The sequence below is a fragment of the Lytechinus pictus genome, chromosome 15 (genome assembly GCF_037042905.1).
Source record: "Lytechinus pictus isolate F3 Inbred chromosome 15, Lp3.0, whole genome shotgun sequence".
Classification (NCBI taxonomy): domain Eukaryota; kingdom Metazoa; phylum Echinodermata; class Echinoidea; order Temnopleuroida; family Toxopneustidae; genus Lytechinus; species Lytechinus pictus.
This window is the reverse complement of record NC_087259.1, coordinates 18991299-19052246: the sequence shown is the minus strand read 5'-3', so window position 1 is coordinate 19052246 and position 60948 is coordinate 18991299. Positions and strand designations below refer to the sequence as shown.

The window sequence follows — 60948 nt, the reverse complement described above, 5'->3', positions numbered from 1 at the left end:
TTGTCTCACAATGTTTTTTTTTATATTGTTCAATGTTCTGATATTGAACAATGTGAAAAAAAAAAGGTTGCCAAGTTTAGTCTCACATAATCAGATCAGACTTAGAAAAACATCTCACCATTTCTCCTCAAAATTTAGTGTCAGAATGGACTTCTTTTATACAACTCCAGCACTTGAAGTAAAAATAAAGTAGATCGAGACACAACTTAAATCAACCAGAGCAACTTGCTTTTATTCGATATTTAAAAAGAATCAATGAAGCCAATATAAAGGAGACACAAATGTGTCTCCCTTATTCCTTTCTACATTCAAATATACACTTTTACACCATGCAAAATACTTCAGTACTAATGGGGAACATGAGAAATAGATGTAAACCTCAACAATAATGTTACAATACAGTGATCTTTTAAATTCATGAATAAGACTCAGATTTTAAAGAATACTGCAAATATGTTTCAACACAATAAAAAAAGTTTTATATTTCACCTTATCAATCAATCAATTACATGAGGAATTATATGAAAATATAACAGTAAAAAGTCAAAATGCAATAGTACATGTAGTCCTCTATGGTCATTTATAGTCATCTTTTACATAACATCATATATCAGACATGTCCCTTCAATGATATAGTGTATTCACAATTTTCAAATATTAAACATGTAAACGGTATTGAATAAAAGTAACATTTCATGACAAAAGAAAAAAAAGACAAGTTTCATATACACTTTGTTGGAATTTATAATTTTAACTATTTTTTTTTTACGAGAAAAAGCATTTTCTTTCAAAATACGCAATATACAAAAAAGGTTGGCATTGCATTATTAAGGACATAAACAATCTTAAAACTACGATCTTACCATTGTTACGAAGAAATACTTCATTGACGATATTCTGGTACATGTAGATCAACATACTTCCAAGCCTCATCGAGTCAGCACGTCCACCAGAGTATATATATGCATCATTTAAAACCACTTCCCTGCTTTTTTTTCATAATTTATTCATAGCTTAATTGTACATGTATTAGATTTGCAGTTAAAGAGCATATCAGATAGTTATCTACAAAATACAGGTTTCTACATCAATGTTACATGTCTCAAATAATAATACATCAACGCAAATGACACTCATTTCTATACCATACGGCAGCATAAAGTACATGATTTTTCATTTTCAAATGGAAAAAAGAGGAACATTTATATCGCGCAATGAGAAAAAAAATTGCAAATTACAAGTCTTGTATCATTCAAAAACATAAGACACATTTTAGATTAAATAAGTAAATGCATTTTAAACATATGATTGTCAGAAGTACTATATTTGAATGACGAGGTGAATACGAAAAACATAATCATTTCAATAATAGCACAGGATGAAATCATTTAGTCCAAATTTTTGATTAATTTCTGATCACAAAAAAATATATATCAACAAAATGGGAAACAAGGAAAAAAGTCAAATATGTCTGCGATCGGTAATAAGATGAAATATTATTTTAAATAATTTATAGCATATGTATTATTTTGATACACAATGTTCATGACAATAAAAACATTATTGCATTTTTTTTTCTTATCCACTTACACTTTTCAGCACTGCGTGGGTGTGAACCGTCCGATACAAGCAATAGCCCAGTTCACCTCCTACTGCAAGGGAAAAGAACTCAACAATTCAAAATACCGCTTAAATAACAACGCAAAGTGACATCTCTCTTAAATACAAATATGCACATGTATTTAAGAGAGCAAAAAATAAAAATAAAATTTGGCATTGCATTAAAGATACTAGATGCAAGTTATATGTTATCAGTTTTCATTTTAAAAATCAATCATGTACTCATGCCCATACGTTGGAAAATTTATATCACGATGAATAGAAATAATACATGTACTACTCATAGGGGCCTAGGCCTCAATATAATAGTATACACATAAGTCTAGGTACATTTAAATATTTACATGGCTTACATATTCACTGAATTAATCTGTCATAATGGAATAATAAGTGTAAAACACTACAAACAACTCTTACATACCATAACTGTGATATACAACATCAAAATATACGTAACCTATTAGTCCTTCAGGCACAGGGGGGAAATGGGAATAAACACATTGAATAAAAAAGTCATATTGACAAAACAGCAAAAACTCTATTTACATTCTTTTTTCCAACTTCTGACTCTACTGCATTACAATTTTAATTATCTGTGATACAATCCTAAATGTTACATAAAAAAGTCTACCCTCTGAACGCCAATCTCCATTGGCTTGTACTACCATAAACAAAAAAAGCAAGGAATATGTGTATCGGCAAATCTATACCAGCAATGCATATCATGATTCTAACGAAGTGTTGAAGAATTCGTGAGAAGAGATACTTTAAAACTGCCTCACTGACCCTGCGAATATATAAGAACATGAAACAAAAATATTGCAAAATGGGTTTCCAAGGGGTTCCTTCTGCACCTGTAGAGAGAAGAGTCGTTAGGCCTGCAAGGTATACACAATATTAAGTTGAAGAATATGTACATGTATTTAAACTCAAAGGCCCGTATCCTGAAGTCAGGTTTAACTTAGACCATGGTCTAACTCTGCGCTGAAATTATGGGAAGCCAAAAGTGTCAACATTTTTATTCAGTTGTATGTTTATGTTTGCTGTGCTCTTTCCTGATTCATCGATGGTGAAGAAAATCATCTTTTTATACATCCTAGACAATTATGAATGATTTGAGAGCCTAATGAGCTGAAATATGGTATCTCTACTGTAGTGATTTATGTAAGAATTATCTATCCATACTTAAACCACAACTGTAAACCCGACTTCAGAATACGGGCCAAAGGCATTCTAGAAGAGATAAATGTTCATGATTGATATTTATGTCAGTCTATCTCAAGTAATCCATTATTGATTTGTGTGTTTCATAATACATGTGCCAACATCATAGCATATCATGAGACCTAATTTTCCTTGCAAGTTGACCACTTATTTTTTTTAAAGGCCTATAAGCACACACTACAAGCCTCTAGAAATTGAAAAACAAAAGAACAAGCGCAAGAAAAAATAAGCATGAATATGAAATCAGCGGATCTACCAGTGTGATCCCAGGAAAACTATGTTTCAATGACGTTTGTAATCATTTTGAAAAAGAAACACATTAATCAATGAATGGTGTTGAAATACTGTGGTCAACCAATATATCTGGATTATCGCAATGGACTAAAGGCCGGCGCAACTTGCGCACATGTATTATGTAATGCACAAACTGATAATGCCCAATGTTTAAGAAGTGATTGTTGCAGTATGAAAATTTACCATTATGTATCATCAGTCCGCAAGCCCTGAAAAAGTAGCTTCTTCTATCCAAGTGATATTCATGACTCGAGGGTTTTTGCACAGTTAATGAGCTTGGTACGGACCAAAACACCTCTTTTTATTCGGCCATTGCTGCTCTAAATATTGACCAAATTTCATGTTTTTGGTATCTTTGTAAAGAAGAAGAATCATTCTTTTAGGTCATGTGTTTGGATTTTTAAAAGAATGTTGTAATATAGGAAAAACTTTTGATCTAAAACATGAACAAAATATTTGTTTTCATGCAACAAAAGTTGTTGTTTTCACACTTAATTTCTGTTTGGGCACAAATTATTTTTAAATCATGATAAAGCTGAAGATCTTAGCTTTAATATGATATAATTTTTATAAGAAGATGTATTTTAGATGGGTCAGCAGCCAGCTTTTCATAGGCCAAGTACATTTTGCAGCTCAAAAACAAGAATACTGCGCTCTGATTGGTCATATAGACCACACACCCACGCAAATTCCAATGTTCCCCACACTGGGCCTCTGCAAGGTCACACTCACCATGTGGTAATCTCTTCAAATTACCCGCGCCTGTTTGTTTTGAAAACAGTATTCAGCCAATCAGAACTCTGGATTTTATGTTACTCAGAAATTTCAGAAATCTCGTCTTGCATCTTGATGGAAAAAGCTGGCTGCTGACCCATCTAAAAGATGCCACATATCAAGAGTGACATTGTAAGAAAGTATAGAGTTTGAGCTTTCTGATGATATAAATAATGTTGGTGCCTAAAACACAAAATGTTGCACAATTTGCAAGTGAAAACAGAGGAAGAAAATTCTGTTTGATGCATCTTTTTAGGTAAAAAATCCACTTATTTATCAAAATATTTCATTCAAAAGAAATGACCAATATAATAGAGTAACATTTACTCTTGCCCATGGAACAAAAATAATCAATATTACTCAAGGAGAAAGTGGTTAAATTCTTTGAGAAAGAAAGTCTCACAATTCACGAGATTTTGCAGGGACATGAATTCAGCCACGAGAGGACTTGGATAAATCTTGCTCATTAACACAGGGGCTTGCGGACTGTCATCCCCACTAAGTATATACATTCCAAGTTTAACCTTGATTGCATAATAGCCCTGGAACAATAATGTGACAGGATGTAAGATTTTGGAAGTTAAGACTAGAGCTGAGTCATTAATTTTTTTTTTTTTTTTTTTTTTTTTTGGGGGGGGGGGGTTAAAAAGACTTATGTTATCCAACTGTTTGAATTAAACAAAAAAATTATTATCAGGAACCCCCCCCCTTCCCCGTTTAGATTGCCTAAAGCTTTTAAATGGACTTCGATAGGAAACAATGTTCATTTAAATCAAAATTGATTTCATTTGAATCTTTGAATCTGTTTAACAGTTTGATTCAGCCCTAGACAAGGCTCTGTGTGTTAGACGACCAACACCACCCCCCCCCCTCAAAAAAACAAAAAAACATAAAAATTAACAAAAGGGAAGCTGGCTGGAATGATGGCGAGATAAAAGAGGTAACATTACTGCAATGCCAGGCAAGGCAGAGTAAGCCACTATCTCTATAATCAACAGCAACACCACCACCATTGACATGATCAATAAATCACCAATATATATCTTTCCAGATTTTACAGAAATTTTCCCTACTGAGATATCTTGTTACATCCATGTAGATGCTACACAAATGTTTGTGTAAACTAAAAAGGCCGATCCCAACCAACTTCCCCATCGTTTTAAGTGGTAATATAAATTGAAAAGTAATATAATTCTCTGAACTTCGTACAAAATGGTATCTACAACTAACCGAAGCCATATTCATGAATACAAACAAGACAGTATTGCACTAAATATTTATAAACCCATATTAATCCTTATTAAGATTATGCAGATCTGTAAAAAAACAGAAAAAAAAAATTGCAGAGAAATATAATAAAAATTGGTGTCCCAGAGACCAGTCCCATTCGTCCAGATTGTAATGGAGTACTGAATAATGATAATCCATACAATGCATTTAGAAGTACAGTCAGTGGTAAAGTGTACAACTATAAACTTATTTTCTATCAAACTTTAGATGGGAGCTGCGCTTCCTTCGTAACATCCAGCAACATGAATCAAAGGTGTGAAACAAATATCAATATCAAAATAAATGCATACGCAGTCACATATCTCTCAAATACAGTACTCATCAAACATTCAAATGTCAATACAATAGGGGCAAATCCCACCAGAACATTCCTATGCAAATGGAAGGAATAAACTAATGTAAAATGCATATTTGGAAGTATGACGGAACCTAATTTTTACAATTTTTTCAGGAAGCATTTGTCTGGTGTGTAAAGCAGAATCAACTGGCACTTTGCTGAAGTTGAGACTTAATATACACAAACTTCATTAAATATGCATGACTAAGAAAGAAGACATTGAATATCATGTTCAGCTCCGGAGCATGAATTCTGGTTGGGCAAACAGGGGGCTACGGTCAATAAATGAAAGCATAATTGAAGATCATCATGGCATGATTTCATGAGGTTGTCAGCATCTACAAGTTGACATTCTTAAAACAATTTTTGTTTAATCCTTGGTTTCAATTAACTACATGTAATTGTTGGATGTCACAACATGGTAATTGGAATGTCTTGTTGTTGCTGAAAACTTTCCGAAGCAATGATGAGACTATTAGTCCCCGGATTTAGAAAGAACCGATTCAAGTATTCATTTATTTGAAAGTATTAATAAAAAAGAGATGCATCATTTCTTAAAATTAAGAAACAAAATTAGGAACGATACCACTTCGCACATAAAAAAAAAAGGAAATTTATGAAACAATCAATTAAAATAATCCAACCTATGTGAGTTTCCGAAGAATCTAAAACAATTCAGAGCAATTGGTTTCAAGCATACAACATATGCATCATAATAATTTTCACCATTAACATAATCAAGACTCAAGAACTTTAATATTAGCTTTCTAAACATATGTTAAACCAAAGTTAGTCAAGTATAAAAATAGTGCTAAATGGTAACTGTAAATGTACTTCTCTCAATTCACAAAACCTGCAACCCTGCACATACCATTTAATCAAAGAAGTAAATAATTACATTTTCCTTCCAAATACCCAACTAAATATTTTTTAAAGAGTTTTAATGACTAGATAGAGCTCTAAAATTCATCTTATGTCATTTTAAAACTATAATACAATCAATCAATATGAAACATCAAACAATAGAGAGATAAAAGAGCGAGAGAATGAGACAAAAATATCTGAATTCAAGGATAACTTTCAATAAATTCAATGTGATCGGTGGTGTATCAAGTTAAAAAGGGCAATATCAATTACCATTGCAAAATCCAAGGAAAAGGAGAAAACAAAACAATAAAATCAGCATTTTATAAACATTCCAAATACATGTATGTTTATACTACATTAATGGTATTATCATCAATGATACATGTATAACCATGAAAAACCAGGGAATAGCCCATAAAGAAATCAACAAAGCTGGCTCTATTAATGTCATTGCACAAAGGTTATTCAAACTCAAATCGTGTCCTTCCTTGAAAAACATTCTGATTTATGATTACCACCCCTGCCCCAAAAGTAGAACTGGAATTCCTTTTAAAGTGTCAAGAAGCCTTAACAAGTTAAATATTGATAGTTGCGTAATCACGATTGTCATTTGTCAATAATACTGTATAAACATGCAAGTGATGGAAAGTGACCAGATTTTAATTATGTGTTAGAATGAAATCAGAATTCAATATTTTTGGCATCAATATAAAATGCATCAATATATCAAAAACAATAAAATTACATTTTATTTGTTATATTGAAAATAAATAATTAACAGTTAACTGATCAACCACTAGAAACTTCTTTTCCTTATGTTATATAAAAAAAGGATTATCAAAATCTTGATGCATTTTCTTTATAATAAAATAAATGTTACCACAAATTGGAAAATTAATTACAATAGAGGTAATTCAAAATAAAATTAATGTGAAATTATGTAGCAAACCAAAGCAGCCCCTTCCTCTTAAAACAAAATAACTTCTTGAGCAAAATTCAGTTTCCCCAAATTTCTAGCGATTAACCAGTTAACCGCTAATATCAAAGTCTTTACCATTTTTTTTTCATCTCAATTACATTATATCATAATACATAAAATGTTGATAAAATGCAATGTTTTAGACTTGAGAATGACAACAAAATCTTGCATATATCCATGTAAAATATCAAGAATCATAAATTCAAAAGTCAACTTGAATATGGCAATACAAAAGCAATCCATCAAAGTCATAAAATTCACATTTTTTTATTATCTTTTTTATCTTACCTTCAATTGAGGAAAGGAATGGAGCTGCTAATTAGCCTGAAAAAGAAATTTGCCAAATTTCTTGCATACAAATAAGTGAGCAAAGTGCAATGTACATTAATATTGGAGCACCATGGTCATGTAAAAAGACAAACGATAATATTGAATGTCATAAGAGGGCATAAATGTGGGGAATAAATAATTGATGCAAATGCTGATCATTCTGGGGAAATAATGAGCACAAATGATAACTTCATCAATAATCCTCCAAATAATTGCATATAATTCCCACGAAAATCAAATTAGAAAGTCTAGATCTTATCACGAGAGATATTCAATCAAATATAGAAATAAAATGCAATACAATAATTTATAAAAGGTTATGTTTTATTAGAGACTTTGGCAAAAAAGAAGATCCCTAATCTAGCTTTATATAGTTGACCTAAATGAATTAAAAAAGAGCAACCGGTGCACAAAGAAGAAACTAGAAGTAGAAACATTATAGGAATACAGAAATGGTCTCATTCAATGAAGTCCACTTGAAACACAAAAGTTAATTGATTCATATTGTTATTGTTTCAGACAATACTTTTAGCATGATATGAGTAATAGAAAAGAGAAATTGAATACTTCAAAGTGTTCAATTGATGTAATTATATCTTGAGATCAAAAGGCATCCTAATTCCTATCTATACTATTGAAAGGCTATAACTTCTGGATAAGACATAGTATAACAAGTGGTCTCAAAATACTACAAATTTAGTCAGTTTGAAACTGGCCAAGAAGAAGTCCTTTTGTTTTTTTAGTTAAATGCTCAATTTAGTTGAATACAATGCTTTACTTGTGTTTTCTCCCATTATTTTACTGCATGCTACAAAGGCAGGATTTTTTATCAATTTTTTTTTTCCTATTGTAACTTTTTTTATCAAATGTTATGCTATTATTCAAAGAAATTAATTCCCAGGGATGGACTTGCCTTCAGACTTCTTCAGTATAATATGCATCAGTAAGCAAAGAATTGATGGCGGAAATTTGATTCAAGGTCAGAAAGAAAAGAAAAAACACACACACACACACATACAGGCAACCAATCAATAAATTACACACAAAAGAAAACCCTCAAAAATACTGTCCACTCTTCTCTGTTCCTGAAAATAATAACCAATACCTCATACAGACTCGTACACGCAAATTTCACACACACTCTTTGACATACAGTTCAATCGAAGAATTTGATTGGAAGCTACCACTATTATTAAAAACATGATACTTCAGACAAGCTTTAATTTCAATACTTATCTCACCATTAAGACTACTAAAAGCACAGTAACACCCCCCCCCCCCAATAATAATAAATAAAAAAAATATGCAGCATTTTAGGGCAGGAATCCCATTACATATCTTTCCCAGCAACTTCCCTGCACTCTCCATCGTTTTGGTCAATGCAGGAGTGTGACGGATTAGCAATGACAAAGAGACTCGCAGGATTTCTGCCAAAAGACACAGCCCATTTCCCCCCCCCCCCCCAGAATCCCAAGGTGAAAAAAAAAGCTTCACACAAAACAGCTTTCACACTCGATCAATAACTTCCGCTCAAATCATTTTTCTTTCAGTTAGAGAAATTTAGCGCTCCAGACAATTATTTTCAAAACCCTGCTATGCAAGAGTACTGTTCCATACAAATGCACAACAGTTCATTCAGCAACATAAGTTTAATGCAAAGTTACTTCTACTGCTGGGAGGTATGAAGTAAACTATTGATGTCATTTTGATCCACTAGATAAACTTTTCCAATCTCTCTCCTCACTGCCACCCCTCACCCCTTTCTTCCTTCCAGACTGAAAACTATTGAGTTGGGGGATATACTCTGATCAGAAAAAATCAAAGCAAGTTTATTTTGTGGGGGAAGGGGAGAATAAATAGTATATAACCAAGTAGAGATCTAAAAAAAAAAAAAAAAATGCAATTGTTCATCCTGGCATCCCATAACCCGCATCATGAAAACTCTATACGATATCAAACCTGGAAACAACTTAGTTCAGTCTGCAAATATAATAGAAGTGTATAGTAATTGTGAAGGAATAACTTTGAAGCATTTGGATTGATATGTAAATAAGGTATATATATTCAATGCAGGGATGCCAGCCAGTTTTAGTCATTGGGCCTGAAAGAAGGCCAATAAAAGGTAACATTCCTATATGTGCTGTACAATATAAAGCCTGAAATAAGATAAAATGTATACCTTCTTGAAATGCCTGTAGGAATTACAAAATGTGTGAGCCAATAAATGGATATGTTGTATGTTTGTGTATATTTATTTATGTATTACTTACCTGTGGCGTGGGTGTCTGTCCCTGGTTAGGTTGGTTCATGATCATAGCTTGCTGCTGAAAGTACTCCATCCATTGTTGAGAGTAGTCCTGGGGCTGTTGGCCTCCCTGGGTAGCAGCTATACAACAAAGGAGGCAAAGAAAGGAGAAGTCAACAGAATGCATCATCAGAAACAGTTCTCCTGTTCAAGTTGTGGCCCTCAGGTACCGTTTTAAGAGTCCTGAGGCTGTCATCTGCCACATGATACAGGATTGCCTGGCAGCCTTGCCCGATCCTCGTTATTGTTTACCCGTTCGCAACAATGGGAAGATAAGATGGTAAGAGGACATCAAGAGGGGTTCTTGCAAAAGGGCACACCCTAAACGTATTAGGAATATGTACTTGTATTTTATATGTTAAACATATACCAGGAATTCTAAGAATGCAAAGGGTCAAAATGGTTTTGTTTCTATTCATTTGCTTATGGGACCAATCATATCCACTTATGTAAATATACATTTTTCCACCTCTCCCTGTCTTTCTGTATTGGCACGTTATCTAGAAGTCAAAGATAAATGAAGAGGAAAATTTATATCACTCTGCTAATCCCAGCAATGCTCCAAGTAGTAGAGAGGTGGTCCAAAGCTTCTAAAAAAGGTATAAAACAAATAAAATAATTTAATAATTTTCTTTTGAATGCTTGCTGAAGATGAATTTGTTTATGCAACTGGGTGATTATGCTCTTGGGTAAAGGAATCATTATGCTCAACACAAATCTATACCCATTGTTTTATGAATTTGCGGACAGGCTGCTTAATGCAAAACTAGATTATTCCATACCAAAGTTTTACCCATTTTCCCCCACCCGTATATACCAAAGTTTTTTCCCGAATTGTCTAATAACATGTTAGTACACAAGCACTGTTAGGGTAATATAACTAATCTACTTCATAATTTGAGTTACATGTAACTTGCAGTACCTTGATTTTTGTAGTACTCGACCCACTGGCGGTACGTGTCTTGATTGCCGGCAGCGTTATTGGCTACATTTCACAAAACGAAAACAAAATTGGGGAAATGAAAAAAAAAAGAAGAGATGGTAAGTTGAATGATTTAAAAACTTAAATACTGGTTTTATTCAGAGAGCAGCCTGCCTTCATCTAATTCAGATCCAACGGATCAAATGACCGCTATCAAACTTTTCATCTGGGGCTAATTTCATAAAACTTGTATACTAACAAATTTGCAACAGTTAAAAGCTACTGAAATCCTTCAATCTGATTGGTTGCTAGTAAAATTTGTTATAGAAATTGAGCAACTGTTATTATAACAAGTCTTAATAAAATGGAACCTGGTTTGTAAGGATACCTCCCCTTCCCTGCCACACTCACACAACACACAAGAGCTTTGTCGTTAGCATTGTAATACATTCGAGTGATGTGTGAAAGAGCTGCTCAAGATCATTTAAGCAGAATTTGATATTAGCAAGCATAACAGTGCATATACAACAACTATTCTGCATAGATTGCAGGTTACAGCACACAGAAGCATGATTCTCATCATCGTAAATTGTTCCTTAAAGAAGCACCGCCTTGCCTCTTGTCAGTCCTCCTTTCCAGCAACAAATCTGAGATTTAAGTTTATCTTTATAAACCCAACCAACTTGAAATGAATAATCAAATAGATGGTTTTTCATCTCAGCACAGCCACAATTCATGCCTCCATCATTGTGCCAGATCCGTAACATTCATACCCTATTTTCAAATGTACAAGACACTTCAATGGGTACATATATATCACTCAAAGATGTAAGTTTGAACTAGTGTCACAGCACTCACTGAAAGGGGGGGGGGGTATTACAAAATCAGATTCAAAAGTCAATGCTGATCCATGTGTAAACATGGGCTTATGTTTCATAAAGTTCTTTGAAAGTTAGGCACAGAGTTTTCCCCCCATTTTAACATAGTGGGAGGGAATTTTCGGTAACCCTTGTCAACAAAGATTGGCTTTGACCTTGATTTGGCAACCAATAATAGGTCACTTATTATGCGTAAGGTGGCATGTAATTTACGAGCAGCTTTATGACACAACACCATATTCAACGACAGAGAAATGTTGACAGGCCTACTATCAAACTCTACCCACAGATGTATCAGAGTAGTGTTAGCGAATCCTGTCTTTGTTCTAGCATCTATCCGTACACCCTGGAATTACATACAGAACTAAAGCAGGGTTCAGGATAATGCATTTAGACCGGGAAAACATAAGAAAAATTTGTGATTAATCAGCAAACAGCCAAGGTTAATCAAGATGATTGTTCCATTTGAGTTGCTCAAACATCACTTGCAAACCTTTGTAATAAACCTTAGGCATGAGACTTCGTAATCTCAAGGTGCCCTCCCTCAGAGGATATAGGAATACACATAAATTAGGTTGTTAGAGATGCGCCAGCTGCAGATCACCAATGCATGCAAGGCAATGACCTCAAGGTGGAGGCCCGATGACGTCAATGCATAAGATCTATACAGGCCTAGGGTTTCTAAAACAAAATAGCCCCCAAACCTCACTTGAGGCTTTCCCTATTCCAGTCCTTGATAAGTCAACAGTACTTCCGAATTTTACAACACCATCCTGGTTGTTTAACGAATGGTAAAGTCCAATGGAGATCTGCTCATGAGATTTTAAATGTAAAACAAACTAAATAAAAACTAAAAGGATAGTGACACCATCAGGGAAAACACATTATTGAGGATACTTCTCACCGCACTGCACCGCAAGGCACTACACCAACAGACAATGATAAAGGGTTCCAGTGACCCCACTCACCTTGACCTTGCTGAGCATCGGTAGACTGTGGGGCAGAGGTGCTTGGGTTGGTCTGCACAGTGCTGGCCGGCTGGCTGGTAGGAGCCTGCTGCTGCTGCTGGTGATAGTATTGCTGGTAGTAAGCGGCATAAGGGTTGCTGTCTCCGTAACCAGAAGCATCAGGGGCTTGTTGAGGGGCCTGCTGTTGGGGTGGCTGCTGCTGTGGCTGCTCGATATTCACATCAAAATGAGATAGCAATAATTAATTTCTTCCCAAAAACGAGTTCACAACTTCTGTGTCATGAGGACAATCACTCTATTGGATTCTGCACATCCTTCTAGCTCAGAGAAGACATCTTTCTCACTTGCATTTTGTATAATTTTCATGGAGAATAAATATAAACAGTAGGGGAAGGCGGGGTAAGTTGTGACACTTTTTGCATTTTGCATGTTAGAACTGATACGACTAATAATATTGTAGAAACAAGTACCTTGCCTTTAAATTTGATTCTTGGGAAATATTTTTCCCCTATATATAACTTTCTACCTCCACACTGAAAGTCATTGTGACCTTTGAAAAAAACGATGTCAAATGGCCCAACTTGCCCCACAAAAACTATGTACAACATGTATGCAGGAAGAACCAGCATGCCAATTTTTTTTTAAAATCTTTTCACTTGCTAATTTTTTATAAATACTTACATCCTCTAAAAGTAAAAAGAACTGTCATGTGAATTTGCTCCCCACTGCCTGCATATCAATGGCTTTTTTTATTATTATTATTATACATTACAAGAATTACCATGGCTCAACTTGCCCCATGTTGGCTGGCTCAAATTACCCCAGTCCAAACTTAATGCGATATTTTCACATCCACACATTTCTTATGCATCCATCATGTAAAAGACTATGACAAGAATGAGAATCCATACCTGGACTAACAATATTGTTATAATTTCTTTATTATATTTAAAGACGTGTGTGGGTAAAAAGCACTGATCTATTTCACACCCCTTTTTATTTTTTTGCTGAAATTTGTATTTTTCCCTCTAAAAAAGTATGTTTTGTTTCAAAGTTGACAAGAATGTGGTGGGGTTGAAGGTTATGTAATGGGTCATCAATACATGACACCACCACAATGTCCGACTCATTCATTATTGGCCTGGGGGTGGTGGCTCAACTTGCCCCTATGCTCAACTTACCCCGCCTTCCCCTACAGTATGGAATGATATTGCACTGATGGACTTTGAAAGATGGGCGATATTTAAGTTTTGGGTGTCTAACCCTCATTTCTATTCTATTAAAATCTCTAATTGAATGAAGAAAACAGGACAAAAGTCATTTCAGGAAGGTCATACATACTTTATGGAATTATTGCCCGGATGCTACTTCTAAACAAGCAATTTTTTCAACATTCAGCTATACACTATACAGTCGGACTGGTGAAACAGGTAAACAGTAAGCACGGAGGAATTGTCATTGTCAGCAAATCGAAACAATGATTCCAATGAAATTTTCAGAGCTGACCATGTCAGACAGTCCCAACACCTTTTAAAAGAAACAGTGGTCCTAATCGACAGGGACCTGGCATTTGCTCCTGCAACAATTGCTCTTTATTTCTGAGATGGCATAGAGTTTATGGTTGTGAAAGGGCGTCTTTCTTCAGAATAGGATGTAGGATGGGATTTGAGATGGGTTCAAGCTTATCTGATCAGGGACCCGTTGCAGAAAGAGTTGCAATCAAACGCAACTCTAAAAATCACGCGCAACGTGATTTTCGACCAATCAACAGCGCGCATTTGGGACTTGCGATTGATTTTTTGACTTACGTTTAAACGCAACTCTTTCTGCAACGGGCCCCAGAGCAACTGTCGCCACAACAAATATATGAAGTCCTAATCAACAAGCTGCAGTTCTTACCTGTTGTTGCTGCCACTGGTTGTATGTATTCCATCCCTGTTGGTTATTGTACCCTTGGACTGGTGGTTGTTGAGGACCACTGCAATATAAACAAATTTTAAAAAAAGATAGTGTCATAGTCTATGAGTCACCATCAAAATCACCGACATAATCATAATAACAAGGTAGGCATCAGGGTTTAAAAGGCACCAAATACAAACTACCATATCAACTCCCCCCTTCCCTCTTCTTGTTCCCCCTTTATTTCTCACAATTATAATTTTTATATTCTTTCTTTAGTCAACTACCTGGTGCAAATGTGAATTATTTCACTTTCCACAAACAATGAAAAGTTATAAATCTATCTTATTTTCCGCAGAATGAAAGGGATATAAGGCAAACATGATTAAAGAACATCTTCTTCACATTCTCAAAATGACATCCAGAAACTTTCATCAGTAAGAATGGAATAATTTTTTTTGCATTTATTTCCAACCCCTATTACATTTCACCTTATATACTACCTCCTATATCCATTATGTAAACAAGGCGCCTACAAGGCAACAGTTCTATCCTTCACTGCAAAGGAATGCATAAACAATATTGGTAATAAAAAAAGACTCACCCTGGCGGACCACCAAATCGGGGTCCCTGAGGACCACCGGGTCCACCTCCTGGGCCACCTGGTCCACCAGGTCCTCCAAGTCCACCTGGTCCTCCTGGACCGCCAGGTCCCTGTAAGCAAACCATGAAAAGAAGGAACTTCGTAATGGAAAATCCAGAAATTAGAATTTCGCATTTACTTGTCTACAGAATACATACACTTCAAATTTTTTTCCATAGTTTCATTGAACTTGTATATATCTATTGAGATACCCTGCTTGAACATGATAAAAAAATAAAATGTTAATCTCATCAACCCCTTCCCACCCCCTCCAATCATCTTTTATTACCAACCAAAACCCAAGCTCCACCTACCCCATCGACTTTTTCATCGATCAGGCTCCTGGCATAGTCGACTTGCTCCGGGTCACCTGAGATGAGGAAGGCCTTCTGTCCTGGTGGATGTTGACCATGGCTAATCTCTACATGTGCTCCTGACTGGGACATGATAGCTCTGATGTTCTCACCGCCTGCATCAGCCCATCCAATCGTCATTACCAAGAAGTAGTTCCAGCGACATCAGTTATCATCATCACATCCAAGATAGTTTGAATATTTTGTTTGTAATGCATGTGTGTGTGTGTGTTTGTATGACATTTTTTTTCAGAATCCATAGATTGCGTTCATAGGATATTTACATTCAAAGAATGTATGACAATGTCAAGCAAATGGCAAAAGAGGAAACAAAACATCAAATATGGTGAGTTTTCTGCAATTTACATGTTCAGGTAAGCACATAAACTAGAAAAAAAAAACTAAATATACTGCGCTAAAAATATTCAATCTAAATCTCGTGACATATTTGTTTACATGAAATAAGACCAAAATTTAAAGAAAGGAAATCAATACATCATCAATACTTGAATTCATATGAATATAATCTGAAATAGGTTATGAGCATAAACCAAATATATTAGACACTTTACCTCTGCCAATGACCAAGCCACATTTTCCAGCGGGTACATGGTGTTCGTGGGCTGGACCACCAGGTGCACCTCCTCCTCTGCCACCACCCATGGGGCCTCCCATGCCACCAAAGTCTCCTCCCCTGTTGCCGCCTCCCCTGTTGCCAAAGTTTGGTCCACCACCGCCTCGACCACGCCCCCTACCACGGTCACCCATCCATGGGCCAGGTCCGCCCATGTCAGGGCCATCCATTTGCATTCTATTCTCCTAAAGGGAGGACATTTACAGATGATAAACACTTAAAATAATTTTTAAAGGGTTGCACAACTGCCTATGAAATGAACTATTCCGGAGTTTTACATTTATTCAAAATGATATCACAATCAAAATGCATGCTTTACGTTCTTCAAATGTGAAATGGTGACATATCTGCTACCTAGCTCCTCAAATTTTTGGCAGTTTATTTTGAAGGGACTAGGCCCGGGACTTACGGGTATTTTTGTCTTCGGGTACCCTGGGTAATTTTCGGGCGGGTACCCGAAAATCATGTTGCATGAAAAAGACTGGTGGAACAACCCCCATAACACAGTGGCATAGGTAACGTCATTCAGCTACTGCCGCAAGCCAATTTATGAATGAAAATAATAAGCATGCGCAGTACAAGCCTCTCGTGCCCCATGCAGTATTCCATCAAAACAAGTCCGCAATACTCGATCACCTCGTTCCTAAATCGACCTAGAATTCCAATTTCCTATTTTTATATGAATTATTAAAGGTTTTCTAGGAGGATATGTTTTCTCACTGATATCACATGGGTAAGCAAATTTTGATTACTTTGTGCTTTTTCATCAAAATCTTACAAAGTAGCATTGTATTGCATCGTGCTTGTGAGTTTGTAGAATCTATCGCTATGTGCATAAAGTCAATTGATTTCCATGTTTGGAGTGTCGAATGCGCCAGCCAATCACGACCGTGTTACCATTTTCGGTTAATGATGAACTGAAAATGGTAACACGAACGTGATTGGCTGGCGCTTCTTATGCTCAAGCTGGAAAAAGAAACATGGCGACAACTGAACGATCTCAGTCACAACTTGTTGATTTATAGATATTCCGAGGGTAATTGGTGAGATTCAAAATGAGACTTGGGTACTTTTGTGATGAGTTACAATCATGTCTTGCACTATGCAATACAAATCATATACATTTATGTTATATTGGTAAGCAATTTCGGGTATCGGGTATGGATTTTTCAGAGTACCCGAGGCATCCGGGCGGGACCTGGGTACCCGGGTTTTACTCCCAGCCCTAGAAGGGACTTTGTCACAAAATATTCCATTAATCTATTAATCTGATCATTAATTAACTCATCATTTTTCACAAACTTCTGAAAATACTCTCTGTTGACATGACTCTGAAAGCCGTACCCACAAATTTCAGGGTAAAGCCTTTGAAAGATTCAAGGCAGGTTTCTGTGGCATCAAGAATACACCCTGCACCCACAAAGAACAATTAGATGCAGGGCTCTAGCATGATGCATAAAACATACAGAATTGTTAATCAAAGACATTATTCAGTAGAAATCAGAACATTGGTTTTGCACTTCATACAAACGAGAACTGTAGCAAGCTACTGAAATCAGTGTATGAGGTTGCGAATTTGGTCTTATAAGTTGCATGAGACTTGAAGGAAAAAAGTCATGCAACATGTTTCTGTTTTTGCCAATAAGATTATAGTGTTTAGCAGATATATGTAGTGCTTTATCACAAAGAAGAATATTCTACGAATCTTCTTAGAGAAGTCCAAAGGTGGATATAACAAAAGAACATCTTACCCTTGCATTGTTGACCATTTCTCGTACCATTGTTTCAGCCCTTTGTACACTCTCCTGAGAGCCTTTGATGAGGGCAGTACGTTTTGGGGCATCCCGGCCTCCATCTATTTGAATGAAACAATTGACAAAATTTGAATTGCATAACAGTACCAAGAGGATTTGCTTGTTTTGATTTTTCAAAATCCTGAACCATGATTACGCATCAAATTCTATGACAACTAAGTAGAAGGGTTACAAGCAAAAAAGTAGAAAATCAGGACCCTTTGAAATTATACAAATATACCGGCTTTATACACATTTTCCCATAAAATCAGTGATTGCTGCAAGTACATTCCTGTACCACTAATGGTGCTTAGAAATGTTAATGTGACATAAGCATGCAGATGTTCAGTGGGGAACAAACTCCTTAGCAACTTACCTTCTTTGAACTGGACGCGAGCCCCCGTTTGCTCTTGGATCCTCTTAATCATTTCTCCTTTACGTCCAATTACCATGCCAACAGCATGCTTTGGAACAACCACTTCCTGTTACGGGTAAACAAATACGGATCATTAAACAACATGAAGAAATAAGAGGTATTGCTAAAAAAGATTCCCCCAATCTATCCCAATGTTGAAAGTAGCAATAAAATGCAAGGTCCTACATCAGACAAGAAAAATGGTTTCACACTTTGTCAATATTAAGCATTGTAAAACTAGATAAGTGAAAAATCTAAGATTAACGGTGACTTAAAATTCAGTTTTCAAACATCCAATATGTTCCTTGTCCGATTTCTTTCAAACTTTTCAACCTTATGTTACAAAGTACTCAAAGTATAATTCTCAAGGAATCATATAAAAATATATACACTCAGATTCTTGAAGGTAATATTGAAGTAAAAATCAACAATGTGAAGAACTCAAATTATAGATCAAACAGAAGCACAAACCGTTTCGCTATCAGCTCGGTAAAAGTCCTGCAAAGGGAGAGAAAAAAAATATTTTGCAATGATAAGAGAAAGTCAGTCACATGTAGACTTTCATGGAGTTGCAAGAGTGTAACATCAATTAAAAAAAATTGTTTTTTATCATTTTACAATTGGTCAACAACATGAAAGTCTACATGATGGAATACAATACTTACAGAGTGTAACATTAGAAAATGATCTTTCAGAGTCAAGAAAGAGGTGAATATCCTTCATTTGTTCAGTAGTTTAATTTCCAACTAAATCATAACAATTTCAAGTCAATATGGAAAATAGATGGCAATTTCATGAACATAGAGATGTAAAATGTGAAATTTCAGCAACTTTTGGGGAAGATTTTTTCCCCCAAGGCCCTAGATTTATATACGGCTAAACAGTTGTGAAAATAGGTAAACTTTTCTGCTTTAACGGTCAGATTTGAACGACATTTAAACATTTTGAATCAGCCCTTGATTATGTTTTGCATGTCACCAGAGAACACGGAATGTGATGTTTAGAACAATAACGGGTATGTACTTACCCCACCACTCTCATTGTTCTTGGCATTCTCCATCACCTCACTGACCATCCTCTTTGCCTCCTAAAGGTAAAACGGTTAGAAAGGTTATCAAAGCAAAAAGACGATTTGTGTGAAACTTAACAATGATTTCTCAAGTGTTCTCTCTTATAATTTAAAGCCCATCTTTAGCATTGGTAAAGGGGCAGAAATGAGAATAACATCCAAATATCATCCCATATTACAAATGTTAAACAAGGCAAAAGCGATTTTGTGTCTCGCCCACTTATGAAAATAACCAGAAATATCGTGATTTGCGAGGGCACGCAACAGAATTGTAACGAAACTTCATTGTGAAATGACTGGGATGGAATAAAACTTGTCATAAAAGTCTTGCAAGTAAACTTTAATGTTAACCCGAAAATATCCTTTGACCTTACCATGTGACCTCTGACTGCAGCATTACATGCAGGTCAACTAAGTACATCTACCATCCAAGTTTGGTTGAAAAGTGACTTACGGTTGCGGAGTTAGGTGTCATAAGAAAGTCTTGCATGTAAACTTTAACGTTGACCTGAAAATGACCTTTGACCTTACCATGTGACCTCCGACTGCAGCACAACATGCAGGTCCCCCAAGTCCATCTATCATCCAAGTTTGGTTGAAAAGTGACTTACGGTTGCGGAGTTCGGTGTCATAAGAGAGTCTTGCATGTAAACTTTAACATTGACCTGAAAATGACCATTGACCTTACCATGTGACCTCCGACTCCAGCATAACATGCAGGTCGCCTAAGTCCATCTACCATCTAAATCTAGTTAATTAGAGCAAATCTTTGATTTTACGAATAAATTAGCATACGGTAATTAATAAATTATGAGATTTTTCGGAAAATTTGATCCTACAGTCTTGGAGATTATGCCATGGGTAACGCACGTGCCAATTTTGGTCGCAATTGCACGGTCGACGGCCGAGATCATCAACCCCCCCCCCCCCCAGTCTTCTTAGGCATCAAAATAGCCCAGTCTGTTTAGGGTTAAGAAGGCTTTTAATATGAACAAGACAAAAATAAACAGATACTTTAATTTTGATCAGGTACCTGATCAAATTAAATTCTGATCAGAGCTGCCAACTTGAATTGTGAAAAAATCTTCTTTTTTTTAAAACCTTTTTATCCCATTTTTAAGCCTAAAATCCTAATTTATCCTTAATTAAAAAAGTCATTCTTTTAAGTTTCAAAATTCTATTTCTAGGGGAAAATACTATTTGGTGTCACTTTTCCTTAAAAAATACTACATAACGGGATAAAACCCTACTTGGCAGCTCTGTCTGATGGAAAAATCTGTAAATTATCCAATGCAACACATATTCAGTTTATATCCTTTACACCACAACTGTTTTATGGTACTTACATTAATATAATATAGTAATGAAATGGAATAGTGCAGAGCTGCCAAGTTGTATTTTGCATTTTCAGTATTCTTATCCCCCAAAATCAGTATTTTGACAAAAAAATCAGTATTTTTACAGTGTGAGATAAATATGCAGACCTGCCAACCTCTAGCTGGGAATGAAAAACTGTATTCTGGGATTTAAAAAAAACTGTATTTTTCCCTCAAGCTGCATGCAAGCTAAAATGCGCACTGCTCTTGCAGATGAAACAAAAAAACATTAAAACATGTGTATATCTTCACCCTGGTTATAACAAAATGATTGAAAAAAAAAGTTACCTGAAATTACATTGATCTAATAACCATATTTGTGTAAGTTTTATGAAACTTTTTTTTTTTTTTTTTTTACAAAAAACATATTTTTCAAAGAAAAAACGTACTGCCGTATTTTGGTTGCAAAAACGTACTAAATACGGCTACGTACTGGTTGGCAGGTCTGATAGTGCCATGTACTTTTTTTTTTTTTTTGGGGGGGGGGGTCAATTAGAGAATTAGAGAAGATACACAGCAAAAACTTTGTTTTGTAAAGGTTACATTCAATGAATTTTCACATTAAAAGCGAGGAACCAAAACAAATTAATTTTCCAGTAAATAGAGAGTTTTAGGAGCAGTGAACGAGAACGACGTAGCAGTCCTCTGATCGTTTGAATCAACGTCGTCGTCTGCCTTTGTTCACTACAGATGCGAATACTTTAGATTTTACTCGACTTGTACGTGTACGTACGTCCACGTGAAACAGCGCGATAACCAGCGGGTCATGACACGCTGCCCGACCCGGAAGATCTGGCGTACCATCGCCTGGCGACCCGGTCGGGTGGTTCGAAGGTGCAACTTGTGCACACTTGCCCTTCAATTGCTTTGATTCCTTTTTACGCGAGATAGGATATATATCGATATATATTTTGGAGATCAGAAAGCAATTTCAAATATGACAAACATAATGCATCATACAACTTACATTAATTTTGTGAAAAGTCACTGAAAACTGTGTTTTAAAAGGAAAAGGTTGATCTTCATGCTGGGCTTGAACGGTTAAAATGACGTCACTCACGTGCACGTCGACTATGATTTAGGAGAACCGCAACATGGATGTGGCGAGGTTCTCGATTCTGATAGTGGACGTGTGTGAGGACCCGAGGCATATGGCAGGCCAAAAAATGACGTCATCTTGTATCAGTCGTCTATGTTTCTCAAAGTGCTCAATGGAAAATCACTATCCCTACATGCATATCTTGTGCAATAGGAATTCTTATGGGTTTCACACACGTTATTTAGCAGGCAGTGTAAAAGGATTAATAAAGCAGATAATCTGTCTGCCTATGTTACACCCTACATTTCGAGAACAAGATTCAGACATTTTCTTATGCATGAAATCAAGAAAGAAAGGCTTCTATGTATTTTAACGAAAAATGTCAAAATACTGCACTGAGCTACTGTGGGACATAGATTCTGAGCACTTTGTTATTGAAAACGAACAAGGTAAAAGAGTTCCTTAAAATTGAACGTCAATGTCATCAAAAGGGCTTACCGCCACCTCTGGTATATAGTTTGATTAACATAGAAGTATTTTTTCTTTTATTCGGACTCCATGAAAGGTTTCTAAAGTTTTGATTTAATTAGAAAAATTGCAGTTACAATCGGGGTTGGAATAGGGGTACATGTTCATAGGGATGTAGTACATGTACTAGGCGGCAGGGCCTGTAACACGACAATTCATACACCCTATGTTTAAGAAGTTGTTAAGAGTACTGTCTTGCAGCTGAACCTACCTCTATCTTTTGAGGATCACCTGTCATCCTGAGTGGTTTGGACATGCCTGTGTTCACTGGACCATCTTGAATCATAACCATCCTTACTCCAGATCGGTCCTATAACGTCAACATGTACCCAATACAAGGATTAGATACATTCATTTCACAGGAAAACAATCTGAATGCACATTTCATGTGACATTCACATGCCCTCCATATATATGAAGGTAGACTTGCATTAACATATTCACAAAGCACACCTTTTACTATATTGTTCAAACACATAAACCTCTTCTAGGTTTATTTTTTTTTAAGACAAACAGATTGTTGTGGTCCAAAGAGACTTGGGGAAAGTTATCTATATTCATGAATGGAAAAAAAATGTGAAGCTTTATTTAACGATGGTGCATATCTTTGATGTGATAAATAACTTAGCGTCATTAATTCAAAATGGCATTTCAAATATACTGAAACAAATGACTACAATTTTCTAGATTTCATAAGGGGTAATACGCATGCCGATTTTTGTTGGGAACAAAGCGTCAACAGAAAAGCTTTTTTTGGGGGGGGAGAGCGGATTTCTCACCCAAATCCCATGTCTTTATACTTACACAAAGTGGATCATAAAGTCTCGCCTGATTTTGCGATTAATAAAATATGCAATATGATCTTTTGACCCATAGATGACCTCTGATCTTATCATCCTCATGAACACACATGTGGTATTACCCAATGATCTTTTTTTTTTTTTTGACCAACAGGAAAAGTGATCACTAGTTCTCTGCAGAAATTCATTAGGGTGAGACAAAAACTTTGTTCAGGCGAGACAAAAAAAAAATCATGGAGATCGCTATTTAAGTGGAATTCATGAGGCACTGAAAACTACTGCACTGTGAAAAAGTCTTCCTAATAATCAGAGAGGGGTAACTTGCCTGAAGTTGCTTTATCATTTCTCCTCCTTTTCCTATGACCAGGCCGACCTTCGTTGGAGGAATGAGCATTTCAACAGTCGTATTTCCTTCTGCTTCATTCTGACTGGTTTTCTTTACTATATCAAGGATGAGTGACTGGGCATATCTATGGAGTACAATAATGGATCAACCAATAAATGAATTGTACAAACAGTAACAGAAAATACAAAGGCTAATTTTCACTTGTGTACATGTTTAAATCATAGTTTTAACCTGTGGTTAACTGTAGGTAGTTAATCATGGGTGAAACAAATGGTGATGAACAAAGACAAGCATGAATTTCATAACTTGCACTTATCAAGGGACGAGCTCAAGAATTAGTCTTACAATCAGTTCTAGAGAGTAGATGATAAAAAGTTAATCACAAAAATCTATTTTGGGTAAACTGGGCTAAGTTAACGATTACACTGCCAGTGCTTACCAAGAAAATAAAATATGAATTACACATTATAAAATAGACCTTGTGCAAGGCAGCATACAAAAAAAGAAAGAAAAAACTGAATACAAAGAAACATACTTAACAGACTCGGGTGTTCCGGTCAGAGTGACTTGTCTGTCGCTTGACATCCCATTTTCTGAAAAAAATATCAGAAATAGTGAAAATATGGTAACTCAATAGAAAAAAAGCATTAGTTGAAATATAAATCTTATGAGGGCAATATACTCAGTGAAACCAGAAAAACTTTACACCTCACAAATCGCCAATCGATTGAAAAAAAAAGGTCATTAACGCAAAAGTTTGATATGTGCCCTGAAAGAGAATATTCTCCAAAATAATTTTACACCATTTGTGGTGATGTTTACACATGGATAATCAGGGGGTATTCTTTGCGATGAAAGATCTGATTTGTCTCAAAGAAGGGCATGACTGCAAGCAATGAATCCAGATGTCAATGAAGTCAAAACCTAAGTGTGTTGCAGTGACATTCATTGCAAAATAAACCTGTTCAATAAACACTTTTGTATAACAATTCTCAATGTACTTTAATGGTACATATATCCAATACCCAAAATCAACATGTATAACGATTTTTTGGCGCGATTGTGTAGATAACGGACGATATCCAGAGGGAGACCAACCACTCATATCACATAAACATACTCAATAATAAATTATCAAACCAGCTTGAGATAATTAATATTTATATTCATATAATATATCATGAAAAGCTGTACAGCTAGCACAAAGGAGCCACAAGGACCTAAGATTTTTTGAAGTAGGGAATTATACCCATGATTATAAGATTGGTAGACCTTGCATAAAATCATATTGCATTTTTAAACCTGACCCTACACCCTACATGTACATATATTTTACTCAAGTATGCTACTCAGATTTATGTTTTTACAGTCTGTACTTCTAACAATAACTTTAAGAATGCACAGTAAAGTAATTATCTTTGACCTTCATTTCAAGATAGAATTGAATGATTTTTTATCTCACCTGGGGCGATTTGAATATTACATGCAGATTCCGATTGTAATGCCGAGATTTGTTGTCCCTGACGACCAATTACTAAGGAGAGAGTATGGAATATCAATACATAGAAAATGGTCCTCCTTGGACATGTGTAACACATTGCATATGATAAACCAATGAATGAGATTGAGAAAGGGATTTGCGTAAATAAGTTTACAGGTACATGTAAACGCGTTCTTGTCAAAATCTTTGTAAACTTTCAGTGTGTTTAAACTCAGCATCTACAAAATATTGTATGAAGAACCACTTTTCATGATTGGTTGTATTTTTTTACTATGCAATTGACCCTAGATTCATTGATTTTTACCCCCAGTAACGAATACAATATTTTTCTATCTAAATGGTAAATTTTCAATCAATTGTAACAATATTAATGACAGACACGAGGATGGAGTGAAATTGAAAATTGTACACTTTTATTGAATGGGAGAATTTTGAACATGTTACAAGTACATCTCTAACATACATAAATTAGCATTTATGTATAAATTTTTATCAATATGCAATTTTCATCTTTTGATTATTCAGCTGTTCAAAATTATGAACAAGATAGTTATAAACCAATTACCCTCTTGATATTTGACTTGAAGAGTAATAGCACGAGCATGATAAACTTTACATAGAATTTTTGGTGTATACTCACTGAGACCAACCATCTTATTTGGCACAAAGAATTCTTCTGTTTTTTCACCGGGGTGACTGAAAACAACAAAACAGAACAATCTTTTTTGTAAGTGAATGGATCAACTATACTTAATACTTAGACCAACCAGCTTGTTTGGCACTAAGATTTCATCATTTATTGAACCATGACCCCTGAAATGTAAAAAATTATGAAGAACATAGAAGATGACGAAAAGGAAAGAAAGGGTTAAGAAATGTCAATGAACAAAGTAATTCAGGAAGAAGATGAATGCCAAAAGCAAGGCTGAAAGGGAGGAGTGCGTGAGAAAAACACACTGCGTATGAAAGTGTAAATGAGAATGACAGAATGGGTGTCTTGTTTTAGAGAGCAAGTGTTTGCATGCAAAAGAGATTGACTGGATAACATGTAGACACTTATTCTAATCTAAGAACAGTAGGTCTTACATGTATCTCCATACCATCTGAATATGCTGAAGTCATTAGATCTTTCTATTAGTTAACAATTACGTTAAGTGCTATCAAGTCTAATCTTCATATTGTCTCATCCAAACTCTGGCTATTTTGTCTGATTAACCAGTTTCCATAGAAAGAAGAATGAAATTAAACTTATTAATATGAAAAGACTGGGGTAGATCTCACTCCTAGGTTTTTACAAAAAAGAATGCCTGAAATAACCGGTCAAAATGGTTTGTTAATAGGTACATGTAGACCTACTACAACCAGAAACGTTCAGTATTAACAGTCACTATCCTAGACCGATCAAAGGAAGACAAGTCTAGCAGTACTCTAAACAATTTAGAAATCTAGGAAGCAATTCTTTAGTGAGACGACTACAATAAGAGTCTGCTGGACGGCTCCACATGGAACGCGAGTTCAGTGTACTAAGAAACTGAAGAATACAGTCTTCATCATAACAGGGGGTACCCGTTTGCTTGGCAGGAAATTTGTATGTACTGGAGGGCAATTTGAACAGTTCTGAACACAAGCATTGGACCCAGCTAACCAACACCTGACCTAAAGTACCCAGCAAAACAATGCGATTGTCACAGAAACAAAGCATATGCCATGGGACCATTCCATAAAACTGGTTGGAAGTTACGCAGGACTCCGACTGGTGACCCCTGTGCTAAATGACGTATCCCAAATAGCTTATGAAGCCGACTTATCACCTAAGAACATGTTCCAGTCATGTACAACTCGACAGCCATCTTTATGAAACATAACCCTTAACCAGTTCATTAGAAAAGTGCAGGAAGATGACTGAACAGAACCATGCAATTGATATAAAATAGTGCATTTCTTGACATATAAAAGTTTATCTATTCTTACGTCATGGTGTTCGCTGGTGCTGCCCTTGGCATCCCTGGTAGAGAAGCACCAAAAGCTGGAAGAGTAAACATTCAAAAATAAAAATAAAACAGAAAGATATCCAGGACAACTTTCAAAAACTTATAAGGATTTCCAAGACGACGTATGGTGAGCAAAAACAGCAGTTTATCTCAAATTTGGGCCATTTATACATGTAGATAAAAATCATTGTTACAAGATGGCATAAGGAGAAAAGTACTTCATGTAGAGAAGGTAAGGAAGGGAAGAGAGAACATGGAATTGACATTTTCACAGAAGAGAGAATTCTTAATTCTTGCATATCATTTGTAAATAATTTCTTATTCCCATATTTGTATCAAATTAATTTCCCCACTTACTGTTGAATTCATTTTCATTCTGCATGGCTAAATTCTTTGTAGCTGGCTCTGCTTCTGAATTTGAGTCTTCGAGAGGCCGCTTGATTCCGCTGGCTGCGTCTCCTCCACTAATTGCTCCTAGTCCACCAGAAGGGGGCAGTCCGCTTACCTCAGCTGAACTTGAACCTGAATTTAGGCCTAACGTGCTAGAACCGCCAATCTTAGCAGCAATCTGGAATATGAAAAATGAGACATGAAAATGACTACTAGCACAAAGAGTACAAGAAAAATTATCGTTATTATTATCGTTGTTACTTACTATCAAATTATCACTACTTCAATTTGTACATGTACTTTTATGTTCATAATTGCAATAGTTCACAATTTCACTATCACCCTGCCACAATGTGAAGCTCATAGTTAAAATCCACTGCAAGTGTTTGCATCATCACAAGCACACTCTCTCTCTTTTAATCCTCTCCTCTTCCAAGGATTTAGAGATAAAACAATGCTCCACAAATTTTTGGTGCCCCATTTCAGGCCCTTTTATGATGGAAAAAAAATTGGAATATATCACAATGTGTGTGTAGAGCAAACTCTAATGACTGTAGAGTCTTGGCACATATCAAAGTTAGGCCTTAGGCAGGGCTCGACACTAGCGCCAGTCCGACGGTTCCAGACCGGTAAAAATCGCTGTCGGGCCAGTAGATTTTCAGAAATAGCAAGATTTACTGGTCCGACATGACCAGTAAAAAAATATCATTTTCGGGCCAGTAATTTTTCGAAAAATAGCAAGATTTATGGGTCAGACATGACCAGTAAAGAAAACCATTGTTGGGCCAGTAACTTCCAGAAATGGTCAAATTCACTGGTCCAACATAAACATAAAAAATATTCCATGACTCAAATTGCAAACCATTTTCCTCCCATTATTTTCTGTCATTCACACACAGAATACACACAGAATGAATCGCATGCAATTTTTACTAGGGTAACATACAGTGTACATGTGTACCTAGCCAGCCACACAGCCCACATGGTAAATTTTCTACTGGCTGCGCGAACGAAGCTTGGCTAACCTCTGGCAGAAATCTCATACAGAACTGTCAAAATTCACATTTCACTCTCAGGGATGCCACTAGGTGTCCTCCAAAAATACTGAAACTTATTGCGGGCAGGGACAGTGTCCAAGAACAGTGAATTGGGGCATTGGCGGTGGAAACCAAACAAGTGGAACGCCTCTGGCAGTCTCGCCTGCATTACGCAATTTAATATAGCAGCAGTGCTAACTTTGAAAACTACTATGAAATAATCATTCACAAAAACACCATTCATATAATGATATAATACCACGTTCATTGACCATAAATGACATTTGAACAGTGACTTAAGACTTGTCAACTACACCCATGTCCACATTTCATTCACTCTATCTATGAACTTTCAAAGTTATGATGGCAATTCAACAATTACCCCAACATGGCCTAAGTTTATTGACCTTAACTGACCTTTGACCTTGGTTTTGTGACCTGAAACTCACAGGGGATGTTCAGTGATACTTGATTACTCTTATGTCCAACTTTTATGAACTAGATCCGTAAACTTTCAGAGTTAGGATGGTAATTCAACAAATACCCCCAACACGGCCAAAGTTCATTGACCTTAAATGACCATTGACCATGGTCATGTGACCTGAAACTCGCACATGATATTCAGAGGTACTTGATTAACCTAATGTCCAAGTTTCATGAACTAGATCCATAAATTTTCAAAGTTATGATAGTAATTCAACAAATACCCCCAACTTGACCAAAGTTCATTGACCCTAAATGACCTTTGACCTTGGTCACGTGACCTGAAACTCAAGCAGGATGTTCACTAATACTTGATTAACCTTATGCCCAAGTTTCATGAACTAGGTCCATATACTTTCTAAGTTATGATGTCATTTCAAAAACTTAACCTTCGGTTAAGATTTTGAAAATAATTCTCCCAACATGGTCAAAGTTCATTGACCCTAAATGACCTTTGACCTTGGTCATTTGACCTGAAACTCAGGCAGGATGTTCAGTAATTCTTGATTAACCTTATGTCCAAGTTTCATGAACTAGGTCCATATACTTTCTAAGTTATGATGTCATTTCAAAAACTTAACCTTAGGTTAAGATTTGATGTTGACGCCGCCGCCGCCGTCGGAAAAGCGGCGCCTATAGTCTCGCTCTGCTATGCAGGCGAGACAAAAATTTAGGGGGGTCCACCTTAAATTTTGGGATGGACACAGGTAGAAAATTGGACAAGCAAAAAAAAAAAGAAAGAAAAAAGTTAACAGAAATTTTAGAGGGAAGGGGCGTTCCCCCACCTCAAAATTAGGGGGGGAAGGACCAAGTGGCTTCTTACCTTGCTGTGATCGATGACTTTGAAGTCAAGGTTTTAAAAACTGACAGGAGTTAGTTGTTGTGTGTTGCTCCTAGAACGCTAGACCAAAAGCTTCAGTCTCTGTATTTTGGTTGTTCCGCTGAACCGCGTTGGCTCCACTCACCAATACATAGACTGAAGAGTTGTTGGCCCGTACCTACAGACAACGTATCAGCTAACCGAGGGAGCAATAACGTTAGATCTAACGTGCGGCGGAAACCCGATTTTCAGATCGTTTTTTGTACATAAAATGTCACATTATAAAAATAATAATTACATCCAAATTTACAAGAAAATAGATTCAGAAACATCGTACTTTGGACCGCAGTTACTGCTAATTCCTTTCAAATGGTGATAAAAACATAGTCATCCTCGATCCTTTCGTTGGCCATCGTTAGTTGCCATCTTGGATGACGTCATCATCCTTACAGACTTATTTACCAGTCGCTATTATATTGCGATTCGTGCTGCTGCTTTGCGCTTGTCTATGTGCCTGCGTTCGGAACTTGTCGCTCGCATTGATTGGCCAGGATTTATAATAATCGGAAAGCCTTGATAAAAGCATAACTCAATGAACGTAGTGGGTAATAAGCCAGGGACTCGGTTTTATAATTATAAGGGGAGCAATAAAAAGCTCTCCTAGAACTTTTAAGGAGAGCGGTAGAGGAGCACTTCAAAAAGCTCTTCTTCAACATACAAGGGGAGCTTTTTGCCCAATTAACAAAATGGATGGAGGAAATGTATGTACTATAAAATTACAATCAACAACCAAAGGAAGTATTTATAATTGTTTTACAATGTATTGTAATTAGATTGTGTGTTGTAAAACCTGTTTTAGTTAGGTTTTGACTTTGGCTAAAAGTTAAGTCACTGACAATTTTTTTTTTTTTTTCGGGGGCTCTATTTTAATTTTTTTGTCAAATTTCGGGGGCTCTTTTTAAATGCTACTTTTTTGTATTTTGAGGAATACCTGTTCACTTATTAAGGAATTATTACTTTTTGTTTAATATTGTATGATTTTTAAAGTTATTTATCATGTTTAGAATTTTGGATGTGGGTGTGTGTGGATGGGTGGGTGTGTGTGGGTGTGCGCGTGTGTGTGTGACTGTGAGTTGGACTTGGATATAAATGAATTCAATATCTAATTTCTACTCCATTTATTCCAGTACAATACCCTAGTCAGCCATGTACATGTAATAAAGGCCCACTTACCCTAACTTTTCCTGAAGTTCTTTGAAAACGCAGATCTCCATGAAAATTTAATTTCTCTATGGGGGAGTCTAAATTTGGTGAGAATGTATTCATTAAGAACTTAAATATACATGACAATGAAGAAATCATCAAACTTTTTTGGCAGTTTTGAATAATATTCCTGAAATGTAAACTCTGTCTGAAACAGAAAATCACCATCATTGAGGCCTTTACTGAGCGGACTGTCCCCCAGAGCTCTGGCAGAGAGACAGAGCTCCAACTGGCTAGCTAGTAAAAGCGCCAATGCGTGAGCCTGCCGCCGTCCTTGTAAAAAAGATGGAGCTTTGTTTGATGATTTATTGTCTGATATAATACCTCATCCCCTAGAAAAAGAAAACAAATGATTTTTTAGTTATAATTGATACATTAGATAACTTATTTTGGAAGTTAATAAGCCGTTTTGAAAAGCAAAGCCGAATGACAACTCACCAATGCTAGGTTACTAGACTCTGGGATTTATTTCCTGTGTAATTCGAATTATTTTATCACAGAATTGTGATATCTGTAGGGGAAACATGTGCATTCGAAATGACACACGGTGGTAGTCATAATGGACCCCTATACATGCAACTCTTTCCCGACCGTTGTGTTGATTTTTTTTTTCCATACCTGGTACCATGTGTATGGAAATACGTGGTACAGAAAAAATAACGTAACTTCGGAATTTGAAACTGCGCTACTCGCTACTTTTAAGGCTTATTCGTGATTTTGAGTGTGGATTTTGGATGGTTTTTAAATGGTAAGCGGAGCTCGAGCATATGGCACTAGTGGGCCGTTGAGTTGTTATCACTCGGCAATAATTTCGGGGGCGACATTCAGATTTTATGTCGCCCCCGAAAGCATGATTTTGGGTGATTTCGAGGGCGACTTTAGGCATTTTCGCGCAGGTCAGCTATCGCGAGGCGCGCTATTAATCGCGCTACCAAAAATGGATTAAGGCGCGCATGTAGCGCGCGATCGCTCTCGCGCGCCTTAAAATCGAGTCCCTGATGCGCGCGTTTATAAATTATGTACTGTATAATAGCAAAAATCTCGAGGAAATATCTCTCACTGGGTCGATCGACATGCATCGCAATCGAGAGAGAGAGGGGCAGGGGTGTGAGTGGACACAATTAAAAAGATCTGAAAAAAGCTGAAGAGTGTTGAAAAAGTCTGAAATAGAAAGAGCTCCCATACTTTTTGTACAGAGGAAAGCCAAAAAAAGCTGAAATTAAGCTGAAAATCAAAACAAAAACAAGTGGAATGCCTCTGGCCGTCTCACCTGCATCACGTGATTCAATATAGCAGCAGTGCTGATTTTGAAAACTACTATAACTCGCACAAGATGTTCAGTGATACTTGGTTACTCTTATTTCCACGTTTTATGAACTAGACCAATACACTTATAGAGATATGATGGCAATTCAACAAATACCCCCAACGTGGCCAAAGTTCTTTGACCTTACATGACCTTTGACCTTGATCATGTGACCTGAAACTCGCACAGGATGTTCAGTGATACTTGATTACTATTATGTCCAAGTTTTATGAACTAGACCAACACACTTTCAAATTTATGGCTGTAATTCAACAAATACCCCAATTTGGCCAAAGTTCATTGACCCTAAATGACCTTTGACATTGATCATGTGACCTGAAACTTGCACAGGATGTTCAGTAATACTTGATTACTATTATGTCCAAGTTTCATGAATCAGATCCATAAACTTTCAAAGTTATGATGGTAATTCAACAGATACCCCCAATTCGGCCAAAGTTCATTGACCCTAAATGACCTTTCACCTTGGTCATGTGATGTGAAACTCATGCAGGATGTTCAGTGATACTTGATTAACCTTATGTATAAGTTTCATGAACTAGGTCCATATATTTTCTAAGTTATGATGACATTTCAAAAACTTAACCTTAGGTTAAGATTTTGATGTTGATTCCCCCAACATGGTCTAAGTTCATTGACCCTAAATGACCTTTGACCTTGGTCATGTGACATGAAACTCAGGCAGGATGTTCAGTAATACTTAATTAACCTTATGGCCAAGTTTCATGAACTAGGTCCATATACTTTCTAAGTTATGCTGTCATTTCAAAAACTTAACCTCAGGTTAAGATTTGGTGTTGACGCCGCCGCCGCCGTCGCCGTCGGAAAAGCGGCGCCTATAGTCTCACTCTGCTATGCAGGTGAGACAAAAATCAGATAAAAATCTTAACTCTCACACCCCTGGAGAGGGGGAAAAGAGGACTTTCCATTTTTTTTAATACACAGAAAACAGGAAAAGTCGAAAATAAGACAGATAGCAGGGAAAAAGACGGAATTCCATATAAAGACGGAAAAGTGGCATCCCTGCACTCTTATAATGTCCATATTTCCTAAAAATTGGGGTAATTTTCACTTATATTTTAGTTCAAACTGATCGGGTTTCGAGTGATATCGTCTGAATACATGATAGCCCCACATATGCATTTGTTTGTGTGTTGATATGATTCGTAGCTATATTTTAATTGAGCCAAAAAGAAACTGATTATTTATGATAGTTTTAGCTTTCTTCCTCTGTGTTCTTTCTATCTTTCTTTCCTTTCAATCTTTCTTTGTTTATTCCCTCTCTTCTGTCATGTTTTTGTTGTTGTTTACAGACAGAGACTTTAATCGTACTCTCGCTATTGCAGAAGGAATGTTACTTCTCATATCTTTTTTTGGCGAAAGCGAGTGAATTGTAAACCGAGATGAGTATACAAACAAATTATTTCCTTTCTTTTGGTATATACATGTAGACCATGATCATACGATGTGAGGATCAAGTGTCGAAAATGCTTCAAAGTGGAATTTTGCTCCAAAATCTCTGACCATTTCAAGGGGAAATGCGACCCATGCGAATTTGCGCGTGGCTCGCGCTGACGAACCGTTGTTCAAACCGGTGAGTGAGGGGTCATTTCCGTTGCTTCAAAAGCATGATAAAACACCACGATCTCTTCTATTTTGACATTGATGAGCTTGAGAATATACTTGATGATGATGTTGTTGGCTTATTTTGATATAGGGTAACGCGCCCAGTATTCGGTCACCTCCCGGTATTCGGTCAGACAGCTGTTGTAACAGCTGTCAAAAACTCATGCATAATGCATGAGCAAAAAAACTTTCACCAATCACGCACCATAACGGCACCTTCAAACTATCTCAAAACTGACGTCGGTCAAGAGGAGGAAAGTGTTCAGAACGTACCTGAAATTGGACTGCATCGGGTGAGTTTTATTCACTTCCGGGTTTCTTAGCAATTGAGTTAACGTACATAGCCTTATGTAGACTCCCGTTACGTAATAACGCTGTGTGTAGGTGCAATGAATTTGGTACGAGTGTGAAGGGGAGATCTTGTGTGTTCACCGTCGCAGCGAATTTGCAAATGGCGCTGAAATCGAGGAGCAACTGGGTATATACTTTACCCTTACCATGAGAGGGCGCTCGACCAAAATTCGGTCGGGCAACATTGAGTGTCTTGCCGGCGTGTTTGTGACGAGGGAGGAGCGTGCAAAGACGCATTGCTCCTCGCAAGTGAAACACTTTTCTTAATTCCTTTTCTTTCTCAAATGATATGTTAGGCCTACATAAGTTGAGAATAAATCTACAATTATTTTTATGAATAAAAATCTTAAAAACATAGATGCTTATTTCCTATGAAAATGCAATTTGAGTTGGTGAATGACAAAGGTGACGATGTTGACGATGGCGACGATCTTGATCAAGGCTCATTTTTGATTGCCTTTGCGTGATCGAGTTGAAAATTGAATGATTTCCTCTTAGGTCTATCTCAATAGTTTAGATGCTTTCATAATTATTCTCAACTACATTATTATTATTTTAATTAATATATCAGGCCCAAGTCCAGGGGCATGGCCCCACCCCCTCCCCCCCAAAAAAAAAAAATTATAAAGGCTATCCCACGATAGTATTTTTAAAATGACGTTATTGGTTGGTCAAATGCCAGAAAATTGCACCCCCCCCTTACTGAGAGCAATTTTGCCCGCCCCTTACATAATGTCTTGGATCCGCGGCTGGTTAGTTTTATTTTATTTTTCATTTAAAACAAAGGGGTTTAAATTAACATTATCATTATCGTCATCATTCCTAAAATTATCAGTCGAAACTGGATTACAATGTTGGCGAATTTGGTTGATATTTTATGTTTCCTGCTATGAATTCAAATGGAATGTTCAATAAGTTAAAGTGGTTTATACATTGGATGAAATTTCCCCTTCTCTAATAATTCTTAATTCTTTGAGTTCATACTTAACCAAGATACTGTAATATTATTTGATGAACGGTGCACAAGTTGACGAATATTTTGTAAATTGATATGAAACTATACATCAATGATCATACACAAAGATTGATGATTATCATGTTAAGCCTATGAGAACCGATTTTCATGACAACAATCTTACTTGCCACATAAGAAAAGTAATGTTTTTAATGAACATGAGAAACTATGCCTACACCAGATTAAACATCCCAGGGCTACTGGGTTATATTTAATGGGAAATTCCAAGTGTGTGTAGGGGAGGGGGGGGGGGGCATTCTCCTTTCTTGGGGAAGATTTTATAACATTACATTCCCAAGAGTATACGTATTGTGGTTCAAAAGAATTATACCCTTTTGAAAACTTATTTCCATTTTTCAACAAATATTAATTTATCAATTTCAATGATTTTTTTATATATATATAGATATCATAATGCCTTACAGACGATATAGCCAACAACAGGTAGAAGATGCGGCGAAAAGAATCAGGGTCGACAAGATGTCAATAAGAAGGGCATCACAGTTATATGGGATACCTTCATCGACGCTTGGGGATAAAGTAAGTTGGTCTACACTTTCTTTTTTACTTAACCAACCCTTAAACTAAAAAATAAATATCAATCAGCAATTTCCCTCATATGCTGTGTAATTCAAATGTTCTAATTTCTCCTTACCCGTTTCTCCACAGATCGCTGGGAGGACACCAATTAAGTCCACACAAGGACCAAGTCCATACCTGTCGGTTGCCAAGGAGGCGAAATTGGCGGCCTGGGCGAAGAAGATGGCAACACTTGGGTTCGGGCTGAACAGGCTCGAGTTACAGCAGGTGAGCCAAAATTATTCGTGGGTCTAGTCTTTCTTGTTTCTTTTTTTTCCTCTCTTAATTTTTTTCTTGATCACTTTCACGGGTTTTAAAGGACCATTGATGTAAAGGAAATAAAATACTTATAATCATAACGAGAGCAGTAGTTTGTGTTTTTATTATGTTACCAGAAATTGTGATGTTGTAGGAAGTTGCAATAAAACGATGAATGGGTGTGAAAAGGAAAGTGTAAGAAAATGAGATATAGGCCAACATGATAAAGGAAATTACGAGGTATATTCCTTTCTCCCTTTCTTCATTGCTCCAAATTTTGATAGACTGCTGGGAAGATGGCCCTCGAGGCCAACATACAAGCCCCCTTTAAGGATGGGACCCCAGGAGAAAAGTGGTTGAGGGGGTTCTTCCGTCGGCACCCGGAGTTGTCTGAGCGGAAACCAGAGCTGCTAGGAGGGGAAAGAGCGGTAGTTACCACCCATAAGATGGACAGGTTTTTCGAAGATCTTCAAAAATACCTTGAGGGCGAGGGCTGCGCATCAATCCTTACGTCGCCACAACGGATCTTCAACTGCGATGAGACGGGGTTCCCGCTCTCTGGGAAACCATGTCGCGTCATAGCGACCAAGGGCAGTCGGACGGTGAGCGCCGTCGGATCAAGTAACAAGTCACAAGTAACAGTGTTAGCAACAATATCAGCGTCAGGTGACGCACTGCCAAGGAGAACCCCATGGAGGGTGCCCCCGTCGGCTCATATCTGGGTCGGAGTGAAAATGGATGGATGGACTCAGAGGTCTTCTACGAGTTTGTCGCCAATAGTTTCGTGCCCTACATTGAAAAAAATAACATCCCCAAACCCGTCCTCCTTCTCGTAGATGGCCACAGTAGCCACGTTAATTACCACGTCGGAAAGTTATGTAACACTTCCGGTGTGGTGCTGTACCCCTTGCCTGCCCATGCTAGCCACATCGTACAGCCGTGCGACGTGTCTTTCTTTAAGCCCCTCAAGGCTGCGTGGGCAAAGGCCGAGAGGAAGTTCCGACAGGAACACTGGGGCCAATTTGTCACCAAGTACACATTCGCAAGTGTATTCCGAGGCCCATGGGACGCCACCGCCCAAAGGAGGGAGCTTATACAGACAGCCTTCAGAGCGACTGGGATTTTCCCGTTTACTGGGCAGTACTCGAGGGAGAAGCTTGCTCCTTCAACAGTGTACGTCGTGGAAGCACAGGATGGTAGAGAAGCAAATGTCCCTGGTCCATCGGGTGATGCCCCTTCAGCATCAACAACTACAGATGTGTCAGAGGGCCTGGCCCTTGAGAAGCACCTGCGTTTTCCGGTCATTCCAAAAAAGAAATCCGGGAAACGATCAAAGGAGAATATGCCTAAGTGCATTAGTAGTGAGGCCTACCTCAAAGTCTTGGAAGACAAACAAGCAGCAAAAGAAGAGGAAGAAGAAAGGAAAAGAAAGAGGAGCGGGAAGCTAAGAAGAAAGAGAAGGCAGATGGAAAGAAAGGCGGAAAGAAGAAGCAGAAGACGAAGAATGTAGAAGATGTTGATGTCGAAGAGGTAGATGAGAATGTTTGCCAGGAATGCGAAGGGGAATACAATGATAACCCTGAGGATTGGGTAGGGTGCAACTTTTGCCCAAGGTGGTTGCACATCGTATGCTGCATGGGCTTGGATGGCCTTGACGATGAAGAAATAGAAGCGCTCAACTTCAAATGTCATTTCTGTTAGAGATAAAGATTATTTTATTACATGGGCAATTCCAAGGTTAGTAACGTTACATTTTTAGCAGATTTTGGTATTTCATCCTACTGTAATATCACCATCTATTCATTTCAAATCACAATAATGGTACAACATGTTCACACACCCTAGGTCTACAATACAAAAAAATTAATGCAATTCAACCAATATTGCATGCGCCATCCTAACTTTTAATGTTGGTTAGTAACGTTACCAAAAAATTTATTTTGTATCGTTACTAACCAACATTAAAATTTACCATGGCAACTGCAATATTGGTTGAATTGCATTAATTTTTTTTTGTATTGTAGACCTAGGGTGTGTGAACACGTTGTACCATTATTGTGATTTGAAATGAATAGATGGTGATATTACAGTAGGATGAAATACCAAAATCTGCTAAAAATGTAACGTAATGTTACTAACCGTGGAATTGCCCACATAAAGATTATTACTTTGTCACCAGTATGTTTATCATCTGTTTTAGCCAATCTAATTCGAGGATTTCATGACGTCAATACAGACACAGCGATCATATTAAGTGCAACAAGATCCATGAAGTAGATATAATTTTTCAAAAAATGTAGTTATAGGGACAGTGATTTTCCGTTTCAAAAAATTGCCTTTTCCGTTTCAGAAAATCTCAAATTCCGTTTCAGCATGTCAGAAAACGGAAATTCCGTTTCCCCATAGACTTTGTACACACGGAAAAGTGACAATTCCGTTTACACATTGAATAGCAAAATCACAACACGCACACTCGCACTGGTCAAAATTTGTATCTGCTACTGTACCAACAACACAATAAAATCCATTCTAATCGGATCTATGCGGGTGCATAAAATATTTTTACACACCCATTTTGCATGCATACATCCTCACCTTTCATATTATTAGCATTATTTCACGGTGAAATGATATTTCATCGATAATTTTGGGGGTTTTTGGACATCGTTATCATCAGTCAACGGCTATTGCCAATCCGCCATCTTGGATTTTAAGACCACGATATCGTGCTGTTACATCTTCAAACGTAGAGGGCAGCAACACACGACCGTGTAAGGAGTTGAACGATATGTGTGCATGTGAAGCCCAACCCGGCCGGCCGCCGGGCCGGTACGGTGCGGGGTACAATCGAGTGTGCTGATGTCAAGTGCAGTCACGATGTGTGAACTGTCATGATAGTAGCTAAGTGAGATCGTGTTTTCTGGGTTTTTGGGGCCATTTAATATTCTCATTTTGTTGTGATTTTGGAGTAATTTCTGTTGCTATTCTGTGTATTTTGAGGGAAAATACGTTTTCCGTGATTTTCCGTTTGAAATGCCACTTTCCGTTTCAAAAGGCCCTTTCCGTGAATTCCATCCGTTTTCCGCGATCGCGGAAAATCACTGTCCCTATAGTTATTCTTTCCAAATTTGAGTGAGAGAAATTAAGATGAATTAGTCTTCAATGACTTCTTATATCACAATGTTTCAAGGAAACGGGACTCAAGTCATATAGTCCTATTAGGAATTTGACAGATTTCATATTCGCTTTTGACAGGTTCCCCCCCCCCCACCCCGAGAGAATAATTTTACAGTCCAGTAATAATTGTGTATATATTCTATTGTAATAATATACCCCCCACTTTACCTTAAATATATTATAGTTTGCGTCATCACATTTTTCAAACCATATCGCGTTCAGTCTTCTTCCACTTGTTCTGTTATTTCAGGTGGATTAATTAGGTTTTATTATTATAATTTTTCTAAATAAAGCTTAAGAATGTATAATTAAGATGTGGAGATCACATAAAACAAATAAAAAAACAGTAAGCATAAGAGAAATTGTAATAGTTAACATCGGAGATACAGTGCATTACCGCGCGACCGAATTCTGGGCGGCGTAAGCGAATACTGGGCGGAAAACATCTCCTCCTTCTATGAGCGATATTTTGTTCAACATGATTTAATATTTTAAATGAGTTTGATAATCTTTTAGAGGACAACTTTTTCTTTCTCCTGGTTGGTGGATTTACAAATAAATGAGGTAGGTATTTATTTTATCGGCGATTTCCCCTTTAGTGACCGAATACTGGGCGCTTTACCCTAGTGGCTGCAGAATTAATATTTCAGAAGTTTGTTTTATTAATTTTTAATGTGTTTCTTTATATTTTTCAGGCCACCAAAAAAAATAATTTGATGGTTTTGGTGGCCCGAACGGGCCACCACCAAAAAAAGTTAATGTGGAGCCTTGTGTAAACCGATATGAGTATACAGAGCAAATTATTTCCTTTCTTTTGGTATATAGACCATGATCATACGATGTGAGGATCAAGTGTCGAAAATGCTTCAAAGTGGAATTTTGCTTCAAGGTGGAATTTTGCTCCAAAATCTCTTGACCATTTCAAGGGGAAATGCGACCCATGCGAATTTGCGCGTGTTAGCGCTCACGCTGACGAACCGGTGAGTGAGGGGTCATTTCCGTTGCTTCAAAAACATGATAAAACCCCACGATCTCTTCTATTTTGACATTGATGAGCTTGAGAATATACTTGATGATGATGTTGTTGGCTTATTTTGATATATATAGACTATTTTGATTTGTGATGGCAAAATAATGAGAGACATGTCGTATTTTTGTGAGCTGCTCGTTGAAGGTCCGTGCGGCGTGTAACAAAAGGCGGAATGCAATTGACGTCTGCGCGGTCTCCCTAATTATAAAAACAAGTTTTTATTTGGGTTGGATTCCCCTTTAAAGTATGCATTGATTCGCGATGCTTGGGGGGAAAATGAGCAATGTATAATTTCACAATAGCACTGACTAGTGACGAGAAGGAGATTATATTATAACCTCGTTCCTAGGAACTAGGATGAGTGCTTCTAATCAACTTACCAACGAAAGAAGTTTTCATGGTTGTTCTGGTCTTCCAATACTCAAATTGCCTGCCCTGCGGATATTTTTGTCAAGGAAGTAACCTCGGAATGTTCCACTTTGACATGGCGGTTAAAAAAATCCCAATCCCCCCCCCCCCCCCCCACTTAAGATCAAATTCTTCGGTCCATAAATTTTGATCAATGGGAATCAGCTGATCGTACGTATGAATGTACTTCGGGCGAAGTTCGTGCATGCAGGCTCCACTTCACTACCGCTACACTACGCTCCACCTACCCGAAGTTCGAGACCGTGAACTCTATCTGATATTCCGAGTGACAGTCAAAGGTGGGATTTTAATGGGGGGGAAATATAAATTCATGCAACATAACGATCTTTAGATTAAAAACAATTAAAACTAATATTCTTACTTTACACAAAGTTTCACTTCTTTTCTAACCCTAAAAAAAGCTATGGCATTCCTACTCACTGCGCATGGACGTTAGATTTCTTGTGTTGTGTGGATAAATCTTTGAGTTTGACTTTGAAAACTGAGACAGTCCAAGTAATCTGGGACATGTGGGACGATCCCAATTTGCTGACCGGCACCTCTACTGCAGATACACAGCCTATTTTTATTCCCTCTCATGCGAGTCCCAGCCAGCAGCCATAACTAAAGACAAGTAACGACCCAGCTACATGTACGCCGCGCCCGACCCCACTCCTTTGTTTCTCCACGAGACGACCACGCGGCCGGCCACATACGTTTATACACGCCAGGCATGCACAGGCCACAGCGTGCAACACGCGTACGGTACCGTATGCGAGACTGAGTATGAGTCGAGTTGCGTCTTTCGAGAAAGTTTTTGATTAAAAACTATCGTAATTTTCACTTACCGCTCTCGCCCTTTGTACGGCGTCAGCAAAAGCTGCGTTCCCGTCCAGAGTTGTGGATTGTTGAGGCGTTGCGGATGTATAATCGGTCATCTTTCAGCCCAGAAAACTGGATAGTCTGGTCCAAGATGGCCCCTCAAAATTCATCTCCACTGGCGTAGTGGTCGAGTAACGCTACCTGATGTACCGTATGAAAATAGATATTGTCCTTTTTTTTACTTTTTCAATATTTAAAATAAAATATACCATTTAAAATAATATTTTATTGCTTTAAATTATTTTTATACGTGTTAAATTCGAAATATAGTACAATTTGCTAACAAATTTTTGATAGACTGTTCACAATTATGCAAATTGGCTAGATGACGTCACACAGCCGAACGCCGAAAGCTAAGAACACGAGTGCATTATTGTTCGGCAATCAGATTTGCGGAAGCTACATGGCGATCAATCTGTGATGTGTCACGCGCGTAAAACATTCCCCGTAGACTTGTGTGTTAAAATGGCACTTAAGAAAAATTCATAAAAAATAAATGTGAAATTAGAGGGTCGAATGTTTACTACCTTTGGATAGGATATATATCTGACATTCCGTATCTGACCAGAGAAGGGTATCGTAGCCAGCTCATTTTAAAAATAAATCGCCATTTATGAAGATAACTATGATGGGATAAATTAGTATACATCTCTATGGATCAAATACATCAACTGAAACAGTAAAATAGCCCCAATTCTTCCGCCAGTCAAAAAATAGTTCCAAATCATTGATATATCTTCCCAATTTGGGCATAGGAAGTTAGCATTTCTAGAATCAGTGTTAGATTTTGAATCATATTCATACACTTTTGTCAATCAGCAATATCAAATTGAAAAAAATTCGAATCGAACGAATATCTTTAGCCCTCTTTATGTAATTAGGCTCGTGGCACCTATATTATATGACCTATGAATTTTATTTTTTTAATAGCTACTTTGCTATTCTTTTATATCTGTACACTCACACTAGCACAAAGAAATGCATTGAAAATGCCTATTTTCTATGCAATGACCCATTTTAACATGTTATATTCATGCGACATCCCGATAGACCGCGGGTCCGATAGACCATGGTCGTGAACGGACGTGTCTGATTTGAGCTCCGTGATCCATGGACTTTGTGTGTTTGAACGGCTGAGATTCGTACTTTCTCCTCATTAAATCATATCGCCTCATTCTCATATTATAGTGGATATTATCTACATTCCATCTTTATCATCGTTGATGATAATTTTCTCTTCATTCTGGACCATTTGTAATGAGTGTACATAGCCATGACAAGGAGCAAACGGAACGCCGCTGATGACCTTGCTAAGGATATAAGGGAGGAAGTTCAGAGAGTACTTGAGGTCAACAGTGAACTCCTCGACCCCCTTGTAAGTAAGATCAAGGCTACCATTATTGATGAATTAACTACATTGATTACCCAAAAGGTTGGTGACAACCTAAGGGAAAACTTGAATTTCGAAATGGCGTCGAGGGATGAAAAGATAAACAAACTAGAAAAGGAGATAGAAATGATAAAGGAGCAGCAGGATGAAGCCGAGCAGTACTCGAGAAGGAACTGTCTTGTGTTTCATGGTTTGAAGGAGAGTGAGGATGAAAACACAAATGAGATTGTGAAAAAAGTATGTGAGGAGAAACTGAAAATTAACATTCAAGATGGCGACTTCGATAGGTCCCACCGATTGGGCGCCAAAAGGGAGAAGTCACGTGGGATCATCGCGCGCTTCACTAGCTACGACATTCGTAACCGAATCTACCAATCTAGGAGGATCTTGAGAGGTCTCGAAGGAGACCCCATCTTCATACAGGAGAGCCTGACTAAGTCCAGATCTACTCTGTTTTGGGAAATCAAGTCCAAATACAAAAATAAATATAAAAGTATATGGACTCAAGATGGCCGCATTCGCGTCATAACAAACGATGGTCATCGACATACGCTGACAAAGGAAGCCCACATTCGAAGATTATAATCTACTGGAAGCATCTACAATAGTGGAAGCATCTACAATAGCATCTCTTCAGGGTTTTGGATACAGTGAACTACATATTGTTCATTAAAGGTTGTCGCTGTCAAACTACTTTATTTTATAGAAGTCGACCCTGATCTCGGATTTACCTTGTTACCATTGAACTTTTCTTTTTAACTTTTAAGCTTGTCCGACGTACTATGCAGGATTATCCGGCACACCCAGGATTATAGTTGATCGCACGTAAACAATTACTGATTTCAGCTTCTAATCTGATCTTCTCTGGAAGAACACTGACTGTAACGTATTTAGTATATACCTTTTGGGTTTGCCTAATGAAGTGATGAAGTGGTGTTGTTTTATGAACTGTTGAGGAACCATTTTGTAATATTCTAAACGTAGCCGTTTGTTACCACACAGACCTTTGGGTCACTGTTTCGGTTAATTCTTTGGTACTTTTGAACAAACTTTTATGTATATTGTATTTATTTATTCATTTACTTTTTTTATTGTTATTGCATATACTTGTTGGGGTAATGGTACAATTTCCTTGTGTTCTTTGTAACAAAAATGTAAATTCAAATCATAAAGCACTTAAATGCACTACGTGTTGTAAATGGGTACACATATCTTGCGCACGGATTCCAGTTAAGGTGTATAATGATACTTCAATGGTCTTTTTCAACTGGGAGTGTACTATATGTATTTTCAAGCATCTACCATGTTTTATAGAAGAAAGCATTGAAGCATATAATGAAAATGAAAGTAACACACATCATCGTAAAAAGAAAGATAACGTTTGTTTGAAATATGATCAGATGTCTGATAAAGGTATTAAGTTTGTTCACTTGAATGTAGCCAGCCTTCTGAAAAATTACGATGAAATTAAACATATTTTGAATGTAAATGACATACACGTTTTTGCTTTAAACGAAACTAGATTGGATAGCTCCATTGTAGATAGTGAAGTTGAAATACCTCATTACTCTATCATTCGTGCGGACCGTGATAGGAACGGAGGCGGGGTGGCAGTTTATGTGCACGAATCTTTGCATGTTGAGTTGATTAATCATAATTCTCTTTCTGGGTTAGAGGCAATATGTTTACGGATCCACTTAAAAAACACTAAACCGTTATTATTCTTTAATTGGTACAGGCCGCCTAATAGTAGAATTGAGGTATTTCATCAATATGAACAATTTTTAGAATTTGCTTGTAGTTTTGATTGTGACATTATTGTCATGGGTGATATTAACTGCGATATTACGAAAAAACCATTTTATGGAAACACCAAGATCTTTGACCAAATTAATACTGTTTACTCGCTAAAATTTATAAATGACTCTTCATGTACCAGAGTGACAGATTCGTCTTCTACGCTTGTTGACCACATGTTAACTAATAACATGGATAAAGTGAAAGCTCACGGTGTGTTATGTAATGGGATGAGTGATCATTACATTAGTTATTTTATATGGAAATCCCAACAAAAATTATCATCTGGTGAAACTTATATAAGGTATAGAAAATCCAGAAATGTTGATTTGGAGTCTTTCAGAAATGACCTTCGTAATCAAAACTGGAGGATTATAAAAGATTTTGATGATATTAATGACGCTGTCAATAAGTGGGAAATAATGCTATTAGAAGTTGTTAATAAACATATGCCCTTAAAATCTAAGCGCATTCGTAAAAAATCTTCTCCTTGGGTGAATAATGAGATCTTGTCTTTAATGAAAGAAAGAGATAAAGCTAAAAGAAAGGCTAAAACTAAAAACGATAATGATTTATGGAAATTATATAAAACTCTGAAAAATAAGGTCACTTTTGTCATCCGGAAATCTAAACGTAAATATTATTGTGACAAATTATCAAATGTAACAAATAGAAATGACTCTTGGAAAATACTAAAATCCGTCATGGGCAAAAACAACAACTCGTCTAATAGCACTTTTCCAAAAGTAATGTCAGATGAAGTGGCTAATGGTTTTAACAATCACTTTGCCAATGTGGCGTTGGAAATTGCTGATGAGTCAACAAATGTACACCATGATCATGTAGCGTCCACTTTGCATGAAAACTTTAAATTTTCGCCTGTCTCTGAAAACGATGTCTTGAAAGAGGTTCATAATTTGAAGAATACAAAGTCTGTTGGTCTAGATGGTATTTCAGTATATATAATCAAAGAATCAATTCCAGTTTTAATCGAACCTATTACTTTCTTGATAAATAAATCTTTATGTGATGGTGTTGTACCTGAGAAATGGAAAGTAGCTAAAATTGTTCCTATTCACAAGAAAGGTGATAAGTTTGAATTTAACAACTATAGACCAATATCGATTCTACCCTGTGTGTCTAAATTAATGGAAAAAATTGTGCAAAAGCAATTGCTTCGTTATATTCAAACTCATTCTTTACTTTCTGCTTTTCAATCTGGATTCCGTCCGAAACACTCTACCATTACTGCTCTTGCTAAGGTAACGGATGACTGGTTTCATTCTATGGACAATGGGCAGTATACAGGGGCTATTTTTATAGACCTTCAAAAGGCTTTCGACCTGGTCGATCATGCAATGCTCCTATCCAAACTTAAAAATATTGGTATATCTGGTGATGAATTGCATTGGTTCAAAAGTTATTTGACTAATAGAAGAATACGTACATCCATTAATGGAATTTTATCTGAAGAAAGGGTCATTTTTAAGGGAGTACCCCAGGGATCTCTCCTTGGACCCTTACTGTTCATTTTATTTATTGATGATATAATTTCTGTATTTAAAGAGTGCACCGTACACCTTTATGCTGACGACACAGTAATATATTTCTCACATAAAGATATTAGAGTTATCGAACTCATCCTTAATAAGGAGCTGGAAAGTCTATCTGTCTGGATGAACAGGAATAATTTGAAAATAAACTATGATAAAACTGTAAGCATGTTGATTGGAACACCTAAAATGCTTAAAAGGTCACAACATTTACAACTAAAAATTGACTGTCATTTACTGACTCAAGTGAATAGCTTTAAGTATCTAGGTGTCTTTGTGGATGAAAACATGAAGTGGGACTATCACGTAAATTATTTATGTAAAAAACTGGGGAGAATGATTGGTTATATTGCACGGCTAAAGCATTTTGTAAATTTGTCAGAATTAAAGTTAATATATAAGTCAATAATTTTACCTCATTTTGATTATGGTGACATTATCTATCAATCTGCAAACAAATCTCTACTTGACCAACTTCAAAAAATTCAAAATAGAGCTGGAAGAATAATCTTGAAAATTGACCCCTATTCACACACTTCAACCTCTCAAATTCATTCTATTCTTGGTTGGGACACTATTCAAAAGAGACAGTATACTCACTTGATATTATTCATGTATAAGATTTGTAACAACATGTCCACTGAATATATGAAAAATTTGTTTCATACAAAAGATACTCCTTACCCTCTTAGAAATGAAAATAATATATGTTTACCCAGACCTAGAACCAATAGTTGTAAAAGATCTTTCTCTTACCGAGCTGCATCTGAATTCAACAGAATCCCTTTGTGCGTGCGTAATGTCACCACTTTCAATTCTTTTAAAAATACATTTTTGAAATATATCTGTGCTAAATGAAATTAAACCACTGATTTGTACCGGGGGGAGGGGGGTAGGTGTAGGTTATATGATTTTTCTTTGTTTTTAATGATTTCACTTAATATATGTCTGATGGTCAACTTTCTTTATTTTATGGTAATCATAGCATTTTTGTAAGTAAACTGGCTCCATGGAAGACCAGCAGCAATGCATTATTGCAGCTGAATATGGACTACCAGCCGTATAATTTACTTTATTTTTTACCTTTAATTATTGTATCTTAATATTGACCTCATCATATCATGTTATATGTATTTGTATGTACTTTGTATCTGTTATTTTATATACGGAAATAAAACAAACAAACAAAACCGCGGGTCCGATAGACCGCGGGTCCGATAGTCCGCGGGTCCGATAGACCGCGGGTCCGTTAGTCCGCGGGTCCGATAGACCGCGGGTCCGATAGACCGCGGGTCCGATAGTCCGCAGTGTGTGTAAAATTAATCATGATCAGATATATCAAATGTCATCGAAAGGCCCAAAGGTCAAATGTACGAGACCATGGGGTTATATCAGGTGCGGATCCATGGGGGACGAGGGGGAACTGCCTCACCCCCTCCCCCCCCCTCACCCCCAGCTCAAAAAAAGAGGGGGGGGGGGGAGAGAATAAAAAAAGAGAGAGGAAGATGGGAAAAGAAGAGAACAGAAAAGAGAGTAAGAGGGAGAAAGGAAGAGAAAAAAAAGAGAAGAAAAAGGGGGAAAGGAAAGACAAAGAAAAAGGGAGAAGAAAAAGGGAAAGAAGAGAAAAAAAGGAGAGGAGGGAAAAGGAAGAGAAGAAAATAAAGGAGAAAGTAAAAAGAGGAAAAAGAAGAAGAAAAAAAGAGGAAGGAATTAAGAGAAGAATATTTAAATAGAGAGGAAGATGAGAAGAAAAATAAGAAAAAAGAGAGAGAGAGGGGAATAGAAGAAAAGAGAAGAAAAAAAGAGAGAGTAAGGGGGGAGGAAGAGAAGAGAAAAGAGAGAGGAAAAGAGAGAAAGAAAAGACGGGGAAAAAAAGAGAAAAAGGGGAAAGAAGATGGGGAAAAAGAGAAGAAAAGGGGAGAAGAAGAGGGAGATAGAAAGAGAGAAAGAAAGGGGAATGAGGATAAGAGAAAGAAAAAAGGAGATGGGAAACGAAAGAGGGAGATGTTGACCCGGACGTCGATTTGATGTTCGAACTAGGCGGCGCCAAAATGACGTTCGAACTATGGGGCGCCGAACTGATGTTTGAACTGGGAGAAGGGCGCCAAATTGATGTTCGAACTATGGGAGCGCCGAATTGATGTTCGATCTAGCGGGGCACCAAATTGATACTAGGGGAGCGCTAATTTGAATTTGACCATAATGCGACAAATACATGTTTCAGAGGGGGGAGGGCAAAGTTATATTTCACATGGGGGCGCCAAGTTTATGTTCAACCGAGGGCGCCAAATTGACCTTGAACTTAGGGGGCTTCATGCAAATTCATTTTCGACCGGGGGCGCAACATTGCTCGTATTGCCTGTTTATAGTGAAATATATGTCCTGCCCAAAATGCTTAAAGGACAAGTCCACCCCAACAAAAACTTGATTCAAATAAAAAGAGAAAAATTTAACAAGCATAACACTGAAAATTTCATCAAAATCGGATGTAAAATAAGAAAGTTATGACATTTTAAAGTTTCGCTTCATTTCGAAAAAAGAGTTATATGCTCATCCCGGTCGGTATGCAAATGAGGGAACTGATGACATCACTCACTCACTATTTCTTTTGTATTTTATTATATGAATTATAAATATTTTGATTTTCTCGTCATTGTCATGTGAAATGAAGTTTCATTCCTCCCTGAATACGTGGAATTCCATTATTTTAACATTTTGTGGTTCAGGCAAGGATGTCCTAATCGTCAAATTCGTAAAAATTGAAATATTGTATAATTCAAACAATAAAAAACAAAAGAAATAGTGAGTGAGTGACATCATCGACTCTCTAATTTGGATGTAACTGGCTCGTTCATATAATCATTTTGTTAAAAATAAGCGAAACTTTGAAATGTCATAACTTTCTTATTTTACATCCGATTTTGATGAAATTTTCAGCATTGTGCTTGTCTGATTTTTCTCTATTGATTCAAATCAACATTTTGTTGGGGTGGAATTGACCTTTAAATTAATGCGGCTAAATTAAAATATCCAGTTTTTACGATAATAGACAAAAACAATGTTTTCGAGTTTTAAGTCTGTTTAGCGAGATAGATATCCTGTTCAGGGTCACAAAAAAGGGTTATTATCAAATTCAGCTCGCGCTACGCGCTCGCAATATTTCATCAATGAGGTATGCATCCTCTGCATCAATCCTACATGTAAGTGTTAGTGTTTTTCAAGTCAACATACTAGGCCGATCCAAGGGGCAAAGATTTTGCCCCCCCCCCCATGGTGGCGCGAAAAAGGGGTAAGAAACAGAAAAAAGAAGAGAAAAAGGACAAGCAATTAGAATCGGAATTATACCTTAGTCCTTCTTAAGTCATCTTAAGTCAGTATATAACAAAATTGAGCTCGCTCTTCGCGCTGGCATCAATAAATTGTTTAGTTATATACGCATCCCGACCTCACAGTTTTTTATGCGAACGAGAAGCACTAAGCTGAAAATATTTTATATTCTAACCTGACAACTGAAAATGTATTTTTCATTTCATCATTATAAAAGTTTTCAGCTAGCGCTTCGCGCTTGCATTCATTTCTTAATAGATATGCATCGTGTTCATCATAACAACTACTAACATAGGCGGATCCAGGGGGCCCGAGGGCTCCTCCCCCTATTGACGGAGCAAATAAATTGGGAAAAACGGGGAAAGAAAGAAAAAAAGAAGGGGAAAGATAGGAGAATAAAAGAAGACGAAACATAAAAGGAGGAAGACGAGTGAATAAAATAAGGTCAGGAGAAGACTTGGAAAATAATTTTTGAAAATATTCAATGTCACTTTATTAAAATTTCGCTCGCGCATCACGCTCGCATTGCCTGTTTGATGAGATACATATCTCGGTCAATATAGGCTGATATATATAGTTCAAAATATCAAGTTTTGAAGTCAATATACAAAACATAATTCAGCTCGGCATGGGCGGAAATCCCAGGAAGGACAGGGGGGACGTGTCCCCCCTACTCAAAATAGTAGGGGGGATACACTATCAAATGTCCCCCTACTATTTCTGGTATTTTATGATGGTAAAAAATTCATCATTCAAAATCGAAATAAAACATGTATTTTAGGACGAGATGACCTTGTACTTTTGGGATGAAAACCTTTTTTTTTTGCTTGTCAAATCAATTTTCGTCGAAATGACCTAAAATTTAGGGTGATAACCTTTTTTTTTCTTTTTTTTTTTGCTTGTCAAATTTTCCAGACCCTTGTCCCCCCTACCTTTTGGGTGAGATTTCCGCCCCTGCAGCTCGGACATCGATCTTTCCTTTTTTTTGTTTTATTTACCGATTTCTTTTTTTAAGTGCTCTGGAAAATGTCAGTTTTATGGTGTGAATCAACATTTGCAACATTTTGTGCGCTCGCTTTATTTGCTAAGTAGGCCTACCTAATGTCTTTTTGTATTTCATATAAGATTATCTAAATATTCCTTTTCAGGTTCTCGATTCTAAAAAAAAATTAAGGCCTATGCTAACGCTGTGCTCTCGCATTTTGGTGAGTTATGTTCACCTATATATTAATTCTATAAGAAACTACTTAAATTCCCCCCATTTAAAAATTTCGGATCGCGAAGGCGCTCGCGTTATTTGCTAAAAATATATCAACCAATGAATCCTATTTATGATTACAAAAATACTTAAAATTTCCAGTTTTCAGGCCTCATACACTGTCAACAAATTTCACACACTCATTAGGCTTATTAGATTAATAAATGTGAAATAAAATTTTTATGAATTTATAATAACTAAATTTTTCATAAATAAATATCGACACGTTACTTTTAGGAAAAGAAATAGAAGATAGTCATCATTCTTATATGATGACAAAATATCCTTAGGCCTAAAATGTCTCGATCCTAGGTTAAAATAATAATGAAATATCAGCTCACGCTTCGCGCTCGCATCATTTATTTAGTGCTATCCACATCGACGTCACAAATTCCCTATATACATATAGTGCTTAAATTGACTCATTTCATATCGGAATTTCAAATATTATTTTCAAATCGCGCTCTGCGCTCACATTATTGATTTTCATGATGAAAAATGAAATGTATTCAGAATGCAGATTCTGTCTAACTCTAAAACACGCGCACGCATGTTTTTTGAGATACGCAGCTTGATCTTATTCAAAACGTATTAAAATTATCCAGTTTCAGATCAGAATATCAAAAAATTTCTGCTCGCGCTTTGCGCTCGCATTATGAAGATACAAAAAATTACCCATCCTTTTTCATGATTGACAAAACATGACTCGAGTGTCCCGTTGGGGGGTTTGAAATTTCATCTTTTTAGGTTGGAATATCAAAAATGTTCAGCTCGCGCTTCGCGCTCACATTATTTAATCGTTGAAATATGTATCGTCTTAATGGCTAACTGCAAAAACGTCCTTAACAGGTCCCTTTTCGACTAGGCCGATGCATATTTAACACTTCTGATCGCGCTTCGCGCTCATGGTAATTATCTAGTTACATAACGCGTTCTATTCAGGTTCACAAACATTGCCCAGAATTTTCTTTTAGCTTGCATAGGGCTTATGAGATCATTACACATTTATGTTGTTTATAAAGTAAAGCTAGGAAATGACTGTTAGGACATGGGCGTTTTGCCCCCCCCCCAAAAAAAAAAAAAAAAAAAATTAAAGAAAATAAAAGAAAAAAGAATCACGACCAAGAAAAAAAAAGAGAGAAAAGGAAAGGGATTAGGATGATAGGATGAAATATGATATTATTTTCCAAATATTATGTCAAAATCTATCACAACCTTGTATTTTTGTAATAAAAATGTCAGCATATTTGCTTGCTCGCTTCGCTCACTGGAAACTTGTTATTATTTTTATGCGATACGCCATATCGAGCCCCCTCACCACTCACTTGAACAACCCCTTCAAAGAAACCCCCCCAAAAAAAATCAACATTGAGCGACCGATCGGGGAAAATATGGGTGAAAAAATCGCCCCCCCCCCTCCTTATTTGCAGAAGCTGGGGCCGCCCCCGGAATTAGGCTTTCAGGATAAAATACATGAAAAATAAAATAAAAAATCAGATCGCGCTTCGCGTTCTCATTATTTATTTAGGCCTTGTGAAATATTTCAATGTGTTTTTAAAAATAAAATCTCAGATATTCTTCAACTTCTACCCCCCCCCCCCCCCATTTCATTTATTTTTTTTATCTTGGTGCCCTCTACAAAAGTTCAACAAGACACCCCCCCCCACCCCCGTGCACCCATGCTGAATAAATACGCCACTAATGAGGAGAGTGAGTCGATTGCTTCGAGATTGCATCATTGAAGGCTATTCTAAAACAACTATAGTAAAGAAACTACAGCTCCCGTTCACACAATATTCTAGTAGGGCCTACTCTGGTGAGAAGTTAAACCAAATTGAAACCCCAAAAAATCGCTCGCGCTTCGCGCTCCCATTGATATTTCGTTATATATTCATGGATTTTTTTTTCAAGAACACATTAAAAGAGTGGTCTTTAATTGCCTTTTTTTAATGTGATTATAAGATAATTCAAAATCCATTTAAGACACTTAAGTTAGCCTGGCTGGGAGGGAGTGGGTGCCATTTTCGAAAAGTACACATGGGCGCCAAGAATCAGATCAAATTTGGGCCCCCTTCTCACGAAATCCTGGATCCGCGCCTGGGTTCTAAAACAATAACCCAATTAGGGCAATCATCCCCTGACAACTATTTCAAGGAAAATATGATCCCCATATTTTTACCGCCGGGGACTGTTACCCCCGGAAATTTACCCTCCAGACAATTACCCCGGATAATTACCCTTAGTACGGAGCCTTTAAAATGCCATCGACGTGACGACATGGCGTGAAACTTTATCTTGCCATGTATAATTAATAAGCTTATTATTTCGACATGGCGATATATTCTATCTTGTCAAGTCGATACTAGTGTCGACATGGCGAGATATGAAGTGTGCAAGTCCCGGCGAGAATCCTGATATATCGCCATGTTGACATATAACTGTTACAAGTCGACTTGGCAAGATAAAATATCTCACCATGTTGACGTATAACTTTTTATATGTGGATTTGGCAGGATAACGTATCTCGCCATGCGGACATAATAAGCTTATTTAGTCGACATGGCAAGATAAAGTATCTCGCCATGTCGTCAAGTCAATGGCATTTGAAAGGCGCGTACTAGGGGTAATTGGCGTCTAGAGGGTAAATTTCCGGGGGGGGGGGGGATAACGGTCCCCGACGATAAAAATATTGGGATAATATTTTCCTTGAAGTAGTTGTCAGGGGACGATTGTCCTTTGGGTCATCGTTATAGAACCCCATGGACTCATATCATTGACCTTTTGACCTCTTGATGACATTGGATCTCACTATATCCTGATCATTTTACACACACCGCGGACTATCGGACCCGCGGTCTATCGGACCCGCGGACTATCGGACCCGCGGACTATCGGACCCGCGGTCTATCGGACCCGCGGTCTATCGGACCCGCGGTCTATCGGGCTGTATACATATCCTACCTGCATATAGCCCAATATTGAATGCAATGACAATATAGGCCCCTATTCTCATTGTAATATAAAGGTGTATGTAAATTTTGTGTAGATATCAGGATACCAGAACTGCCCCAAAAATAATTACCAGATATAAATGAGATTGAATGAGGAAACAATAAAACAATGATACAAAGTCATATTACTTAAGTACATAAATTTGCATTTGACCTATTATATCAAAATCTTCCTATTGCCTATCAGATGTAAGAAGAAAGAGATACATAAATATATAGAAAGAGAGAGAGAGAGAGAGAGAAAGAAATATAATTTTATAGATGGCATTGCTTATAAAGAGGGGGGGGGGCTAGACTAAGATTGGAGCACACAGCCACCCCCCCTCTCCCTCCTTAGTTGAGCACTTTTAGATACCTTACCTTACTCTGTGCCTTTTTCTAAATACCTTCTTGAAGGTACCACTCTAGTTCTCTTCAGTAAAGTTCACAAAGTTCTATCTCCTCTCTAGCTACCCCATTCCAAAGAACAATTTTAACATGAGCAATTTTTTATTTGTAAAGGTCTTTCTAACATTATAGCTCAGTCGGTAGAGCGGGGGATTCGTATTCCGGTGACCCAGGTTCGATTCACACTTGGTGCGCTATTGCCCTTTGGTAAGACATTAATCCTCATTACCAGGTCCTTCGGAGAGGACCTTAAGCCGTCGGTCCTCTGGTTGCTTGCTTACAAGCATTCATGCTTTCTTAGCAATCAGGTAAAAAATCCCAACCAATCAAACATTAAGTAGGTGATCATACACTAGCACAAACCAATGATGAATCAGAACATAAAGAGGCCTAGACTCTCATTGACCAGGCTATATTCATTCCTAGGCTTACATACACGTACCTACAAACTTTACCTGATATAGCCTTGCTAAGCCATTAAATCAATTTTTTGCACCACTTGATGACTAAACATATTCATATCAGTTAGAAATTGTTTGCTACTGAGGAGTTTGGGCAGGTATTCCATCCACTATAGCGGGGAACTCGCCTGTAGACCTATATGTGTCAAGCGCGTAAAACATTCCCCATAGACTTGTGTGTTAAAATGGCACTTAAGAAAAACTTCATAAAAAATAAATGTGAAATTAGAGGGTCGAATGTTTACTACCTTTGGATAGGAAATATATCTGACATTCCATATCTGACCAGAGAAGGGTATCGTAGCCAGCTCATTGAAAAATAAATCGCCATTTATGAAGATAACTGTGATGGGATCAAATTCATCAACTGAAACAGTAAAATAGCCCCAATTCTTCCGCCAGTCAAAAAATAGTTCCAAATCATTGATATATCTTCCCAATTTGGGCATAGGAAGTTCAGCAGTTACCATTTCTAGAATCAGTGTTAGATTTTGAATCATATTCATACACTTTTGTCAATCAGCACTATCAAATTGAAAAAATTCGAATGGGTGGGGACGAACGAATATCTTTAGCCCTCCTGATGTAATTAGGCTCGTGGCACCATGAATGTGAACTAGAAATACGTATTTCTAGTTCAGTGAGGTACCTCCATGATGCTATTTGTGAAATCCGCGCCAATACAATAAGAGACCGCGGATATGCCTCCGGTAGAAGGCTGATGGAAAACCGAACTATCAGTAGGCATCTTTTACCAAATAAATACAAAAATAAGAGTTGGTACATTTCACTTTTTTGGAAGTGGTTTGTGACAAAATCACCCCCATTCTCGAGTAAGATTTTTTCTTCTTTTTTTTTTTTGGGGGGGGGGTGGGGTCGAAATTTTATGAAAAGCACTCCATTCGGGAGTGAAACCTATATAACCAAAGCTCGAAAAAAAAGTTTATAAAGTTAAAACTATTTCAGTGACAAATGCAGATTAATTGAATTTGTTTTCATTTTGGAGAATATGAATTGTTTGTATAAATAGCAGGTAAAAATTGCTCATGTCTTGATTTATGAAAAGTGTAATTTTTACGTAAAAAGAAAATGCCATGCGTAATGTCCTCTCAATTTTTTTTCATTACGTATATATATAGGCCTATATAAGCAAACAAATGAAACAAACACACTTTCCGATTTATCACTTTTACATTCTTCTCTTTCTTTCCTCTCTTCCTTATTCTTACATTTTTATTTTGTTTTCTTGGATGCAAAGCCAGTTTAAAGGTGCTTCAACCAATCAAGCTCTTAGCTATTATGTTGCAACACCTTTGTATGTTCTTATCTGTGTATTCTTTCACATTGTACATTGTGAACATGCATGAATAAATAAATAAATAAATAAATAAATGAACAAATAAAAAGGGGATGATGCGAACAATTCATTGATTTTGGGTCAATTTGGTGATTTCGCCCTGAACTTTTCGATATAAGGCCTACAATGTAGTTATCAGTGATCGACTGATAAAAAAAGTTCAAGGGGGCATATGCGATAAAACTGAAATTCGCGAGTGAGTGAAGAAAGCGAGCGAAATTAATGAAAATATAATTCTTCAAAAGACGTGTTTTCTATGATTTTTCATCCTTTTCCTTCCTTTCTTTTTTTTCTTTCTTGGTGTTCCAAATATTGGGAGAAATGGCCCCAGTAAATTTTTTGTATCTTTTCTTTAAAAGAGAAGTTCACCCCGAAGAAATTGTTGTAAAATAAAAAAGCAGAAAAAATAATAAAATTTATAATGGGAGGTTTGAGGAAAATCCAAAAGTTAAGAAAGCTATAAGGATTTTAAATTTTGGATTTGTGACGTCATAAACGAGCAGCTGCCCCATAATGTGTCCATCATAATTACAGCGCAGTTCCTATATGCATATAAACTCTTCTGCGCTTTGATACATTGGCACCGGTAACATTACCCCGGCTGCAGCTGAGCCGCTATTATATAGGAGCTAAAGCGTTCAGGAATAAATCCTACCGCGGGCAAGGGTCAGGTACCCATTCACCTCACCTGGGTCGAGTGCAGCACAATGTGGATAAATTTATTGCAAAAGGAATTTATGCCATGGCTGGGATTCCTGGATTCGAGCCCACGACCCTCTGTTTCAAAGTCCGGAGACTAATCCTCCGGGCCACAACGCTCCACATAATTATATTATGTACAATGTAATATGCATAAATTTCAATTTTTTAATGGTGACTTCTTTATTTTAATGAACGGGTGTGTGTTTTTGTCTATCGATACACTGAATGTACAGTACAAACCATTTTCAATTTTCTGATATACTAGGGGCAAAAGTGAAAAGCTACGCGCGAGCAAAATTTTGATACAAATATCTTATTTTGCGATAGATTTTGACAGATTCATATAATAATATATAATATTTCACCCTTTTCTCTTTTTTTTCTTGGTCTTGAAGAGTTTTGGGGTCCATGGCCACCAATCTGTATGCCAGTACGTGATAGAGAAGGTTTAAACTCAAACAACAGGTAACATGTTGAGGGATGAACTTCTATAACGAATTTAGGGCAATGTTTCGGTGGTCACCATGGTCAATGGGCAGTAAAAAATGAATAAAGCAGCGATGCAAAAAAAAAAAAAAGATAAATTATAAGTGTTTTTTTACACGAGGAAGAACATTGACAATGTCTTGATGTAAAAAAATAAATAAATTGGGGCCTAATCCTGGACAGGTTGAAATGTGAATGAGAATCTGCTCAAAATGGTTACGAACCTCTTCAGCACGATATAGCATATTGCTTTTCCGATGCTTGCGAATTACCTTTGTGATGTAATAAGCCTACTTCATGAATAAAACACCAGGGCTTCTTTATTCATAGAAGAGTTTTACATCAGCAATCGCGATGCATCATGAAATTGATTCGATTCCCGCCTCCAGGGGGATTTATTCTGTAATTCAAATGTGGATAGTTTTATAAGTCCGACTCTGTGAAAACCCCTAAATCATGTAAATTCTGATTGCTATTTCGCGCTTCGAGGGACTAAAATAAATGGCGCAGAGGGACCCGCTATACGAGTATTTGTGAGGAACATGTTCTTGTCATGCTGATATGGGCCGTTCTTCATTAACTGCGATAAACCCAGGTTGAAATACAAATACATCGTCATCTCAATGCCTCTCCTCGCGTCTTCACTCATTAGGAGTAGTTTCGTGAGACCGGGCTCCGAAACCTATAAGAAAACGGTATATAAGCAAGAGTGTGCCGAGAAGGCTAAATCCATTGGTAAATCTTTCCATATCGAATGGTGAATCTTTTTGCGGTGAAAGGAACAAATCACTGGCGGACCCAGAGGGGGGCACAGCCGACCCGTGCCCCCCCCCCCCCTTGAGAGGCCAAATTAAATTTTGTAATGTAAAACTGCCTTGAAAACACAAGTGTGCCCCCCCCTTTTTTTTTTAGTGAAGACTTTTTTTTTGGCTTGTCAATTTTTTATCAGGAAAATGTGCCCCCTCCCCTTTTGGAAAATCCTGGATCCTCCCCTGGAACAAATTTACTACATTTTTTTATTTATCATTATTCCATATCCCGCAATATCCCTCTCAAAGCCCGTCGTGTTTGCTTGCATTCTTCATGGTCATTTTTGCCTCTGTAGAGGGAAATCCATCCAGGCATCAACTTGATTATGATAAATTGAAGAAAACAGATAAGAAGAGAAAGAAAAGAGAATTTAGATTTCATAAAATTCAATCAAATAATAACAGAGGACAATGATTTCTCCCCAGAATATCTAATGACGTCACATGCGAGTAGCTTCCCTAATATTCATTTCCCATGTATATTCAGTTATAAATTTTCAATGGGGTGGCGTATAAGCTTGGAGACTTGAACAACCGCCCTTTTGACTTTTCAAGGAGTGAAAAAAAGAGAAAAAAATAATGTTTCTATGATTTTTATTTCTAGCACGGTTCCCTTTCAAATCTTGACCAAACTATCGAGTCCTTCTAGGGTATGCTACAAAATAATGTAATCAAACCAGAGAAGAAATACACATCGCCAATAGCCAAGTCAACTATGTTATATGACCTATTCCTCCCAAATAATTTGATGTTATTTTTTATAGTATATGATTACCATTGGATAATCAAATAGTATTCTTGGTATGAAATTCGATTTGTGCAAAAGTAAGGCATGGCTGTAATGAATTAATTATTCAACATGTATTTTCGAAAAAAATAAATTAGGAAAATAAAATAATGAGACTCAAAGGGGATACTTGATTATCCCTTAAATGAATACTCCATGCAGGCTGAAAATATTTCTATCTAAAAAAATAGGGTAAAATTCACAAAGCAAAATGCTGAAAATTTCATCAAAATCTGATAAAAAATAGCAAAGTTATTGAATTTTAAAGTTTAGCAATATAAAAAGTTACATGCATGTCGTCAAGATTATTCATTAAGTGGGCTGGTGATGACTGTAACATACTAACATCCCCACTCTCCTTTTTCTTATGTTATTATAATAATTATGAACTCATAATTGTTTCACATTTTCATACATGACTGTGTGAACGATATGTCTCCCATGTAATGAAGTAAGTTGCAGCCGAATGCACTAAATCAGTTGTCAATCCAATTTGTTTGGTTCTTGGAGGAAATAAATTGAATAAACCTAATTTCATTTAATAAAATACAAAAGAACAAGACTGGGGATATGACATCACCAGTTTGCTCATTGAATATTCATGAAGACGTGCCAAGAACTGTTTCACCGAATAGTGCAAATATTTAAGATGCCATAACTTTGTTATTCCTTGTCTGAATTTGATCAATTTTTCAGTGATTTGTTTGTCAGATTTTTCGTTATATGTTCATTACAAATTATTTACAGCTTGGGGTATCCCTGTAATATGTCAATATTTCCTGAAATAGACCCATAATGACATCAAAAACTTGGTTAAGATTTCAATGTTGACGATACCACCGCAATCGGGAAAGTGGAGCCTATATTCTCAGGCGAGAAAAAATATATAAACAAAAAGTAATTTGTAACGGCTAAATTGTAATCAAAGTATCACTGGCGTAAATTCAAGCAGTGAACCTATTAATCGGGATGGGGGCTGATTTGTTGCGTCACCCCCCCCCCCTCACTTGAATAATACGACATATGAATTTACGCCCGAGTAATTTACAAAATCATTATCATCCTCTGCTTTGTGCACATTTTAATACATTTTCCTAAAAGTCGTTATTTTTCTCAATATGAAATTTCAGTTGGTTTTTTTTTTCTTTTGCTATTTCAATCCAAATCAATTTGCTACTTGAGAAGACTATGGCCTATAGACCCACAGGACGAAACGAGATAGCTGAAAATCAAGCCAATACAAGTATCTCCCTCTTCATCTCAAAGTGCGGAGCAACATGACGTTAACACACTGGCGCATAGTGAGCCAAAGAAAAAAAATGAGGGGCCCAGACAATATGGGGCAAAATAAAGCTGAGAGTGGGATTATATTATATTTCACCCTTTTCCATTTTCTTTTTCTCTATATTTCTCCTTTTTTCTCGGTTGTGAAACCCTTTTTTTTGGGGGGGGGGGGCTGGCTTTTAAGCACCGCCACCCCCATCTGCACGCCAGTGTAACACACAATTGATTCGACATGGTTCGGTTTTTATTAAAAGAGCTCCTTGTATTTGTTAATTTTCATATTTTAATGAATGTCAGCTGACGCGTCATGGTTCGTTGTCACCCGGAAATGAAAGTTTGTTAAGAGCGTAGCGGATTGGTTCGATGATGATGACTGGATAGTCTCGATATTCAGGCTCAAGAAAATAGAATCGAGGAAAGCGTATTATGATGTTCGTTTCCAGGAAGCACTTAACATTGTTGAGTTTTCAGTGTACTGCTTCTTACATTATTTTTATATAGTTCTTTTTAGAGTAAAT

The 60948-nt window shown here is 37.0% G+C and overlaps 2 protein-coding genes across 2 annotated transcripts; one reads left to right on the top strand and one right to left on the bottom strand.

Annotated features, from left to right (window-relative positions):
- Nucleotides 1–206: 206 nt before the first annotated feature.
- LOC129277380 (far upstream element-binding protein 1-like) lies at nucleotides 207–36904 on the bottom strand. Its single transcript, XM_064110018.1, has 20 exons — nucleotides 36804–36904; nucleotides 27533–27777; nucleotides 27156–27210; nucleotides 25825–25880; nucleotides 25146–25217; nucleotides 24219–24276; nucleotides 23663–23807; nucleotides 22749–22847; nucleotides 19553–19612; nucleotides 18997–19023; nucleotides 18487–18592; nucleotides 18069–18172; nucleotides 16256–16502; nucleotides 15645–15799; nucleotides 15292–15401; nucleotides 14688–14766; nucleotides 12789–12993; nucleotides 10943–11005; nucleotides 9986–10101; nucleotides 207–2407 (listed from the first exon to the last, which is right to left on the bottom strand). The coding sequence occupies exons 1-20, from the start codon at nucleotides 36902–36904 to the stop codon at nucleotides 2399–2401; spliced, it is 2112 nt and encodes a 703-aa protein (XP_063966088.1). The 3' UTR covers nucleotides 207–2398.
- Nucleotides 30524–39973, top strand: LOC129277382 (uncharacterized). Its single transcript, XM_064110274.1, has one exon. The coding sequence runs from the start codon at nucleotides 37016–37018 to the stop codon at nucleotides 37832–37834; it is 819 nt and encodes a 272-aa protein (XP_063966344.1). The 5' UTR covers nucleotides 30524–37015; the 3' UTR covers nucleotides 37835–39973.
- The last annotated feature ends 20975 nt before the right edge of the window (nucleotides 39974–60948 follow it).

Excerpts from the sequence above, each read along its gene's own strand:
- LOC129277380 (XM_064110018.1), bottom strand. The coding sequence starts at position 36,904 with ATGACGCGACATGGTTTCCCAGAGAGCGGGAACCCCGTCTCATCGCAG. Across the intron at positions 19,024-19,552 it reads AGAACAATGAGAGTGGTGGG|GACTTTTACCGAGCTGATAG; the intron begins GTAAGTACATAC and ends CTCCCTTTGCAG. Across the intron at positions 15,402-15,644 it reads TCGATGAAAAAGTCGATGGG|GGACCTGGCGGTCCAGGAGG; the intron begins GTAGGTGGAGCT and ends GTTTGCTTACAG.
- LOC129277382 (XM_064110274.1), top strand. The coding sequence starts at position 37,016 with ATGGAGGGTGCCCCCGTCGGCTCATATCTGGGTCGGAGTGAAAATGGA.